A 72,089-nucleotide genomic window follows, 5' to 3' on the forward strand; every position below is an offset into this window, starting at 1 on the left:
AAAACCTTCTGTCTGCAATAATCCTAACAGGCTGCTGACTTTATTCCTGGAAGGGTTTAATTCTTGTGGTTTCCTACATCGTACAAAAAACTTGACAACACAATTGAGAAATCTTTGTGGCCCTCCTCTGGACTCACTCCAACAGGTGCGTGTCCTTCTTATGTTGGGGCCCCGAGAGCGCTGAAGGCAGTACTCCAGGTGGGGTCTCATAAGAGCATAGTAGAGGGGCAGAATCACCTCCATCAGCCTACTCGTAACACTTTTCTTGATGCAGCCCCAGATACAGTTGGCTTTCTGGGCTGTAAGCGCACATTGCCAGGTCGTGTGGAGTTTCTCATCAGCCAACACCCCCAAGTCCTTCTCTGCAGGGCTGCTCTCAATCCACTCATCGCCCAGCCTGTGTTTGTGCCTGGGATTTCCCCGACCCAGCTGCAGGGCCTTGCACTTGGCCTTGTTGAACTTCATGAGGTTTTCACAGGCCCATTTCTACAGCCTGTCAAGGTCCCTCTGGATGGCCTCTCTTCCCTCCATTGTGTCGCACAGCTTGATGTCATTGGAAAATTTGCTGAGGGTGCACTCAATCCCACTTGCTGCTGACAAAGAGGTTAAACAGTGCCAGTCCCGATATCGACCCTGAGGAACACCACTCATCACTGGTCTCTACTCAAACATCAAGCCGTTGACCACAACTCTTTGAGTGCGACCATTCAGCCAATTCCTTGTTCACCAGGTGGTCCATCTGTCAAATCCATGTCTCTCCAGTTTAGAGACAATGATATTGTGTGGGACAATGTCAAACGATTTGCACAAGTCTAGGTAGATGACATCAGTTGCTCTTCCCTTATCCACCAATGCTGTAACCCTGTCATAGAAGGCCACCAAATTTGTCAGGAATGATTTGCCCTTAGTGAAGGCATGCTGGCTGTCACCAATCACATCCTTGTTTTCCATGTGCCTTAGCACAGTTTCCAGGAGGATCCACTCCATGATCTTGCTGGGCACAGAGGTAAGACTGGCTGGCCTGTAGTTCCCCAGGTCCTCCTTTTTCCCTTATTAAAAATGGGAGTTATGTTTCCCCATTTCCAGTCAGTGGGAACTTCACTGGACTGCCACGACTTCTCAGATAGGATGAATAGTGGCTTAGCAACTTCATTTGCCAGTTCCCTCAGGACCCATGGATACATCTCATCAGGTCCCATGCACTTGTGCACCTTCAGGTTCCTCAAACCTGATCTTCTCCTACAGTGGGCGATTCTTCATTGTCCTAGTCCCTGCCTTCGCTTTCTGTGACTTGGGTGGTGTGGCTAGAGCACTTGCCACTGAAGACTGAGGCAAAAAAGTCATGGAGTACCTCAGCCTTTTCCATATCCCAGGTAACCACATGTCCTGCTTCCTTCCATAGAGGACCCATATTTTCCCTAGTCTTCCTTTTATCACTGACACACTATAAAAGCTTTTCTTTCTGCTCTTGATGTCCCTGGCCAATTTAATTCTATCAGGGCTTTAGCTTTCCTAACCTGATTCCTGGTTGCTCAGACAGTTTCTCTTTATTCCTCCCAGGATAACTGTCCTTGCTTCCATCCTCTGTAGGCTTCCGTTTTGTGTTTGATTTTGTCCAGGAGCTCCTTGTTCATCCATGCAGGCCTCTTGGCGTTTTTGCCTGACTTCCTTTTCATTGGGATACATTGCTCCTGAGACTGGAGAAGGTAATCCCTGAATAATAACCAGCTTTCTTGGGCCCCTCTTCCCTCCAAGGCTTTATCCCATGGTACTCTACCAAGCAGGTTCCTGAAGAGACCAAAGTCTGCTCTCCTGAAGTCCAGGGTAGTGAGTTTGTTGTGCACCCTCCTCACTGCCCTAAGGATCTTAACTCCACCATTTCATGGGTACTGCAGGCAAGGCTGCCCTTGAGCTTCACATTCCCGACCAGCCCCTCTTTATTGGTGAGAATAAAATCCAGCATAACACCTCATTGGTTCCTCTGTCACTTGGAGAAGGGAGTTATCAACAGCGTGTTCCAGGAACGTCCTGGATTGCTTATGCCCTGCTGTGTTGTCTCTCCAACAGATGTCAGGGTGGTCGAAGTCCCCCAGGAGGACCAGGGCTTGTAAACATGAAGCTGCTCCTATCTCTCTACACAGGGCCTTATCTGCTCAGTCTTCCTGGTCCTATGGTCTGTAATAGACCCCCACTATAATGTCATCTCTCTTTGCTCTCCCTTTGATCCTGACCCATAAGCTATTGGTTGCCTCTTTATCCATCCCCAGGCAGAACTCCATGCGCTCCAGCTGGTCGTTGACATAGAGGGTGACGCCCTGTCTAGTCTCCTCTGCCTGTCCTTCCTAAAGAGCCTTCCATTCCAACACTCCAGTCATAGGAGTCATCCCACCATGTCTCCATGATGTCAATAAGATCATAGCCCTGCAGGCACATGTCTCTAACTATTCTTGTTTATTCCCCATGCTAGGTGTGTTTGCATAGAGGCACTTAAGATGAGCACCTGATAGAGCTGACTTGCTGGCTGGTGTGGCTAAAATTCCTTAGTGCTGCCCTTCAGGTGCTCTCCTGCTCACCTGTGATCCCTCTCCAGGCTCTAGGCATCTACTGTTGGCACTGGCATCGGACTGGTGGGAGTGGGATGGATTGAGGTTCCCCTCCCCCAGCAACTTTAGTTTAAAGACCTCTTCAGCTTGGCAAGCCTATGACTGAAGATGCTCTTCCCCTTTCAAACAGATGGACCCCATCAGCCCCCAGTAGACCAGGTTTCTCATGTTGTTGACATAACACGTCATGTTATTGACATAAATGTATAGTTTTGGTTGTTTTGACCACAGTCAAAGAAGTCAGAAGTTACAGAAATAGTCTATTAATTCAAAAAGAAGTGTTCAGAGATGAATACCAAAACTATGAAGAGTAAATTTATAATATGGGGCAATAAAAACCTCATGTATGAATACAGGTAAAATGTAGATGTGCATTTTGTGAAAATGAAATTTGATGCAAAGCAATAATGCATTTAAAGCAGCTGGGAAAACAGGAGCACATCCTCTCATCTTTAGAAAAAAATGTGAGAAACAGGATTTTCAAGGTGTCAGAATGATTGATTTCACTCTAAATTAAATCAGTTGAAGTTACTCCATTTAACTACAGCATTAGGTTGCCTGCTAATACAAGTCTTTTTTAACTGCAGCCTGATATTTTCAAAATTTCTGGCAAATAAAAAATAACAAGAGAAGATGAAATGTATACTATAGAGTGGTAAATAAAGCAAAGAGAAAAAAAATTACAAGAAATGGGGAGGTAACCAACTCACTGAGTAAATGCAAGCAGAGAGAGAATCAGCTAATTAAATATACCTTCAGCTAAGCTGTAGCTAATTTGAAAAAAATAATCAAAGGATTATTTATCAACTATTTAAATATAAAAAGAAAACAAGACTATTTAATGTTAAAATTTGCTTCTCCAAAGTCTTGACTTCTCCATCAGCGCTTGCTGAAAGTAGAGTTGTCTTGGTTTGAAAGACAAGTGTCTGCGGAGGAAGGCAGGAGCCTCCCTTGAAATGCAAAGTGCAACCCCCTTCCCTCCAAATTATTATAATTTTGAAATTAACGGGCCTTCAGGCAAAGATACGGGGAATAGGAATAACAGTTCTTTACTTTTATATATATATATATATATATATATATATATATATGTATATATAACACAAGGCAGGGAAAAACAAACAACCCACTGGTTTACAGTGACAGAGTCAGAAATACAACCTGCCACCCTGTTAGGGTGGCAGTAGCAGTCCGATAAGATGGTGGCTGCAGTCCTCCTGAAGTGATGGGTGTAGTTCTGTTGAAGCAGCGATCAGGTAAAAGAGTCTGGTCTTCCTCCGAAGGTCCAGTGGTAGGTAGGTAGCTCTTGTCCTCTGGAACTCCAGTGGGGGGAAAAGCTCCTCTGGGAATCCAGTGGAAGAAGGCTGCTAGGGTGTCCGAGATCTCAGTTTTTATTTAGCATGGACTGCTTGGCTCCTTCCCCCCGGGCGGAGCATCTCACAATGGGATGGCGAGTCGTGAGGCAGTTCCTTGATGGGCCATTAACAGGAGATAGTCCAGGATCGAGTTATCGATGGGTCAGGCGATAAGGCATTGTTGTGCCCATTAACAGGAGATAGTCCGGAGGGGTGAGGCAGGGAGCACCGCCCCACCTGGTCTCAACAGCTCCTGGAAATGGTAATAGAATACTTTTTTTCCTTTTGGCACATTTTACACTGTAACCTAGGACAAGAGTTTATGACTCTGTCCTGTGCTTTTTAGAGAAGAAACGAAGAACTATACAGATTAAATCACAATCTGATGGATGTATTATTTGCTGAAAGAATGTGATGACTTATGCTTGTACCTGTCATTATCTTGATGTACTGCATCTTTAGTAGTGAGGAAACTGTTCTTTACTATGAAATCAAATATATTCCTAGGAAAATAATGAAGTCAGAGAGGCAGACGTTGAAAATAGTATCTAACTTGCACATATTATGTAAAACATGATTTGGTAGCTAAGCTATAGTCAAATACAAATGTTTTCAGCATCTGTGATTTTCAGATATTTAAAGGGCACACTCAGAACAGAGTTCAGTCTTCAGCTTTTGTCCTAGGCCAACAGAACAAGTTTCCAATTTGAAACTCATCTTAAGCTCTATCCACAAAATGTAATATTGTTGTCACACGCATCTATATAAAATATTAATCTTTAAAAAACTGTCATTGTCTTAAAAAGACCAAAGAACATTTCACACAATTAAGCACTGCCTCTCATTTTCATCACGTTCCTTTTTGTAGGAGTTCATTAGAGGATAAAACTGTCCCTGTCACAGTAACTCTTGAGGAGTTCAAAGCTATGCTCCTCCATAATTATTACGATTAGGGCTCTATCTGCAGCCTGATTTCAGCATTTAGGAACTGATGGCTAAAAATTAAGACTTACTCTTGCCTTGCATTTAATGTATAGCAAATCCTGACAATTAATGAACGCAAGAGTTCACTGAATGGAAGAAAAAAAATTAGCCACTCTCTGTATTAATAAAGATAGCCTCATTTTCTTAAGTATCTGGAAGTGCCTATAAGCACACTGAGGATAAGACACCTCATTGTAACTCAAAATATGTATCTAGACACCTCATATTTTATACACATTCAATATACTCTGCACAAAGGCCTTCTGTCACCTCTGAAGTGACAATGTATTTCTAGAATAAGTCTATTCTCCAAAAATACAATTGTACATATTCAATGCTGTGCTGTTTAAACATCATTCATTTCGTACAGGGTCGAGTAAATATTGGTTTTGTAGGGCGTCAAGTCTAGGTTGTCTTATCGCAAAACACAAGTGATGGTGAACAGAGAGAGTAATTGATCATGTAAGGGTGAACTGAGAAGTTTTTATGAATTTTTAGAGGTAATTCCTACAGTAAGACTACCATTCATACAGAAGAGGTTTCTCCATTGCTTCTGGTCAATTGTCAGAATGCCAGCAAAGTGTACTACTAATCCAACTACAAAACACCTTCTAATGACTCCAGGGCTTTTTTTCCTCACTATTGCTAGGAGTATCAGCTAAAACTGAGTCACAGAAGCAACAAAAGTCAACCAAGTCAATCAAGATAAATCAAAGAACTCTTAATAAAATAATAAATTAAATTATCACTGAAGATTTACCTAAAGCTAAACTTTTGGTTTAGGACAATGTATTAACTTCTCTTCCATTTGAGAAGAGCACTAAAATGAAAATGGCATGTTTTTCTCTGTAGTAACCGTTGCCACAATCCATGGAATTATTGTTGCATTTCTGAGAGTTGCTCATTATTACACTGTAGGAAAAAGGAATGGAGTATTTCCAACTGCATTTTCTAAATGCTGCATATTGTACAGGTCATTGGAAAAAGAGGTTGTTAGTAAATGAAAATATGGCTATTTTTTTCACAATGCCAATGCTTTTTCATATTCTAGATTTAAAATCCTATCCAATATGTGTTCGCATGCTGAAGTTCATGTAACTCATTTTTCAAAAGCAGATTGAAACTGTGCAGAAAAAAATGATCATCAACAGCAAGGGTTTTTATTACTGGTATTAATTTTAAGACTGAAATATCCCAATCATCATCCCAATCGTCATCCCACTTTGGTTACTTCCTCTGGGGGAAGGAGCTGATCTTTCAGGAAAACACAAATCTGGTTTAAAGTTTGCAGTTCAACAGCAACAAAAATGTACAAAAATTGTCTGTGTGCGGAACAGTATGTACTTACAGGTGTGGTAGCATGGGCATGCCATTTAAAACCTTGCTTAAGCATTGCACTTTTCCTAAACATATCTGAGTTCCTTTGCCTCTATTTATTCCACAAAATTCCATTTTTAAATACAAGGCAGACAAGAACGGTTTCTTTGGTCAAAGAGATTTGTACAGTGCTGAGACTTTTTATGTAGCATACATGTTTAAAGACAGAGTTCACAAAATTTGATATGTTTATCTGTGGAAAATAGTGATATACATTTAATAGAAAAATAGATGCTCCCTTGTACTTTATTTTTTAATTATCCTTTGTTTCCTCCAGGAAAGATATCTATACCAAATCATTATTGTTGTTCACTTTAGCTTTACCTTACAGACATTCTTCTGTGAGGACAACAAGTTGAAAGACTCTGTGTGAAGATGCATGTAAGTATTGAGGTCAGGGGAAGATTTTGGTGTCTGTGTAAGTGCACTTTCAGAGAAGGTCCCATTAACAAAGACAAATGAATATAGAGGGTGTGTTGCGAGGAGCCCTTTCCTTGTGCAGATCTTCTGTGATTCGTGTACGACTACACTGATCTGTTTTTATTCAGTCTGAAGCCTATTCTAATTTTGCAAGTGAGGTGGTCAGGTAAGCTCTGCAGACCAGGACAGGACGGCTTGCAAAAAACTCTGATAATGACGTCGTCCAATCCTGGCTCAGCTTTCCCTCTTTCCCAGAGTCTTGCTCTGCTTATTCCATCAGAAAAGGGCAATCATATCCAAAGCAGTTCTTCCCAAATTAAGTAGCTCGGTGTAAATAAGCAATCACTAGAAAATGACAAGGCATGATCTATGTAACAATAGTTTAAATTATTTGTGGTTTTGAGGTTTAAACATATTTTCTGGCTGCTAGAAATTATTATCAGTTCAGATCAGTTCAGATCCTGTATAAAGAAATATTTTAATCCAAACAATAGACATGTTTGGAGAGATATGATGTTTTAGGAGACTGCGAGAATAATAACAAATGATAGAAATGATTGCCCTTGCTATTGACTCTCTATTTAAAAAGAAAGATTAGAAAGATCTACCAGAAACAAAAATTAACTTCAGAAGTTACTTGTTTGAAATAGATGTCTGATATAGTGTGATACCTTGTGTAGAAAAAAAAAAAAATCTGTCTATTCAGAGGAAATAACATGCTGAGTCTATGAAAACGAACAAAGCCAATCTTAAAAAAAGGGAAATAAAAAGAATCTAGCTTCCTCATCAAAAGGCAGAAAGACAGAATCTATACTATTCTTGATTTGGGGATAGTAAAATCGAGCAATGACTGCAAGAAACTGTTAAGAACGGCTTTGTTTGAGGATTTTTTTTTGACCTTGCAAACAATCTTAAAACATCTTTAGATCTAGATTATCAATGTTACAATCTGAATGCTCCTGCAATACTAGAGAGTCCCAAGAATTAACTTTAAAACAAGTTATTTCATGACGATATGGCTGTAGCACAATATAGGGTTTTCACACAGGCTGAGAAGAAAGAAGAAATCTAAAAGAATTCTAAACACACTTGCCTTAAAGGGACTGCAGTCTATTCAGTCTGTCCTATATGAAGGAACATGAATATGCCTGAAACCATACCCTGAAAGCTGTTTGGTTATCTCCTTTTTACAAAAATCTGCAGTGAAAAAGATTTTATAAACTTCCCATGAAAACTTTTCTCCTGTTTATAATTAGCCTTACAGGTGGAAAAATTTTCTTAACATCTGATCACCTGTGGTAATTATATTTTATCAGTCCTCTCTCTAAACCAGCCAACCAACCAAAAATCATAGAGAACAACTGACCGACCATTTTTAGTAAGCTTGTCTTCTAGGGAAATTTGTGTCCTCTTTTAGTCTTTTTTCCGGACCTAATAAAACTCGATCTTTTGACTCAGTCCTTACAGTATACAGCACATCAAATAGCTTACATTGCTTGTTACATTCTTTTTAATTCCCTCTGCTCAGTCTCTACATTCTTACCAATCTAGACACAGTATTTTGGAAAGTTTTCAATATTGGCAAGTAGAGCAAAACAATTATTCCACACTGTAACAATGATACTGTTAATACTTTCCAGAAGTCCAGGTGCAATTTTTTCCCCATCTTTTCTTCTCTTCTCGTGTTAACCTAACACTTGGGTATATGGGGCAGCACAGTCTGCACATTCCCCAGTTTCATCTCAGCAGAGTCCGAAGTGTCTAACAAGAAGATGAGAAGGAGGATAAATAATTTAGTGGATAAAATATCTTTAAAATTTCCAGTTACTTTTCTCCTTTCAATGCTTGTCCATGTATGGATTCACAGTGTGGGTGACTTTTTTTTTCCTTTTTCTTTTTTTCTTTTTTTTTTTTTTTTTTTATTATTTTAAGGAGCATTCTTTGGAAAAGGTGTTAATGGAGATATCACTAAGCAAGGCATCTGCAATAATATTGGCTCTGGTGGAATATAATTTGATCAATAAAGGAAGATCCACTAGGGCATAAGATATTTTAACACAGCCTCAATCCAGTTCCTCTTTGTGCAGAGATCTCTGACTATGATCCAAACAGCCATTGAGGTTTTCAGAGAAGTCAGCTCCTTTGCAGTAGGAGGTAATTCCTGCTATTTAATACCTCTAATCAGGCATAAACCCTTTGCTGACAAAGGAACAGTAGAATACAGGCTGTTTGCCAAAGCAGAGGTTTATATTAAAAAAAATCCAGGAGATCTGTGCAGTCGACAGGCTGTAGCTTATTGTGCAGTAGTTGCCTACGTTAAATGGCTAACCTGTCTTGGGATGGTTGGGTATTATAGGATTCTTTTATTACAGCTTCTTCTTGCTGCATTTCAGGCAAATCTCAAGAATTTTCTTGTGCTCCTTAAGTAAAAAACTTTACTGCATGGCAGGTACATGCACTGATCCTCTTTAGCAAGCTGTGTTCTGCCCTATTGACCTTATCTGCAAAATTCATGGGATATACTATTGGACATAAATTGTAATCTTACAAACAGCATGAGAAAACCTCAGTGTCTTACTTCTGTTCTGAAAAAAACAATGTCTGTGTTGCTTTCTCTCTTCATACAAGTGCAATTTTGGTACTAGACTTTTCAGTATCAGACACTCAAAAAATAAGTTAGAAATTTATTGCAGTGAGACTGAATATTGAGCCTATGTAGAAAAACCAATGACTTAAGCTCTGAAATGTAAAACAAGGGGAAAAAAAAATAGCGTCCGGATTCCGTCAGACTTGGATTAGTAACAAGCCAGTTATTTCACCTTAGGTAGAACTGGGAATTGTGACAGAGATCTTATTCATAATGGAAACAATGTAAGAGGGATTGATTACCACCATGTGAATCTCCTACTTCCTAACAGAAGAAATAGCCTCCAGAAAAACTGTCTTCACAGACAGAGAGAGTGATGTACAATTTCCAACTGTGTAGAGCATCAAGTTTAATTCTGTGGAGAAATAAGTTTTCTTGGTAGCAGGAGTAGCTTCACAAATCTGTAATAATCCAGTGAGAATAGCAATGAAATGAAATGAGGAGGAAAGAAAGGAAAAGGAAATGGCTGACACAGGAAAAAGAATTTAAGGCTCTTACCCTAATCTTAATTTTAACACCTGAAGGCAGAGGTCTGTGGCAATCAGTGGGCCATACCAGCTAAAAGGTATTAATAAAACCAGGGGTGATGATCTTCCCCCTAGCTGGTCCAGGGGCCAGCTATTGCAGTCGGGATTTAGAGGATTTTAATTGGTATTGTAGCCTGTTTTGTGGTACGAAGGACAGAACCTCTAGACACTCTAGAGGTGTGTTATCATTAACAGAGTGGAGAACTGAATCAAATCTGCAGTTACACAGTTCTACTCATGAGCCAAATTACCCATTTTCTTTGGCAGCCAAGATCCTTGCATCAAAAACCCTGCGATCTGTAGCAGTTGTTGCAGTTGTGAAAGATTGCATTTGCTCCATTTATTGTCATTTCAGAAAGATGCAACTGACTGCTGAGTTGTGGTGTTCTCTCTTTAGTGCAGCGCAGACACTAAAATCAAACAGCAGCATGCATATAATTGATCTCACTACAATATTTATAGCTAACCACTAATTTGGATCTTACTTTGCAGTGGTTAAAATGAGAAGGATCTCATATTCAGAAAACTGCAGTTTTCTGGGGCCTTTCTCCAGCCTCTTGCTGCCCTGTGGCCAATTTATTTACCCAAGCTGTTACGGAAGTGGTAAAGGCCAGGTGTATAAAGATGTATACATCACGCCTCCAAAATGTGTAATACTTTCTGCTATTCTGGGAGTTTGAGTTAGATGCTGAATGACGGATTCTTAACCACCTTGTTAATAAAGAGGATTCCTTTATCTCCAGTAAAATGTGAAGGATAACCATATCAGTGAGTTGGCTTTGTTACTTACTCTCTCTCCTGAGGCTGGAGTTGCCTTTTGAGTCATTTTGTGAAATTTGGAACTGTTTCTTTCCAGATAAGGGCCACTGAGTTTTCAGCCCTGAGCAACCCTGGGTGGTGGTGTTAAGCAACACAAGCAGTCTCTTTCTAGAGGAAAAGTATGAAAGCTGGAAAATTAACAAATGGTATCCATGTGTTTCTGGTTTCTGTTCAACAGTTCCAGTTAGAGGCCAGAGCCCAAATGTGGCTCTACTGTGACAGTGGAAGGTTATTTTTTGGTGTGAACTTGTCTCAACCAAACAGCATTTTGCCTTAAAATCTGCCTGCCTCAAGGTCTCAAAACTAAGAGCAAACATATCTTTCCTTTGGAGAGGAAAAGGAACTCTAATAGAATATAAAGACCAACCTCTTGCTAGAGCCAGCCCTGGAAAAGGAGAGCGAGCTTTCACAACTCAGAAAGAAATGAACTTAATAGTGTCTTGTACTGAAGGGATGAGTTTTTGACAGCTCAGAATCAAGAAGAAGAAAAGAAGATTTTCATTTAGACTTCCTGCCTTTGATTTTTCTAAGAGAGTCACCATCACCAGTTGGGGTTTGCACTGGGATTATTGGGAGGGTCATCTCTCTCATTGGTAGGGATCTGTTCTTGCTGTTTTCATTCACGGTGGGCCCCAAGTGAAGAAATCCACAGAGCTCACTGCCTGCTGCAGAGCACGCTGCTCTTTCTCTGATGGATTGTCTGATGTCTCCTTTCTAGCAAAGTACTTGTTGCTTTTTATTTATTTTGATCTTGTGAATATCAGAGGCATTTTGAATTCTCATCTTGTTCTTTAAACTAGCGACTCCCCTTAGACTGGCATTTTCTGCAAATGTTACAAGCATATTCTTGATTCTTTCTTTCAAGCCTTTAATGAAACTTGCCCCAAGCCAGATACCTACAGGTATCCATTTTCAGCTCATCACTGAACCATTACTTTCTACTTTAAAAGTGCACACTGAGTTGGGAATTTGGCTTATGGCCAGTTATATTGTTGAAAAGGGATTGCAATAATCAGAAACAGGATATGTTCTTTACTGTTGTTGTCATTCAGTTGCTTATAAATGGATTACTCAATGATTTGAGAAGTTAAAGAAATAAATCTGTAATTCACCATCTATACTTTTTTCCATTGATACAGTTGAGAGATCCTTTGAGAGGGTAAACTTCAAAAATAATTGTGAGATGGTCTTGATTACTTATCAGGTACTCCAGGATGAATTTTATCATTCTCTGCACATTTGAACCTTTCTAACTTACCCTATCCTAAGTCACCCTCCATACATTTTGTAGGACTGTGCCCTACACACTGTTTTCCAATAAATAATTAGGTACTTATTCGTGCATTGCTGTCATCCTTTGGTTGCTGCTGTTGCCTGATCAAAAATTTCATCTACAGCTTCTTTTTATAAGGACATTTCTTTTGTTCTTTCTCCTTTTATCTTCACCCAGAGAAATGCAACAAATTTGCCCCTCACCTCTTTCTCAACTTCAGAGAGTGACTTCAAAGCATTCTTGATCTACAGTGTAATCTTGGTTTCCTTTTTTCCTGTTCGTGTTTCCTGAATAAACTACTTCTATTTTACCAGCCTTCCAATTCTATTGATTTGTTTCACCAGCTTTCTGTGATGTTGATTAACCAAGTTTTTTGGTTGTAAAGCAAGATTTCAGATGTTTCACTCAGTTCCTGTGCTGTTTTGAAATCACGTTACATGGTCAAACTGACTTGGTTTAAAAAAGGCAGAAGAAGACACCTTTATACCTCAATACAAGATCAGTGTAATGGAATAAGCCCTATCTCCTCCATGAGGCTGCATGATCACTAACATTGAGATGCAACATTAGGAAACTCGGCATGAGTAAGCTACCTTTCTTGAAGGTTGACACTAAGGCGGCAGCTGCCTTCTCCTCAGGGTTGGTATTTCAGGCTGGCAGATGGTTGTGTTGTCTTTTAACAGGGCAGTTATGAATATTGCTATTGTTGCCTTTAGATGGTGATTTTGAATGCCTTAGTGTGGTGGGTTGACCCCAGCTGGATTCCAGGTAGCCACAAAAGCCACTCTTACCACTTGCTCTCCTCAACTGGACAGGGGAGAGAAAATATAATGAAAGGCTCGTGGTCGAGATGAGGGCAGGGAAAGCACTCAGTAATAATCATCACCGGCAAAACAGAATCGACTTTGAGAAATTAGTTTAGTTTATTGACAAGCAAATGAGAGTAGGATAACGAGCAATAAACCCAAATCTTAAAAACACCTTCCCCCCACCCCTCCCTTTTTCCTGGGCTTAACTTTACTCCTGATTTTCTCTACTTCCTCCTCACCAGTGACACAGAGGGATGGGAAATACATGTTGCGGTCGCTTCATCACCCGTTGTCTCTGCCACTCCTTCCTCCTCAGGGGGAGGACTCCTCGCACTCTTCCCCTGCTCCAGCGTGGGGTCCCTCCCAGGGCAGACAGTCCTCCATGACTTCTCTCACGTGAAACCTTCCCACAGGCTGCAGTTCTTCACAAACTGCTCCAGCATGGGTCCCTTCCATGGGATGCAGTCCTTCAGGAACAGACTGCTCCAGCATGGGCTTCCCACGGGGTCACAGCCTTCTTCATGTATCCACCTGCTCCAGCATGGCATCCTCCATAGGGTGTAGGCAGATTTCTGCTCCATCGTTAACCTCCATGGGGTGCAGAGGGAGAGCCTGCCTCACCATGGTCTTCACCATGGGCTGCATGGGAATTGCTGCTCTGGTATCTGGGGCACCTCCTCCCCCTCCTTCTTCACTGACCTTGGTGTCTGCAGAGTTGTTTTTGTCACATGTTCTCACTCCTCTCTATGGCTGAAGTTGCCATACTTTTTTCCCCTTCTTAAATATCCCCTTCTTATCACAGAGGTGCTACCACTGTCACTGATGGGCTCAGCCTTGTCCAGCGGTGGGTCTGTCTTGGAGCTGGTGGCATTGGCTCTATGGGAAATAGGGGAAGCTTCTAGCAGCTTGTCACAGAAGCCACCCTTGTAACCCCCCACTACCAAAACCTTGCCATGCAAACCCAATACACTTAGCTTTAGGGAAATCTCATTATTAGGTGCTCCTTCATTTTGCAGACCCAGAATGGTATGATAATTTTTGGAGACCAGGAAGAGGAGATTATGAGACAAGTTCATGTACATCTAATAGCTTCATCATAGTACTCTCAGGCCAGCTGATCTGTCGCATCTTGTTTACTCATTTCTCCCAATTTATTGAATCCTATCATTCTTCTCAGTGAAATGATCTACTTCAACAGTTCAGTCCAGCTTCCTGAGAGAATCCTAGTGCAAACTGCTTCTAAAGGTCCAATATGTCCTACCTGAATTCCTTCTGTTGGCTAGTTCATCAAAATCTGATGAAGCTCAACACCAGTTTCACTGAGCATGGTATTCACTCAGCCAGTAACAATGCTGGAAATGCTTTCATTATACTCAAAATCCTGTTACAGTCAAAAGGGAATATGCCATACATATGAAGCCACAGATTCCTTGATAGACTAATTGAAATCTTGATAGTCTAATCAAAATATATCAAACATTTATCATGAGGCCAATTAACAGCACTGCTAACATGTATAGTCCAAATTAATACAGCAAAGCCTCATTAAGACTAATATCCCTAAAACAGTTACCCAAGAAAATCTCTAAATATCTACTTCTCTTTGATATTGTGCTTACTCTTGCAATGTTCTAGTGGGTGCTAACATCAATAGTGACCACATTCCTCAAAGAGAGAGACCATGGGTGACACAGTGAGCAGCTGTTATCCCATATTTTTCACAATGGGACATACAATGTTTGTAGGTGGGATCCCTTCCTCCTCAGCCCCAAAGTCAACTAGGAGCTATTTTTACATATCATCTTGTCACAGAGTCCCTCCTTCTCAGTGCTTCTCAGGCAAAGTTAGCTAGCCACATGCTACACTTTCCTCAGCACAGTTGACCCAGAGGAACTGTTTCTCCCACAGTGACTACATATACCCCTGCAGTGGTAACTTTTTCCCACCCCTCAGCCCAGGCACCCTCACAGTGAAGCCAATGAAGTGAGGCCACAAGCCCACAGCCACCAGGCAATTGCCGCACAGACAAAATCAGCTCCCGCTATGGCAGGCAGACAAGTCTTGAGACCCTATGCTTCCTGCTCTGAACCAAACTTGTGTTTACCAATAATGATAAAGACTTATTTATTGGGCTTTTTGTTATTCATTGCAGTTTGCCAATAGAGATTCTGTTCAGAGTCCTGGAAATCTGCTTTGCTCTGTTTAATCTGCTAACATTATCCAGACAACTCCTGCTTCAGCACATCAGGGAGCAGTGTATTTCAACCTAAATGCCATGTCTAATATGTTCTATCTTTAAAGTAGTTTTGATGCTTTCATTAAGTATTGCTGTTTATAATGATGGATCCCAGTCTGCTGTCCTTACATATACAACTAAGTCAAACCTTAAAGATACAAATTAAATCGAAACCAGTTGTGAGTCTAAGGAAAGATACATTTGTAAGAAGATCTTCGTAAGATCAGGATAAAAATTTTCCAAGGAGCTAATGACTTCAAATTTAGGGGTATCACCTTATGGTCATCTAAAAATGGTATAATGAGTGTCTGAAGTCTTTAGCCCAATATCACAAATCAGTGAGTGCCCTTAACCTTCTCACTAAAATAATGAGTGCTAAGGACAGTAAACCTTTTACTGTATCAGGTCTTTAATCCTTTCTTTTGGTGATTTCACAGGCTGTGGTTTTTGTGAGAGGTTTTACTACACCTTTTAACTTTTATAAAATAAGACTCTGAAAGTTTTATTTGTAATTGAAAGTGAAGCGTCAAGATACAGAGGTGTGTGCACAACTCACTCAAAATGCAAAATATGATTTATAAGTCTCTAACTTCTAAAGGTTTGGCACCAGAGTACAACTACCACAGACAAAACTGTTTCTAAATGTTCATGCCTGCAATCGTGATGGTAGTATTACACTTGTTTCAAGCGTATTATAAATCAGGGCATTGTGCCATCATTGTGGAAACGATCTCAATTTGAAACTCCCTGTACTGTACATAGCAATTTTAAGAACTGCTTTGACCTCTCAATTTCTCGTAACATGCTTTATGCCATAAATCTAAATGAATTCGTATAATTTTTTTTTAGGCCTAAATACAACACAGCTTAAAAACATTTCAGGGTAATCTTTGGTGCCAGAATAGAAACAGAAAACCTATCATGCCTCAAGCAGATGGAGATATCCATCAAATGGTTTAAATATTTACACTAAAATACGTGTAAATCTATGTATATTTTAGAAAACCGTAGTCAGGCAATGCAGTTTCATTTAAGAGCTATGTAAGGCAGAGGTTCAATTTTATGATTGCCATTTGACTAATGAGTTGTTTTCCTATCATCCTCTTTTCTAGGTTATATACTCTTAAAAAACCTGAAAAGATTAATTTACCTCTATAAATAATCTCATTTGCTTCAAGCTGATTCTTTTCAGGTCTCACTTTCAAGAACTTTTACGCAGGTAAATAACACTTAAGCTTATGTGTAACTGTCTGCAAGATCAAGAATTGATAATGCTGTGTGCAAATCCTAGCCTGCCCTGTGGCAAAGGCATGCATCCCTCTTCTCCATAGAAAAGCAGTTTAAAAAAATCATCTTAGTGGGAGTTAAGAAACCCTATAATCCATGGTTTAGATATAATACCTAAAACCAACACTCCCCAGGTGTGCTTCTGCCTGCCTTGAAAGTTTGCTGTATTGGTTTTTCTCATTCTGCATGCTGCCTACTTAGGATGATTTGCCACCTCCCCTTCTTTCTCAGTGACATGGGAAAGCAGATGGAAGTCCAGTGAGGCCCTGGACCACGAGCAGAACCAAAGCAGATTTGGCACAAGCCCACATGCAGATTTCCCACTGAACGTCATTGCAACAACTCCTTTTAAAAATGCTGGAAGAAAATAGCATCACGGCTATAGCACTCGCCCAAGGGCTTATGCTCACCTGTGTTGGAATGACTCTGAGCTCACACTTCCCAAGACAAGTTCCTGTGGTTCTGGGGTGCTCTGAATGGTCAGGCTGCTTCACAATAGCAGCTGTGCAACCACTGGGCAAAGGGCATGAAAGACTCAGGATTCATGGCATCAGGCAGAATAATGGCCATGAGAGCCTGCGCCAGTAATCTGGTAATGAAGCAACTTTTGCAATTTGTGTTAAGTAGTTCCTGAATAAAAATGAAAGTAAATTAGGGAATGCTCCTGATGTACATGAGATATCTGGGTTGCATCCTGGGTGGCTCAGAAGTGGGGGTGTTCTATTTCTAACAGTGGTATGAAGAACAGGCAGAGGTAATCAGGCCTTCTTTGGTTGCTCTTTAAGAAAAAAATTATTAATACCCTTCAGTTATGTTTTCCAGGTTAGGACCTGTAACAACATTGTGATTTAAATTCCACTGTAGGATTTACACATTAGGTGTTGTGACTCTTAGCTTGCAAGAATGTGTTAGTTCTTCTTTGCAAGTTGCTATGTTTATACCAAATATTACCAAACAGCTCTGTATCTTATGCATAAATTTTATTATTATGGAAAAATGGCACAATACCTTATTTCTATTGAGCACATGTGTATGTATTATATATATGTATATGAGATATATGTATATATGTACATATATGTCAGCTAGGGAAACATCATGATGTAGGTATTTAGAAGAGTGGCAAATCAGGCTGGCTTTAGACTGTAAAAATTACTCAATTTGTTCATTACTCATTGTTTTAATATTAATCATCACCAATACATATATAAAACTGTCTTTTGACAGTCACAGTCTAAATTAACTGTGAGTATATAATGCCATGGACCAGATGCCATGGGTACAGTCCTTGGTAATTCTTAGTTGCAGAAGTCCCACAGATCAGGCTTGAGAGTTAGTGAACAAGAGAAGTCAGAAGTGGAGTGAGCTTGTCTTCCTTCAGTTCCCCTCACTTGTGTTTGACGTGTTTATGCTAGTGTCTTCCCATCAAAAGAGGAAGAGGTTCCACCTTTACTCCCATGCTGTTTATCTTGTCCTCTTTGTCTTGCCAGTCATTCTTGAGTATTTGGAAGAGTGTCCCTTGTGCTTATCTTGTTCTCTATCTGGTGGCTTTGATTGTCTGAATGCCTTTCACGTGCATCTAGACCCAGCTTTTTTTGCCTCTTTGGTGATTGTGTTGCTCATACATTTAAGTAAAATTGTGTCTGGCTGTGCTATCACAGTGTTATAAATACATACTACTGTTAATTATAACATTTAATAGTTTAATAGCTACAGTATAGCTGATATTAATCATATCCTGATTAGTTAATTTATAATTTATCGTATCACAGGCTTCTGCATTGGCTACAATCTCCTTATTTGTCTTGAGTTAATTGTTTTTACTTAACTTTTTTCAGTTGACTGTGAAAAAACATGGCACAAATCTTTTGGAATTAGAGAGCTCTTATGGAGGGAGACGTCTACTTTCCAGCTGTCTGCAGAGATGACTCATTCTCTTTTACCTGGTGAGCTGCCGTGGCAAAACAGCTTTGCTTTTGCTATCATTAGTTACAGAGTGACACCCGAATACATAGATGCCATTTCCCATCTACTGAATGTATCACTGTCTGTATGGAAGGAAGTATGAAGTTCCCACCAGGATCAGCATGTTGGATATTAACTCTAAAGCTGAAGCAGTTTACTTCTTTCTTTAATCAAACAGTCAAGAGAAAACATAATTATATTGTACAAGTCTGAATGGAAAATTAATCAGACCTCTTTAAAGTTCTTATTTTACAGCTGGAATGTTGCCCGCTATAGCTTAAGAGCGTTTTGCCAAGTATTTAAGTTGCTCAAAATTTACAAGATGTGCATTCTCTTGGCAGACATCCTCTGGATCTACTATAGCTATGCTTCTCTTAACTGTCACTCCAGAGTAACAGTGCTTTGATAGTTCTCAAAGTATATGTTTTGCTACCAGAGAAGTAGAAATGCAGGTAGTTATTTCTTGGTCCAGATATATTTCCTACTGACTTGTTCTGAGTTGTTAAATTGTAGTGAATAGTGAAGCTTATTCTAAGCAAGGACTCAGTAAAAACTGAGAAGTAAATCAAAGTTTGCTTCAGCTTTATAAATGGTTACTTAGTGAGAACCAGGAAAGAAATCCATTTTGTAAATATCACCCAGTTGTTCAAGTGCAGCTTTCTCACATCCTGCTGTGATCATGGCACACAGACTGCCTGAAGAACAAGCTGTTGAGGAGCCATTGATCATGATAATTTATGATAACCCTAAAGCACTTATTTGGACTTTACCTACTTTACCTCAACAGAAATTCTACCTTGGGAAGGAATGAGTGGCTCTGAGGAGATTCTTTTTAAACAGCAGCCTTGAGTGACGTTTTTAACAAAGCAAACCAAGTGAATGTCGACAAAGTAATACAGTTTGGAACAACCCACTATCCAGTCCTTCCCTGATCCAGCTCCTGTGTTAAGGTGGGGAATTGAGTGTGTCTGCCCCAGAGAAGGGAATTAGCCTGCACTGAGGTTGTTGTGGCCACAGTATTAAATTCTCTTTAGTTAAAAGCTAGCTTGGACATCTACCCATTGCTGCCTGCAGAGTGAGACAGCAGGTGGCTACTCTCTTCTCCTTTCCCTCTCCCTCTGCTCCTCATTACATTCAGCGTTTAGGCTAAAAGAGAGAATCTATTGACTAAACTTTTCAGATGCCTTGTTACAGTCAACACCTTCATTTTGGTATTGTTCTTGGTACGCAAGGACAGCCAGAAGAAATTAATAGCAGATCCAAACTAGATTAACATAATATAAATTAAGTATTTGAAATTGTTATGTAAAGCTGTTTGTTTAGTCAAGCATTACCCAGCTATCTCAGATTTTTTTCTGCTTTTAGCTGTCTCTGTGCAGGAAAAATGACAGAAAATACATGGAAAGAATGGATTAGTCATTTTACGTGATAAAAAATGTGTATCATTTAGCAGGGGCTAGCAACTTGCAAAGGCTAACACCGAAGTACTGAAAAATCAGTGATTTCTAGGCTGATACTATTAGAATGAAAATTTGGATGAAAAATATCCTTAACATCCATCTGTGAAACAAGATTTGGACAATATAATTTCTATTAGTCTCAAGCAAAAAGTTTCCTGAAATGAGTGTTTCAGATAAATGAGCGTCATACAAATGCATGAGGTCAGATTGAACTTGACAGGTACCCTATTGCTTTACGAATCTCATCTTTCATGCTAACAAGAAAAGATGGGACATGGACAACATACATTAACTTTTTCCAGACAAATAGAACCTTGTCCAGTTATCTCAAGAAAAAAAAAGTCAACAAGGACAGTTATCCATATAATTCCCAAATAACCAGGTGCTCCATAGCTACTCATCCTAGAGCTCGGGAGTGAAGGGGAGAGGGGGACCGAATGGAAATGTTACCTGTACATAAACTTTCTCACCTATTTGGAGACAACCCCCCCCCCCCACCAACAAAGACAATAAAATCCTAGCAACCCCTCAGATCAAATGAGAGCCATACCATTCAGTTTAAATCCTTATCAGTTCTGCAAAAATCCAATGATAACAGAAATGATATTTCTGACGGTTTCTCTGAAAACTATTACTTTGAGCAGTATGTATACTACTTAAAATTATCTTTAACTGGTTAAGGTAGGTTTTTCACACATACTTGTTAAATAGAACCTTTTCTCTTCTGTCTTTATGCAGCCTGAGCAAAAGACTTGGCCATGTTTGCCTACAGCATGGGTTACAGCAGCAGTCCTTTTGTTCTCCCTACCTTATTGCTCCTGCTGCGGAACAAGAACATGATGTTATACTGCCAGTAATACATTCACAAGGGCATTGGTATCTGTGCTCACTGTACATTTGATAAACGTCAAACATAGGTTTTTCGCAGCTAATCTTCAGCATGCACAGCCAGTCACGCGCTATGAGGGATCTTTTGAGTTGAGGTAGATACAAACCACAAATACCACGTGACCTCCTTGTGGTAATAAAATCACGTTTTCATTCATGTGATGGTGAGAATCTAATGAACATCACAGACTATCTGGAAACTCATGGAACAATTACAGAAATATTTCAAAGAGTATAGCATTCTAGAAAGTGGCCAGAAACTCAAAGAGAAAAACACACACATGTGCTGGCCCTTTTCAAAGAAAGAGGCACATCGGGAAAAAAAAAAATCAAGAAATTATACTTTCTGCTGCATTAGCAGCAAAGCCTAAACCAACCGAGACATGAACTGGAGTAAACACTATCACTGGTGTCCAGCTCCACAAAAATTGGTGTTATGTGCTGTGGAAAATGACTTGTATGACAGACAGTATCTGTGGACATTAACAGAAAGCTGAACTCAGAAAGGTTAATAGATAGCAGAGCTTACTTTTTCAAAATAGTTGTCTATTTTTCACAGACAAGGAAAGTCTGAACTGCTCCTGGAATGAAACATTATTTATAAACAATTGTATGATCTGAGTGACCAGTGACAGAATGAAAAGATGGTTTTATCATATCAGGGTCCAAAAATGGTAATCATCCCTGCTTGTAAGATATCAAGAATGGGAAGAAAAACAGGTTCACCTCTGCAGCCATGCGAACTATGGAGACTTCCTTCCACAGAGCTCCCAGGACCCATCCCTGTTTTATCAGGGAGAAGAAACAGCATTAAAAACTGTGAGACTTTGCAAAAACTCAGAATCTCTTTTTATATGGGTTGTACCATATCCTACTGTCATAGGTGCAGTAAAACACAAGATGTGAGAAGAGTTCTGTAAAGAAAATACGTGCCTTATCCTTTCCTCATTTTTTGATCCCTTTTTAGGACACCTCAATGGGAAATGGCACTATAGACCCAGTATAGTGTCTCTGCTAGCCTGCTTAGTTGTGTACTCATTTCAGCAAGACTGCTATGCTTCACAGACTTGCTGCAGTTCTACAACAAAGAAAACAAGTCACTTCAGACTTTGCTCTTTAACCTCCCTTTTTTCCTACTCAACTACAACATACAGCGTTTGGCAAAAATAATTTTGCCTAGAGTGAAAACTGATGGGACAGGACAACAAACCTTTTGTGCAGTGCTGGCAAATCTGGCACAATGCCTAGCTTTGCTTTCTGCATTACATTTGTCACTGCAAATATATATTATATGACTGAGATGAAAAAAACTAGCTCTCCATATCTTTTGCAATCTCATTGAAATAAACACAATGCCTTCTTCCACAAAAATTAGATTAATTTTGTTAGTCAGGCAGCATGATGTAAAATTCATGTAACGAAAACTATCTTAGTCTGCTCATTAAAAATATAACTACAGTAGGGAAATAGACTTTTCATTATTTACATAACACCGAAGACATTAATTTGTGTTTTTCGTTTATCTATTATACTCTCCTAATGAATAAACGACTAAATTGAATACCTCATTCTCTAATTGCAATTAAAAAAAAGGAAATCATCACTCAGGGAGACTACCAAAATTAACCTTCTTCTCTGGTTAATTTAAACATACGCAGTACAAATAATCTTACTTGAAGCAGCTGGACAGCTCAGAAACATTCATTCTGTTTACCAGAAAAGCTTTTGAGTTACAAATATGCAAATGTACATATTTATCTCAGGTTCTGCTGCAGTCAAATTGGGTACTTGTAGGTGTCTCACATTTTACAGTTACCTTTCTTTTCTATTTCTTCAAATAACAACAAAGGGTAATAAATATACTGACTTCACACACTTGACACACAAAATTGGCTTTAACCTAAAAGAGAAATTTAATTTAAAAAATAAAATCTATTTGGGTTAAAGAATTATTAAAATAAAAGAGACAAAAGCAGTTCTGTTTTTATTTTTTTTCCTAGAGACACTATGTTTCAGATCATATTCTAACCCCTACAGCGTTCACCTTGTTCTTAGTCTGGCTCATTATACCGGAAAGGTCCTGGGCCCCATGGTTTAGGTTTATATTCAAAGCAAAAGCTCTAATGGCTCAAATTGTGAATAAACCAAGGGACTGCTACTGGCCGCCTTTTATATCAAATCAGTTTCTTAAACTGAAGGTGGCTAGTAGCAGTAGAGAAATTTCTTAGGCCCAGGTAAGATCACAACAAGCACTAATTCAAATCACTCGCTAGATCAATTATAAAAGGTGCCTGGGAGCAGGCAGCAAGGCTGAGGCTCTCTCTCCAAGTAAACACTTTAATAAGTAAGATACGGTAATGTAGGGTTTTAGTTTTCCTGAGCATGAACTTCTCATTTCTGTCTGGCCTGAGTGAGATTCTTCACTATGGAAGAGCAGAGATTTAGCAGGAGCAGAGGAATTCCCTGATGCGGGTTGTCAGCCATGCACCCGCTTCACCAGCAAAAGAGAGGGAGGAGGCACGCTGCTGAAGCAAAATTAAAAGGTAGTGAGGAGGGATGACAGTGGGACCACTTCTGTTAGCTCAGCACTGACATATGCTGACTTCAAGTGCTCACAGAACTGTTGTGCAGTATGTCAAAACAGTTTTACAGGGCTGGAGTTTTTGTCATCTGCTCAGCTAAGGTTTTGACATTGCTATCCTAGTCAAAATACAGTTTCCCAAGTAACACATATTCCTTGGTTGTTTTTTTCACGTGATCTGATTTGTTTTATTTAGTTGCTTTTCAGTTTTGACGTATTTTTATTTGTTTCTTTTTAACAGCCAATGCATCAGTTAAGATGATAGACTGTTTATTGTTTAATGTAAAGCGCTTGATAATATACTTAAAAAATTTAACCTACTTGGCAATGTATCTTCCTTTATCCACTACTGTATCTTTCAAATTCAAAGATGAACAATGAGTGGAGCTTTAATCCCCTAGAAATCAATTGGTTTAACATCAGACATAATGCATTTGAGACTGATGCAGCTTCTCAAAATTTGACTCTTTTCTTATTAGCAAGTATCTTGAATTCTGTCATATGTTCTCTATACTATAACCTGCACATTGGATATATTGGGTTCACATTCAGGACTTGTGAGGTTGGAATATGTGCTGGCATCAAGTTAGTATAAACAAATTATGGTTTCATGGGACTCAGGATTAAGTCCAAGTGAATGCAAAGATCAATGGTGATATACAACAACCTAATATTTGCCCCATTATCTTACAGGTTAGATCTTTATTCTGACAAAAATGTGGTGTAATGTCCACTGATGTCCAGATGAACAAGTTTACTAAGTCTCAGTGAAGCTTTTAAGCTTTCATTCAAGATCGAAACCAAGTATTTTTTACTTCTGAACTCTAATTCTGAAGTTTTTGACTGTAGACTTGTAAAAACAATTTGAAATAATAAATTGCTTAGCACTCCTTTAGCAATCCTTAAAGATAGTAAGGAAAATAAAGGTATTTATGATCCACCAAAGGTAGAGCACAACTCGGCACTTAATGATGACAAGAGCTTTAATCTTTCAATGTTGTGTTTCTCCATCACCTGCTGTCTGCTTGAGCACAAAATTGCATACATGACATATAACATTAAGAGGAATAAGTGATGAAAGTAATTTGAAAGAAAAAAAATTGCTGTGATAACCTCAATTTTATCATTTTAGTAGTAGATTATTTAAAGAAAATAGCTAAACCAGTACTATAACCTACTTTTCACCAATGGGTTTCATCATATTTGTACAAACACTCTTAGTCTGATGCTAAAATCAAATCTAATATCTTTAACCTGCAAAGGCCGTATTCTTTATTAGCAAAAATATGACAATATTTTTACAGGCCTGCATCTTATCGGCATGTTACAGTTTGAAGAATATAGGTGATATGATAGAACAATTTATTTGAACCAATGATTTCTCATTCTCAGTCTCCTGAGTCTATATTTATTATCTGGAAAATACTTAATTTTATTTCATTTTTTAGTATCTCTGGCTATGCCATCATCTTTTTTTAATCACACTTTAAACAGGGAATATGGAATAAATCTGCAACATTTGAAGCTGTGCAGGAACAGAGAATGAAGACTGTGCTGCACTGAATAGTGAAACAAGACTTACTGTACAGGTAGAATGATATATTTCAGACCCACTTCTGATTTTCATCACACCATTAGATTGTGACATAATCTGTATTTTAGAATGAGGGCATTCCTCTGGTTTGAGGAATGGGCATGTTAGTGAGCAAACAAGAATGAGATCCATCAAACCAAAATTACTTTTTCTAAGCTAAAGCAGTAGCTTTAGTTTCTTTATGGAGGTGCAGTGACTATGTCTCTTCTTACGGAAGTAGCCTGATGGGAGCCTTGTACCTTCTTTAGAACTAGTATGTCTGAGACTAAGAAATTCCTTTCCTCAGTTTATATATCTTTTTTTTTCTTTAAATTGTCAATTTTTTCTTTAAGAATCAAGTTAGGCAGGGAACCTTGGCAACGGGTAATGGTGGCAGGGAAGGAATATAATTGTACTTCTGAACAACTAGAGGATCAGAAGGGCAACAGAACTGCTTTGAGTGTCTGTCATACTGAGTCTTTACATCCCGTAGAACAAGAAAGGTACTGGAAACTTAGTCTGCACTGGTAGAACTTGGACTTAAAGAGCAGTGACATGTCCTTGCACCTTAACACAGGTAGATTGGAGTCAAACAGGAATCAATGGCAAGGGCTGTACATGTAGGATAGGTGTCCCATCACAAAGGCAAGCTCTAACAAGCTGTTTATTGTGCTTCCCAGTGTTTTCAGAAACTCCCAGAACAAAAAAGCAAGTAAACTATGTAATTCCAATTTCATTTTGTAAGAGCAAGGACTGCTACAGCATCCTCTGTGTCCTACAAAATCATCTGAAATGTGTGTACAATCTCCTAAGCAAAAGCCCGACACAGGGACCTTTCCAACTCTCTGTTCTAAGTGTTCAAAGCTGAGCCTTCCACTACGTGATTATAACATGCTTGAAAGCCGTCCTTTGGTTCAAATTATCCCTAATATATACCATTCAGAGGAGTTCAATAGACCTTACTGAGACTTAAAACATATCTAGAGGTAAAAGGCACCTTTAAAGATATTCAGTTTTTCTGTTTTCCTGCATACATTGTCTAATAAGTAATACAGAGTCACACATGATCAATATTTCTTGGAAAGACATTTTTGCTGGTCTGTTGTCAAAGCTGAAGTTTGCATTTCATCTTGGAATTCAATCACAGAATATTCTCTCTGAAATTAAGTCTCTTAAAGTGAACATATAAAATACTTACTAAGATTAATCTTAATTCCTCAGTGACTACCAGCTATATTTTAATCATGGCCTTTAAGAAATATATGGTTTGTTGTCGGAACACTTTTTTGTGAATGGCAACACTGAACACTAGAGACATGTCAAACTTGTTACATAGAGCAGTGTAATTAAGTAATTACAAAAAAGAAGTTCAATGAAAATATGAAAGAGAACAAATACTTTATTGGGATAAATTCAATATTTTTATATTTTTTTGCTAAGGAAGAATTCTTAAAATGATCAATTTTTTTCATTTTTGTTAAACTATTCTGAATAAATATACAACTGAATAATGATGTAAGTTGATACATATAAATATGCTAACATGCAGTAAAAGTTTAAGTTAAATATTCTGAATAGCTTAGCTAATTAAGATGGCATAATTAACAGTTCAAGATTAAATTTTTAAATTTTAAAGAATTTTAAAGCATTTTCCAAAATGCTTTTGTCTATTTTTATTGCACTTTCCTGCAAAATCCATTCAAAAGAACATGTGAAATGTTTGGCTTACTTGAATCTATATCTTCCATTGATAATCCTATCAATATAATTTGAATTTACTTCTCATGTGTTAGCTACAGCTTGCTTTGTTTGATTGGGTTTTTGTGTGTGTGGTTTTTTGGTGGTTTTTTTGTTGTGGGTTATTTTTTTTTTTTGGAAAAGGAGTAGTGGGTATATGGGTTTATTTTTTTAAAACAGTGAATGGTGATTTTTTTAATACATTATAAGGATTATTCTTGGTTCCTGTGTTTTAGCTTAAATTTTACATTTTTTGTTCACATATAAAGTAAAAAAGAAAAACTGCCTGGCAGTTTACAACAATCTAAGTTGGAATTAGTGTACTGCTGCTCTCAGTCTTTTCTCTTTCTTCCCCATATGTGGCCATTCCCTCCCCTATATGTTCCCTTTCCCTCCATTATACTAGCATTTGCACTCGGAAGTAGTGTAGGGGTTTTCTTTTACAAAAAAAGTGTGAGGTTTTGTTTTTTTTTTTCAGGTAGTTTTGGCTGGATGGCTTGAACCTGTTCATCCACTGAACACACTGCAGAGAGGACAGGATTTTATCCCACATTTCTGAGAATATCATGTTAACTGCTGTGAAACAGTATCCTAAATTTAGTCAGTTGCAACAATTTTTTGAGCACAGCATGTTGGATTTCTCTTAGTAGTGCACATACACCAGCTCAAAATTACACAGAAAGCTGGCTGATAAATATCATATAGTCTAAACTCCATTCAATATTCATGCACGTATAAGAGTCATGGATGATATCACCAGGATATGTGACCCTTTCATACAGTTTCTGAAAACAAAGAAAGAACAAAGTATGTTCTTACACTCATTCTGTATAGCATGGTTCATGCATTCTCATGTCATACAAAACTGTCATGCAAAAGTATGGGAAGCTTGTAAACTTGATTCGTGTATAAAACTTTCACAGGAGTATTAAGTGTTCTGTAAATGATATTTCTTAAAACTAGATTCAGATGGTAATTTTTCTAACCTGATATATCAAAAGAGTTTTAATCCACTTTCTTTTGAATAATGAGCATTTGAGAGTTAATATTAGCTAAATGGAAGTTTAATAATAAATACATATATATGTACTATTTGTATATATATACACATAAGATTAATATATATATTAAAATTATCCTTATTTATATCTCACTTGAATATATATTTATGTTGTTTCAAATAAGCAGTTCAAATTTTAAGTCCCTTCAAAAGAAGAGTGTCCTTCTAGCATAAAATTATTTCTTTTGGACATTCTAGAATTTTTGTATTAATAATTGCTTTAATTTCAGAAATCCCTTTAGCATTCTCCACCACAAGAATTTAGACCCTGAGAGATCCAAAAACACCTACAAACCTCATCCTTATGGAATATTTTACCAGCTAAAACACTTAAATTTTTTCTTAGCTATTCCTCATCAAGCTATATTTGCATTATTTCTTATAACAAGAATACATGAACAATACTTTCAAAGTGAGTTTGTAAGAAAAACCCATGGATAAAAATATTCCATGCTATGAAAATCTGAATTTTTTTTAATTTATATCCTTATGTTTTGTTATTTGATTTTTCACTCAAAATTTTTCATTAAATAATAAAATAAAACAGAAAAACCCCAACAAATAGTTTCATCATATATATAATTTTAAAAAACCCAAAGTAGTTAGAAACATAAAAGATCATTTTAAATTCAATGTTTTAAGACTGTTTGAACTTGTTCCTCATTTTTCTTTTGAAATGCAATTACAAGAAAATTAACCTGGAAGGAGGAAGGCAGGATAGATTGAGCAATCTCCATCAGGCCTTTATCGACGTATCATCTTCACCCATCTTTTGTACTTCTTTTGGCATTCAGTTCAGCTGGATTACTCACCTACTCCTCAATTCCCCATGTAAAGAAACAAGTTAATTCTTGGCTAACCTTCCTGCTTGTCAGTCTTAACAGGTTTTCCGTGCTTTTTTGCTTTACTGCCTTTTCCCAGCCCTTTTCCATCATAATAAACTGGATCATGTGCTACCATCAGAGAAAATGGCACCTGTCTTCTTTACTCCATAGTTCATTTATTAATTTTATATTTGAAAGGTGAAATGATTTAAGTGGTGACTTTGATAAAGACAGTGCCTCTAGCAATAAGCCTGAATTCAGCTAGATCTTCTTTGAACAACACCAAGAAAAATCATGAAGTCCTACTATACTTTGTTTGTAAAGTTTTTTAATCTCTTCCAAATTTTATGCAGCCCTTATAACAACACCTCTGTAACCAAAATTTTGATTTTTTTTTTTTTTAGTAACTGTCATTTGCCTAAGAATTGTATTTTCCTGTTCTCATCTCCCTGCCTGGCCCCCTCTTAAAATTAGTAGCATGTCTGACATCTCAGACTGGTATGTCTAATAACATACAATAAGATATAAATCTGTCTTTCCCAGTAACATCAGCTGAACTAATAAAATGTACTACTTTTCTCCAAAAATGTTGTTGTATTCAACTACAATGATTAAAACACGTAGCTGCAGAGGAAATAAAAAACTTGCATTGAGTTTTTTTTAACATGTGTATATGTATTTATAGCATTCTTCTGATTCCTATGCTTAAAATCAACCGTTCTGTGCAGTAATGGTTACATAATTCAAATGCTCGGATGACTCCATTTCTTAACAATCACCATCTGAGGTCTGTAATATTATGGAAATCCATGCAATTAATGTTTTTAAAGGTGCACTGGATTTAAAATCATCTCCATTAATAGCCCAGCTTCATTCCAATTGCCTTTCATGTTTTGCAAGTATGATTAATATTTCTGCCTTCTAGAAAGACTTCTCATAACCGTTCATTGCAATAAATTGGAAATGCAAAGATTCAGTTATACAGGAAGACAGGATGAAGAATTTCACCATACTGGTAAATACTCACAAGTCATGGTTTTTGAATATTGGAGTTTCTGTATTGCATATAAAGATCAGTTTGGACTGTGGAAGATGTTATATTTTTTCCCTGCAGAATTGGTTATTCAGTTATAATGACTCCTGATTCTTGCAACCAAACCACATTGGACAAACGTGTCAATGATGGTAGTGCATAAAGCCATCTATTACAGCATTAACTGCTCTAAGGAGAAACCTGAGCGCTGCCCAGCCTATGGCATACAGTGTTGTGAGTATCTTTACTGGTTTTCAGAGTTTTAAAACATAGCAGGAAAATCTCTTCATTGAATAGAAGATCTTCTGGCTGTTCTTCTGACAAAGCCACACTAATTCAGGAGAAGTAAGCTTGAGTAAAAGCAACTAAGATGTGTGGAAAATCCTGCATATCTGGCACTTAAGGAATCTTACTTTCTTGCTTCAAAGTTTTAAAAAGAAAACCAAACTAAAACAGTATAGGGTATTTTATTTTTCTTTTACATACGTGTTTGTACTAGAGTTCCTCTCACTTTTGTCCTACACTTACGTATTTTGTGGTGTGAAGGAAACAGATATTTTAGATTAATTTGTCTCAAACATTTCCACTTAAGTGTTAAAATATTTCTAACTTTACAGTAATTTTACTATTACTTATGTTAGATGGGTTTTCCAAAGTCTACAGTCATCCTTCCAATAAAAAACATCTATTATGTCACTGAAACTGGAAATTGCAATCCTCTTAGTCTTAACCGCAGGTATTATGAGATAAGGCAGCCACTTGCCAACAATTGTCAGACTAAGTCTCTATTTTTACAGAAACTTCAAAGCAGATATATGCTACTGGCAAAATACTGGGTTTGTCTCATAACAAATATTCAGGGCCTTACACCAAGTACAGCAGAGTACTAAAAAAGGTAATTCTGTCGCTGTGTTTTACTGATAACCCAGCTGCCATGGTTTCTGGATAAGTATCAAAACTCACTGAAATTCTGCATTGTTTTGTCATTGTTTTGGCTTGACAGCTGGGATAGTGTCTGTACCAGGTTGAAATAGACCTCTTTCCAGAATTTCAAATGTGTTCTATGCTCTTATCTGAAAGAAAGCTGCTTCTCTGCTGTATGGATATGAAATAGTTCAGACGGGAACACTCAGGGAATGAGGGAGACTCGGGGGAGTCATGACTCCTTAAAGAGGTGCTTCTCCACATGCGTTCATATAGACATTAAGAATGCTGAAGGCTGAGTGTCGGCAAAACAGGTAGTGCCAAATCAGCTTGATGCCACTGCCAGAGCTGCCTGCCAGCACTAGCATTTTCAATACAACTCTGTGCTCTGGCCTGTTTAGAACAGGGTTTGAAAACAGCTACAATATTTCCTTGTTCTGAACAGTTTTGGAACACTCTGGCTTAAAAGGCATGACAGTTTCAAATAACTTGATTTTTTTTTTTATAGTAGCTGGCCCCTTGTAATAAGTGTGGGTACAGAGGGGTTTGTTCAGCTAAACGAAAATAACACAATAAAAACCACTGAGACAATTTTCTTTCTTTCTTTCTTTCTTTCTTTCTTTCTTTCTTTCTTTCTTTCTTTCTTTCTTTCTTTCTTTCTTTCTTTCTTTCTTTCTTTCTTTCTTTCTTTCTTTCTTTCTTTCTTTCTTTCTTTCTTTCTTTCTTTCTTTCTTTCTTTCTTTTTTTTTTTTTTTTTTTCTATTAAAGCCATTTCAGCCCTGTCACTCTCACATGCTGTAGAAGCCCAAAGAACAAGCTCAGCTCGCAACTCTTTTGTGGGATGTTGTTTCGTATTACACCACTAGATGTTTGCTGAGAGTTTGATTTCATGGAGACATCATAGATCACCTTGTCAAACTTAAACCCATCACCAGCCACACATCAGTGTCTCCACTGTGTTGTCCAATTACTTTTGTCATCGAAGAGTTGTAAGGACCTTTCTTTTCCAGCAGAAAGGCTACCTACCCATACTGTCTCCGCAGACTACCCCATGAATCAGTCTTTGAAACAAACAGTTAAATATCAAGGATTCTACCTAAATCCTTTAAGTGCAATCTCAGTAAATGCTGTTCTTCACTAAATTCATTTCTGTTTAGACAATCCTCTAAGAAAATTGTGTTTCCTTATTTTACTATTTTATAAAAATCCCCAAAATATTTTAAGTCTATGTCATGGTATGGGAATTCTGCCATTTACCATAAATTACAGTATCAAATAGCTCACTCTGCATCAGTGAATTTTTAAGTTTTATTGCAATAATGCTGTAAAATTTTTGAGAAATCCTGATGGTTGTAGTTTCATTTATTAAAATTACCTGCTCCAGAGTGTATTCTGTTTTATTGTTGCCAATTTTATTTCAAGTCTTTTACATTCCTGTAACTTTTGTGTGATTTTACAATGTCATTTGTCTGGATAAACATTTTCCAACTTTGGCTGGGGCACTGGAAAGTGTACTGAGCAATGGTACCTGAGTTACATAGAGTATCTTATTATCTGATGACCCATATTGTGTGTGTCACATGTTAGGGAAGAAAGTTGCCCAAAACCCCATTTTCCAGTCACATTAAAAAAAAAAACCAAACTCACATATGAGAAGATACCCTCTCATACCACCATCCACAGACTGTAATGGACCACCAGCTTGCAAACTCCAGTCTTTCTTTGCTACCTGAGCCTTGCAATGTTTTGTTCTGAAATTTATTTTAACCTAGCAGGCCCAAGGCTTCAAAAAGCTATAAAAACTCAGGTGTCACATGCTGGGAAACAACTGTTTCAGTATTTGGTCCTGCAGTGCGTTTTGTTACTTCTTACAGCTGCTACTCAAGAAAAAGAAGATGCTGTAATCCCCGTCCTAGGAGAACAGGATAACCGGGGGACTAGAATAAATTGAATTTTTCGTCTGATTGTCCTGGAAGAAGAGTTGCTGCCTGGAGAATTTCCCGGTAGGAACACATGGAGGAACATGGTTGAGTAACTTCCGACAGAAGTTGCAGAAATGTACAATAGTGCTGTTTCAGGAATATGAAAGCCAGCTGAATGAAGGTCAAGGACAACAACCAGTGGCCATGAAAAGTTTGTCTAATGTACTCATATTGTAATGAAGTCGCCCAAAACTTCATCTGAAAAGTCATCAGTGTACAACACGCTGTCCACTAATACACTAGGTATTGTGAGGCAAATGAAGACAGTCTGCACTCTGGGCCAACATTGAAATCTGGGGCCAAGCACAATGAAGTGGACAAGGGACCATGTTCCAGGGACAGTGCATTGATTTTTCACACTTCTCTTCCCTGGCTACTTCATAGTGCTTGTCAGAGCAACCTAACATACGACAACTTGTTCCTTACTAGCTCGGAGAAAACCTGGCAAAAAAATTTCTGTGATTGCTTCTGGAGAAAACGAATAAAAAGCAGCCTTTAGAAGAAATTTGTGTCCAGCCATGGGTGCACACACCCAGCGCTCTTACAGTTACCGGCATCTGACAGACCTCATGGTGCTACAACCAAAAAAAAGCCACATAGAGCGCAAAATCCTGCCATAGGGAGTGACATGTCAGAACGACAGATCCTATCTCTCCCACACACTACAGAGAGCAATTGAATTGTCAAAATCAGTCTCTCAGGTGTAAAATTTCCATTTCACCATGCAGAGATTCATCTCAGCCACAGGCCACACCACATGGACCTAGTACTGTGTAGGGAATATCAGCTGTCCACCTGGTTAACATCCCATAGGCCAGCAGGCATCTGACCTCCATCCATAATAATGGTGGGATGTTCGTATCGGGGCTTGTCTGGTGCTTTCTCAGAGGAGACTTACAGTTTGCTCAGCAAAAACAGGAGCAATGACATAAGATGCGATGGGCAAAATGATCTCGGAAGACATGGTAGCAGCAGTAAGATACAGTCCAGAATATCCACTTTCTATAATAATTCCTGGTGTAATGACATAACAAGGTATACAAGTGGGCAACTGTAGAACAATATAAAGAGACTTCCATTATGTTATTGCAATGGCCATCATCATTACCTTGTCTGGAAATGTATGCAATTTAGCAATGATCAGTTCAGTCCTCTAGCTTGCTTTAAAATAGGAAGGAAAACTGAAATGAAAACATATCCTACAACGATCACAGTCTATTTCTCATCCTAACTTCCAGTGGCTATTAACGACTTCAAACTTCCTGACTAGTGGTCAGGAAACTCTAGTCTAGACTTTCAGTTGCAAATTTCCTTAATTTTGTGCATTTCTTGAAATACTCCCAATAGAACACATTTCACACAACTAGCACTATACATTTATCTTTCAAACTTTATCTAAAAATAAATGAATAAATAAAGAAATCACCCAGGACACAATTAGTTTCTCAAATATATTCCCAGCTAGAATTCCAAATGGTATTTTGCTCTTGGTTCTATAGGGGTATGTTCCTATTATATCTAGTGCTGAAGACCTAGCAGGCACTTCAGAAATGGTCAGGGTGGGGTGGGGAGAAAGAATGCATTTTTCACTCAAGTCAAAACATTTCCTTCTAATTCTAACATTGCATTGTGAAAGGCATATTTTTCTGCTAATCGCCGTTGCACCACAGGCTGAGATCATACTTACTCTCTCCAGGCCTTGCCTTGACAAGAACCTGCTGTCCTTGTGTCAACCTCTCTACATCCCTGGCTTTCCATGGATAGACATAGCTGGAACAGAAGCAAGGAGTCCTTGGGGAGCAAGAACACTATAGATCTGGAGGGGGCGTGGAGGCACACAGCTGTTCCCTGTGGCTCACTGATAACCCTTGAAAAAGTAAAACACCTTTAAAAAGTTTAAACTATGCTGTCCACTGCAGCACTATTGGATTTTTCAGGACAGTACTTGATAGGAGAAAATAACCTTGTATCTTTAAAGCACAGTGTAAGTTACGTGGTAGAGTCAAAAACAGTTGCCATCAAGGAATCTGTTGGTCTTTCAAGTGATATCTGGATCACTACTCTATAGTATCCTCAGAAATGTTACTGTTTAGTGGAATGAAAAAGCATAAAGGAGATCTTAACTGCTAATTGCTGTCATGTCTGGAATTGGGTAGTGGGGGTGGGGGGAAAAAAGAAAAAAAAAAGCTTGCTGTCAAACAGCTACCTCATTTACTTACGATTGCATGAACAGATGTTTACTCCAAGAATTGTTTACTCAATATAAGATGAAGTTTACCTCATAACTTGTACAAATTATCACTGTAGGGAAATGAAAAAATCTGGTAATGTACACAACACTAAAAACAATGTTTGGATCAAAAGAAACTGTCTCTATGCATGCTATTTAATAAAAATTATTGTAATCAAAGGTAGTGAAGCAGTTCCATCTGCATCTTGCTGAGGGCATGTTCTGCCCCATCATCCATATCATTAATGAAGATGCTGGACAGGATTGGACCTGGTGTTGATCCCTGGCTAACTACTTACTGGCCTCCAACTAGACTTTGTTCCACTGATTATCACCCTCTGAGAGCAAAAATACAGCCAGTCTTCACTGTCTACTCATCCAGCCCATGCTTCATCAGCTTCTTTATGAGGACCTTACGGCAGACAGTGTTGAAAGTCTTACTGAAGTCTAGGTAGACAATATCCACTGTGTTTCTACCAAGCTAGTCATTTTATTGTAGAAGGTTATCAAGATGGTGAAATATGTCTTCCCATTGGTAAATCCATGCTGACTACTCTTGATGACCTTCTTGTCTTTCATGTGCCTGGAAATGGTTTTCAATATTAGTTGCTCCATCACCCAGGGACCAAGGTGAGCTTGACCAGCCTGTAGTTCCCTGGGTCCTCCTTGCCCTTCTTCAAGTTAGGGATGACATTTGCCTTCCTTCAGTCCTCAGGCATGTCTCCCAGTCATGACAATCATTCAAAGACTGTGGAGAGTGGCCTGATAATGACTTCACCCAGCTCCCTCAGCAATCAGGGGTGCATCCCATCAGGGCCTATGGACTTAGATATGTTCAGTTCGCTTAAGTATTCTCTGACCTGATCTTGCACCAAGGGTAGATCCTCTTTGCTCTAGTCTTTCCTCCTAGTCTCCAGGAGAAAGTCCTATCCTTCTCTTTGTTAGTTAGAAAATTTGTATAGGAAAAGAGGGAACTGCCATGCATTTCGAACTCAGAGGTTTGTGTGGCTATGGTTTCGTGCATTTCAGATGAAGTGATGCATATAGCGCTTCTTTGGTCACATACATTGCAAATGCAGGTAGATGTAATTAGGAATACTACCATTATTCTGGTAAAACAGATTGAAATAATGTCTCAGTTTAATAAATAAGCAAGGACTGTGTGAGTTAGTGAGATTATTTCAGTACATATATCACCTGGAGTACTGCATCCAGCTCTGGAGCCCCCAACACAAGAAGGACGTGGACCTGTTGGAGTGTGTCCAGAGGAGGGCCACAAAAATGATCAGCACGCTCGAGCACCTCTCCTGTGAGGACAGGCTGAGAGAGTTGGGGTTGTTCAGCCTTGAGAAAAGAAGGCTCCAGGGGGACCTTACAGTGACTTTCAAATATCTGAAAGGGCCTAAAAGAAGGCAGGGGAAGAACTGTTCACAAGGGTTTGTAGCGGTAGGATGAGGGGTCAATGGTTTTAAGCTAGAAAAGGGTAGATTTAGGTTGGACATCGGGAAAAAGTTCTTTAAAATGAGGGTGGTGGGTCACTGGAACAGGTTGCCCAGAGAAGTAGTGGAACACCCATCCCTGGAGACATTCAAGGTCAGGCTTGATGGGGCTCTGGGCAACCTGACCCTATCAGAGATGTCCCTGCTTATTGTAGGGGGGTTGGACTAGATGGCCTTTAGAGGACCCTTCCAACTCAATACGGTCTATGATTCTATGATTCTATGTTCTTCTAAACTTATATACACATTAGGCAAAGACAGTCTGTACTGGGTTAGCAATGTACATATAAACCAGGAAAAGTTAAAAGCAACATGTGAGTTACTTTTAAGATGTCACATGCTTAAGGGCTGTTATTTCAGCAAAGTGAGATGGGACTTACAGAGGGATCAGACAATGAAGAACAAAGTGGAAATAACTGTTGATGAGTGCTGCCTTTGTTCGCAAAACATGTCTGGAACTGCTTTTGGCTACCCGAGGGAAGAGTAGCAGTGCAAAGCATTACTGGCTTGCAACATCACTGCTATGTCAGTACGTCACTGAGCTTTGAGACAAACTGTGTTGCTGCCAGATATCCTCACTGCAAAATAATGTTCTTTGCAGAGAGCTGCAGTGTGGGTAAACTCATAGGGAGCCTAGTGACATACGTGGCCACTGTTTGTTGCACTAATATTCTCATAGCTCAAGTCTGAATTTCCACAGTCCCTTTTTACCTATACTGTAATTGAATACTAAAAATTTTTCCCATAGTTCATCAAACTTTTTTTTCTGTGCTGTCGTATTGCTGTCAAAATCCTGTCGATCCTACAGAAATCCATCAAATGCTTATCTCAGCCTTTGCAGAGCTGCTCCACAGAGACCATAAGAGAACAGGTAAGGAAATAGGTTAGCTCTGAGATTTTTAATTATCTTCTCCTGTGCTTTCAATCCCTGCTTTAGCTAAATACTTACATTGTTGCTACTGTCTCCCTCTGGAAGCTTCTCTGTATTTAACCTAGCAATCTAGCTTGCACTACCCTTTCTCACCAGAGTTTAAGGAGGTCTTTAACTTATTTCATAGTTTAGGCATTATGATGAAATTTAGCTTTTTCCCCCAGAAGCTCCTGGTGACCCCTCTTGCCTTTGAGGGTGGGTGGAGGGGGAAGGGAGAGAAAGAATTTCAGAATAGAACCAGGCTTAACTTATAGTCCAACTGGAAGGAGCAAACCTGTGAAAAGAAGTCAGAGAAGCCCTGGAAATTACTCAGCAGCTGTCCCTCTCCTGTTTGAAGACTATACAATATACTAACAAACGAGAAGTGGTGTAATATGATAGATTATGAAATTAATATTTGGGGGAAAAATAATTTCAGTTGCACAACAGTATTTATATATGTACAAATTAATTTTGATTTTCATTAGGCTCTGAAATTTTGGACTGTTTTGTAGGAAGGTATGTGTGCAGATATGCGCACAGTAGAGAAAGAAATTATTTTCTGTGTGTCTCTAATCTCATTATTAATGTGGGTAATTTCCTTTTTTTCTGGGTACATTTTTCATATTATTTGTAGACATTAAAAAGAATTTTGTAGCTCAAAATAAGTTCATCTGTTATCCAAAGAATATATTAATGTATCTTTAAAATGAGTAGTTAGGAGAATTTTCAAACATTGGAGAACATGGGGCAAAAAACCAGAGCTGTATGATAACAGTCTCATTTTCCATCTGGTGAATGAGCATCATATTTCATCAAACAAGAACCTAGATACCTGTGAAATTTCCCAGAAGACAGGAATTTTTGAACATACTTTGGCTTTCTTCAGCAAGAAGTAACTAGCTGATTCTACACTTCACAAAGTTGCCGTTAAACATGACAATAGTTCAGATGATACTGAAGAAAAGAAATTTAACAACTTTGATTTGTGAGTTCTCCTGAAATGGGTGTGGAACTCTCAAAATGACAAAAACAATACAGAAACCCCAGCACAGGATTTAGGTCAAACAGTCCTCAGAGTAGAGGAAGTTTGGTTTGAGGGACTACTCTATGAATTTCATGAGCAGAGCGTTGGAATATACGACCTCCAAAAGTCCCTTCCAGCATGAGTTATTCTGAGTTTTCAGTGTTTACTTTTGAGAAGAAGATGCTGATTCAGAAAAAAACTGGTTGTTGCAGCTTCAGTGGGAGACCCCATATGCTAAGGAATAATTACATACCTATAATTTCACTGTATCAATGAACAATTTTAGAAAAAACAAACATTGGGGATTTCTCTGAACTGATACAGAATTCAGATAGAGCTAAATTAAAAGTTAGAGAGGATTGGTGCTTGTAATGACATACTTCATTAGTTAAACTTTTGTAAAAGTATTCAGAAAATAGAACTTCCACAGAACTTGAGGATGAACCAGGTACAGGAGTCTCAAAACAGTTTCTTCCCAAAAATGTTCAAGCCACAAAAGTTATAGCAGAGAAAAAGAGAAAACTATTCATTTTTTGGTTACCTCTCCAAGGAAAAGCTGGAGAAAATCAAGGCTGATCACAGAAGAAAAAGTCAGTCTTTGCTGTGTAACAAATTTGGTATCTGTGAGCTGAATAAAAGCTATTCTTACCTTCCTCTATGTTCTTTTCAGATAGAAAATCTGTGTCCCAACTGGGCAACTTCTGTGCATGTTACTTTCTTGCATGTAGGAGTAATTCCAGTTTCTTAGCTGATCTTCTCTTTATTTACCAGATGTTTCTTTTGTGCCTCTAAATTGTCATAGCTCTAGCATGTAATGAATACAAAATATGACTTTCATTTTAGCAGGAAATGCACTGAAATTAAAACTACCGATAAAGGAAACAGAAATGACAAAGGGGGCATATGTTATGCGTTATTGTAAAATGAGAAATCACAACACGTATTTTTCAGGTTGTTCTTTCCTGAGACATGGTGTATAGGAGGCTCATTTAGTACTAGCGAGATGCAAGAATAATTCTGCATTGAGCTCCTCCTGATCATACAAAAGCAACTTAAGACTCTGAGAAGGAAACTACAAAAACTACAATATAAAAGACTGTAATTGTACACCAGCACTGGAGTCCAAGCTTATATTCTGCTAATTTTTTTCTTTAATTCAGTTTTTCACAACATCAAGAAGGTGTTGAATTTCCATCAAGCATGTCTCGATCAGGATGTTCACTGTTGTAATTTACTACCTCTGGCTGTTGTTACTGGAGAGCTTCATGTAGCTGATGGTGGTATTTGATCTGAAAAATTATTGATGTACGTAACTGATCTTTATAAAAGATCTTCGACTAGAGCAAGCAAACACTTCAAAGACAGTAATGCTTTCTGGTTTTGTTCTCATACATTATTCATGAATAATCTGAGCATATTAATTGGCTTATTACTTGAAAAAATCAGAGACTTTATATGGAGTTGTAGGCCACTGAGATCTTAATATCACTGGTACTTATAATTAGCAAAAGGACTTAGTTTTTCTTCTCATTTGTGATCAGTGCTTGAGCATTTAGACGGTATTTAGACACATCTGCTCTGAAAGAATGAATGAAACATTGGAGGGAGGAAGCTAGAAGTTCTAGTGAAGCCTTCTGTTTGAATATGCATTTTTAGAAATTCTTTTTCATGTTCTGAAAAAAATTGAGTGTCATTTGTCACCAAAATGTCACAAAAGAGATGTTTATATCTCTGAAGAGCACATACAGATTAAAATTGTGGCTAAAGAGAAATCTGTAAAAAAATCTTCATGACTTCAACAGAAGCCAGGACTCTGACATTTTTAAAATTTAAAAAAATTGTAAATATTTACCATATTTTACCATGTCAGGTAAAGAACATAATGTCATGAATACTGAGAAAAAAGGTTGAAAAATGATACCTGAATATCTTTTAGCTACTTTATTTTGTGCCGTTATTGCTTAATTGACATAATTGCTCAATAAAACATGAGATTAGGCTATGCCATACAGATAGGAGGGAACATTTGAAAATAATATTCCATGTCGTTGAACAGCTAAAAATTTTGGGCCAATAAAATAACAAAAACAGTCAAAGAAGTTGGGTAGAGCAAAGGGGGGGGAGGGTGTGTGAAACCTGTGAAGTAGTATTTTTTAAGAGGTATGGATTATTCACAGCTTGCAAAAAGCAAACTAGGAAATTTCTATATTGAGTTACAAAGTTTTCATTACTTAAAAATTGTAAGACATGAACTTTTTAGTCACACAATACAATGCAAATATCCTAAGAAGCGTTCTAAAGAATTCTGACCTATGGTACTTAGAAAGTAAATAAGTGTGCAGGTGTCATGGGTTTGGTAGGAGCTGGGGGCTGCAGACACAGCCTCAGTGAGGACAGGCTGTGAGGAGCAAGGGAAAAAGTGTGAGGAACAGCCCTGCAAGCCCCACGGGGAGAGCGGCAGGAGGGCAGGAGGGGCTCTGGGTGCTCTGGCAGAGATGCCCCTGTAGTCCCGGGATAGACCCCGGTGGCACAGGTGAGAAGAACCCATGCTGGAGCGAGTATCCAGACTGCAGCTCCTGGAGAACCCTACTGTGCAGGTGGTTATTCCCTGAAGGAACACAGCCCATGGACAGTCCACGCTGGAGCAGGTTCATCCTGAAAGATTGCAGCCGGTAAGAAGCACCATGATTCTCACATCAAACATCAAAGTAACACATTGTAGTTTTAAGAGTTTTAGAAAAGGAGAAAAATATAACTCAGGAGGCATTCTTTTGGCATGACTTAATAGCTTCTGTTATTCAATGGTTTAAGGACCATCTAAGCAGAAGGTAAATAATTATTCCTTACTTTCTCTGTATTGTTCATGATTTTATGATATCCCTCCGTTTTCTGCTGTTTAGACAGAAGCATTGCAATTCTCCTCATTTATGGAAAGCACTGTATACTTCTGAACCCCCTTGTTCTTTGTAGTCCTGGACAATGGGGAAGGTGGGTAATCAAGAAATGCAAGCAGTACATAAGATGTAGTAGCAATGAATTTATAAAGCAGAATATTGCTATTTTCTGATTAGTCCTCTATAATGATTTTAAACACCCTGTGAGCAGTGAAGTGACATCCACAATGATTAAGATCTACCTAAGCAGTGGTAGTTACTTTTGAACAGTAACTGTCTGTGTACGGTGTTTGCACTCTTATGTTTTATTTTCCTTATGTGGACATAGAATTTCATTTGCATTTTTTATTCACAATCAGAAGATCCTGATGCAGTTCTTCGGAATCAATTTGGATGGTCATGAGGGTGAGTTTTTCCATTGCAAACTTCATAACCTTGTTACCCGCCCTCTTTATCAAGAACTTATGAGTATCTTAACATGCACCATTTCCTCCTACTTCCTCACTGTTACTGTCCCTTCACGAGGCAACCTTCCCTGCTTAGTCAGTGCAACACAGTTTTTAAAGAGAAGAGTAAATATTTACTGCGCTACTGAAGGCCCGTGGGATTATTCCTTGAAAATTGTGGATTACTTGCTAGGAGGCACTCTGATAAGACAGTGAAATATCTACTTATCATACTGCAGATTTTGGCCTGCACTTCTTTAAGACTGTAAGAAATCCTTCTGCTTATATCAGTATTCCAAATATGCAAAGTATATAATTTTATGAAACAATTTAGTTTTTTCAGAACGTGTTCTTTAATAATTCTCAGAAAAGTATAGCTAATATTACACTTTTTGGATACACTGGTGAAATAGATAGTCATCAAGAGAAATACAACAGTATTTTTTACACATATCTTAGAGGGATCCCTAACACAATTACCATCAGACTATGAAACTAAACTAATAGAATTAAAATATAGAACTCAAGCACATAAGGAAATTAATAAAATGCTCTGCTGACATTAACTGGGTACCTAAACCTTCCAGACTAACTACAGTTGCAATATATGAAACATCTAAATTAAAAACATTCAGTTACTCATCTATTGGACTACAATTTATGCAGGGAAAGGATGTGAGTTAACAGCTCCCCTTTTTACAAGATTGTCTCTGTCAGTTTAAACTGTGCACTCTGAAATTCACTGAACACCAGCCAGTCTGCAGGAATCCCCTTCAAAGGAAACCTTGGTGCTTTCTTTAAATCCAAAGAAAACCCCAGGAGATTGTTACATTTCTTTTCCAGGTAGAACCAAAGAATTGCAAGAAGAAACTGTTTATGCGTCAGAATCTTTTTATACAGTAGAAAAAGCTCCACATTTATTTGAAAGAATAAATATTAATAGTAGCATATTCTGAGCTACTTAGTAAGCTTATTACTATATCATCCTGTTACAAATAATGTTGTGCTCTAATCCTAGGTTGAACAGAGTAGCATTCAGTGGAGGACTCATAAAAACCTTTCCCTCTTTCTTTCCTTCGTCTCCTTAATTGCAGGGATGAACTTTATCACAAAATGCAGTTTTTTCCTACGGTCAGGCAGAATTACTTTGAAGAAAATGTGGCTTTCCACAGATTCAGGAACCTTTCACATCCAGGACAATTCTGGATTAAAAATTTTTCCTGACCATATTGCACATAATTTACATCTGTGTTTTAGCAAAGAAAAGATTTCCATTCCCACTGGCAATTCCGAAAGTCAGACTCTCTTCCCTGGTATACCGCTTGTCTGAATTTCCATAGCAAAATTACTGCATTAATAATTTATATAAAATAACTCAATAACTAAAAAAAAAAAATAGATGGAGGAAACACCTAGCATGAATGATGAATTCAAAAGATAATATGAAATACAGCAAACTGAAGATCAGATATTTCAAATTTGGATGCCTAACAGAATAATTTGGACCCCACATGAATGGCACATGCTTTGGTGACTCATGCTGTAAGAGGATAATACAGTTATGGTAATTTGGCTCACGGTGAGAATTCATGGGTTTAGGCTGTTAATCAAAAAAGTACACTTCAGTAATCTTATAGAACAAGTACTTACAAGTGAATTTCTAAAGACAAGCTACCATATTAACTGAGGAATACTACATGGAGCTGTCTAGGTACCTAAAAAAAATATTTGGTCAGTTACTATATCTTTAAAACCAGTTATTTAAGGAGCATAAGAGGTGCAAAGAAGCACAGTGATATTTTACAGTAGATAATTAGTCTCAGGGGCCTTTCTGTCAGAGCAACAATGTCAAGTATAAGAGCTCAGCATTCTAATTGTAAATTATTTTTTCTCATTGCTGTTTTAGAAAATAGCTGTGAATTTTCTTTTTCAAAAGAAATCCTGTGTCTTTCTAGATTTAAAGATATTTTTTCTATCAAAATATATTCATTCATATGTAACAGATGACTGGGACTAACAGGCATAACTGAACATGTACATGATTTAGTGAAATCTGTTCAGGAATATTTTTAGAACTTTATTGAATCAGAGTCTGAAAAGTCCAAACTGTTGAATTAGTTGGAAAAAAAAGTCTCATGTTAGTAGCATGTTAAAAAAACAGTGTATATCCTGCCCTTGGGATGGAATGGTAGTGTGAAAGATAAAATCAAGCTTCTGAATTATTCATCTAAATGAATCCATTTTCAAGTGTTTATGTAGATAAAAAAATGACATCACTCCGTACCTGTTGTATTTGACTGAATCTCCAGGAATGATGAAATAGCATTCCACTTATAAATCAACTGAATTAATCACCCCCTAAAAGTCAGTGGGGGAGGTTAAAATTCCTTTTGGTTATCTGCATTCTGAACAAGCAGCTACTCCTATAGTCTCAGGTGCTGCAGCACCGTCATGTGACATGACGACAAAATTAGTCAATCTGCCCTCTTTGCTAAGGAGAAAATATGCCCATTGTGCAAGTGATTTCCAGTTCTAATTGTCAGCATTAAAAAGTAACAATTTACAGATATGTTCATCTGCATACTAAGAGAATAAGGGGGAAAAGTTTAGACTTAAAAACTGGAGTGGATTTTTTTTGATAATAAAAAATGTGCACTTTTAGCATTATTATTTTAACCAGAACTGAAAGTATTGCATGAAGACTTTCTGTTATTTCTATCTCACCTAAAGCTAGAAGACATTGAAGTTTTCTGAGAAAAGTTTGATCATGGGCTATCGGCAGGCTAAATGCTTCAAAAGGAATCTGATTAATTTCTGACTTTTGCCATCACTCTGCAATAATGCCTGGCTACACATTTAATCTTGTTTTCTCAAGCCAACCATGCTTCAGGAAGAAATTTTCTTTTCCTTCCTGTAAACAGGACTTCTGATTCCCAGATGTATCAGAATCACCTCAGAAACACTAATACTTTGAATTAATCTCTTTTGGAAAAGAATTAATCACATCAAAAAACATTCTGGAATCAACACCAATGCTATTTCAGTGTAAAAAAATGACCATGATATTTGATGAAATTTGTACATGGGGTCCTGAAGACAATAATTGAAAACTGCTGGTGACGAAATACAGCCTTTAATTCATCAACCTGCATCATTAGGCACTCTCCTAAATAGCAAATTTGGGGAATGGCACCTATGACACTGTTCAACTGGGATTATCGCTCTAGTTTTGGTGATGAGGACTACTTTCAATAAATTTAAACTTTCATCCTTAAGTCTGGATTGTTTGAGCCGTGTTCATTGGTAAACACTTAATAAATTACTTCAGTCAGTGCAGAAGGAATTCACAGCATCTATGATTTCCAGTGGAGCAATTCACAGCTCTGTCTTTAACTGAATAGACACTTCCGGACAATCTTTGTCAACAAAATGCTCTCCTGCTTGTATATGTGAGCAGGGTACTAAATTTCTATAATTTCATCAGGTCTCTCTGTCTTTATAGGTTAACTACTTCCTATTAGCACTTTCCTTCGCTGCAAGGACAAGAGACATGCCTTTTCCAAAACATTCTATGTCCTTCCAGACAAGCACTCCAAACACAGACAAATTGTCTTATTCCAAGAAATAATGATATAAGTTTATTTAACATTTAATTTAGCAACTTAAATAATTAGCGTAGTAAAGTTTCTATTTAGGGAAAGAAACACTTCACACTTTCTTTTTCTTAGTGCTCATGCAAGCACAAACTGAAAATAACAATGAGGGGCTTAATAGAAGGGAAGTGTTGTTGACACAGATTCTTAAAAAACCCAAAGAAACCTGAAACATTGAGCATGTTGGCTTACTGTACCAATGTTTGCACTGGATTGTATATGTGTAACATGCTCAGAGAAATAGTCAATTTTAGCTGCTTATGTCTCTAATATTTGTGATCAGTTAATCATAAATCCTGGAAAAAATTGCAGCACTCAGAACTGAAATGTCAAAACAAATCTAATAATTTTTAAAATTCAATAATTTGGTTCCTTGACATCTTCCTTCTGGCTCAAAAATAAATGAAATGCAATTTTTCATAAACCATTTTCATTCACTTCCACGTCACTGAAGCCGGAGTAACTGCTCTCACAATTAGTGCTTGACTAATTTACAACAGAAATTGCTTGTTCTAAATGTAGAGAATGACTGCTAAAATTCTGCTCTTTAAGGCTCACAGCAATCACTTGTTTATCACTTTGAGTCTTAAATCAGTGTGCATTTAAACAAAGGTTAATAGTTTTCTCACAGGGGCTAACCCTGATGGGTTTATTTTCTGCTGATTTTACAGAATCAGAAAATCTAGTTGATTAAATCCGAAGCATCACAAAATAAGGCTGAGTCTTATTCAAGGTAACTTATTTGACTTTTAAATTATTTGTGATTCTGTTAATGGCTTCATTTTGAACACACTTTTGTTGTGTGGGTGAGCTCTAGAAATGGAACGTTGCCAGTAAAAGCTTGAAAGATTTGCAGAGACTTAGTAGTTTCTTAGCAGAACTACCTTTGCAGTCCCCAGTTTAAGCTGACCAGAAGCTTCTGAGCTGACTGGCTTTACATTTCGTGCATTAGCCACTTGCAGGCTTCTTGGGAAGTATTCACTCGTGAATATGGACCATTACTCAACGATTAGTCCTACTCTCAACAACAGAAATATCTGAGAAGGATTACATAGGATGCTTAGAAGCCTCAGCTAAAAGACAGTAAAGAGGTGAAGAAAATGACAAAAAGGAAGAGTTACACCATTGTGACAATCTAGCAAAACAAGTACCAAACCACCGATTTTACATACAGGAGCTAAAAGCTCATCTCATTATAAAGGGATCATTCCTACTGTTTCAGTGTGTGTGCGGGAGGGGGTGGGGGTGGTAAGGCAGTGGGAAGAGAGAAAGGAGGGAGAAAGCTGTCTAATAAACCTTACAATTTAGGTTCCTAACTCCCAACTTTTGGATAAGTCTAAAAATGCCACGTAGAAAATGATAACAACCTTGGGGCTGAAGGGAAATCCATACCTATGTGTCTAGCAGTGGCACAGTCATGAGTGTAGTAGGTTTTATCATCCATGTAAAAACCAAATAGAAGGGAACAGAGAAGGGGACATATAAGCATTATATGCCTGAGCAGTGGGTGTATGTACATGATACTCGGATGCCTATTCTGGAATGTCAAACTATTGCAGAGCTACCTCAATTCAGTTTTTTTGGTTTGACTGTTTTTTTCCTTCTCCAAAGCAGAATGCATCTTTCTTTCCAAGATAATCCATTTGCTTCACACACATTCATAGCCTTTCTCAAAGGTTCATAACCAAGAAACAAATCATAAATTAAGTGAAGCAAAATATCAGCTTACTGGCATACAAAATTGGAAAACAAGTAACTTATGTTCTGCTTTATCCTTGAAGGAACAGAAGTCATGGTAATTTACATACTTAATTTTTGACCAATTAACATTAAAGAGTTTTCTGTTCTACTGATTCTTACCTGGTGCAGCCATATTCTCTGCAAAGTGACGAATTGATGTTAATAGTGAAAATTGAGGCTCAAGTAGCAAAAATACAGAAGGTAGATCATATTAATGGCTCGGTAAAATTGCATGTATTCTGAAACTGCCTTGTAGTTCGTGTTCTCCCTCCCTGGCTGTTGTCTTGTAATCCTGACTCGGTTAAAATTTTTGTCAGTATATGTATCTGCTGTTACCCAATTCTCTGCCTTTATTTCTTGAAAATCTCATAGCTATTCCCTGATTTTCTTGTGAAGGACAGAGCTTTAGCTACTGTAATCTAAATTTCATTTATTCTGAATTACAGAGTCCAAATAAAAAACAAAGTGAAAGGAAATTACACTGTGAAGTTTAGCTGATTTTGTTTTTTTTTGTGTTGCAGGCATCCTGATGTGGAAGTTCTGTTCAGTCTGACTGCTTCTGCTGCCGCTTTCTGTACTATCTTCTAAAAAAACCCAAATCTCATCAGATTTCCTCTATTAATAATTTATTTTAATTGCTTGATGTGAAATGAGAATTTTAAGTGGTTCAACTATATGCCCTAAATTGTTTGGGGCCCAAAGACCATTGTCAGAGCATGCCACATAGAAACCTAGATTATGATTTTAAAAATATGTATGTATTTGATATTCCAGGCAATATCTGTGTCTCTATATGGATACTACTTCAGAAATTGCTGTTTTAATAAATTTCTGATAAGACTGAGAAGACACTTTCATTTCAATCCACAGTGCCACAGCTAACACTGATTTACCAGAAATAAACTGTCTTTCAAGGAGGGACCAAAAAAATACATACATGAAAAAACTACATACATACAATATGAAAAAATACATACATGTAAAAACATTTGTCTATTTTACGTGTTTTTCAATCTTGTTTGGTTGTTTTTCCCTAATTACTCAATCTAGGATTGTTGTATGTTTAATTTTTTTCCTGAAAGACATAAGTATTTTTTAATGTACAATTATTTATGACTAGAACTTGAGCTTATAACTGGTAATTATTTTGGCAATCAGAATAACAGATATTATAAAAAATTTAAATTTTGACTGAAAGTTATGCAGAATAAGTGAGAAATTATTTAAAGGGACGTAAGACCCTCCACATTATTCTGACTTTCTGCATGTCGAAGAAAATTATGGAAAAAATATTAAAGAAAAACCACAACTCTTTCTTTATGATGACTTTCTCTCACCCAGCAGTGAGGCTGAATGCTGGACTCCCAGTTTCAGGAGAATGCCAAACCTGACAGGTCAAGGCCCTTTAATGCCCTTGGGAACCTGATCTAAGCTGTCCTGCTCTGCGCAGTGAGAGGGACCAGATGATGTCCAGCTGTCACCGGCAACCCAGCCCACGCAGGACTCTATTCTGTGGCTCTCTGGAGAGGCAGTAGGGCTCCTTGCTGAGCTGGAGACTGATCAAAGCCTAGCAAATATAGAAAATCTTCTCAATAACATAAACTACTCAGGATGATGAAAGGCAAGTCTCCACAAAGGAACCATCTTTGTCAGTGCTACATTGACAAAATATAAGCAGCTGGTCTTCAGCATATAGATGTACTCAAATGAAATGACTCTGCTAGATAGTGATAACACATCAACTCTTTTGGTTTAAAAATAGCAGTTAACATGCCAGACTCTCACATGACCATTTTTTCTCAACAGGAAGCCATCACGAGTTCACACTATACTTTAACAATAAGCAGTGAATATTCACTAGGACACAAAAGTGTAAGGGAAGGACTGCAGTACAAAGGCTGTACATACATTGCTGATACATAGCAATGTGAGCAGCTGAGATAAAGGTGGAAGAGGGGATAGGTACACTCTTCTATGTTTCCAGATATTGATCAGGAAGAGCAAGCCTCTTTTATGTCTCCTCCCAAACACATCCAAAGAAAAGTCACCAGCATCAGCCACTTCCAGACTAAGAATCCTGCCTTGTGTAACACCTGTGGGCTGGAGAGAAAGGGAAGGAAGGGGAGAAGCTTTTATAGTAGAGTGGAGTTCATCTACTGAGACCAAGACCATTGCCAGGAGTACATGCAGGAAAAGCATTGAGCTGAAGGATAGAATTTTTCTAGTGCAGCTGTTCCTGAAGTAAGAAGGAATTCAGGACTGGCATCTTCTGTGGCAGGTGTTTGCCACCCTTTTCCAGAATCTTCTGCATTTGTATCACCTGTGGTGGTAGTGTGCTCAAGATAAGTAAAAACCTTCTCCTGCCTTGCTACTGGTAAAGGTTGCTATGCTGAGGTCCGCCACATTGAGAAGGCTGTACTGGAGCTCACCTCCCCGGTGCTACAGTCACCATGGTCAAGACCAGAAATGTGGCCAGGGTCTGGAAAACTAGTGGCTGTAACTTTGTTGTTGATAAATTTTGTTTTGATGATTTGAATAATTTTATAAAGAAAGATTGTCATGTTGCCCCTGATCCTTTTTTTTTCTTTTTTGTTTTAACATGTAGAATCTAAAATTGATGAACATTTCATCAAATTCAGCATATGCTTGTGCAGTTCATCACTCACAGTGTTAAAATGTTGGGCTGAGAAGGCAGGCAGGGCTGAATCCCAACTCCAAAAGGCATTATAAATGAAAAGTGGTATCTGTGGTGGCTTTGACTCTTCCCGTTAGAAAAGGAATTCATGGTTTGTTCCAGGCTCCTGGCCTCTGCAGAGTACATACCCTGAGATACAGGCCAAAATTCTGGAAACAACGTGACACAGGGGAGGAGTGCTTTTAAAAGGGTAAACTGCAGGTGTGAAAAAAAAAAAGGCATGTGGTCTGCCAGAAGACTGGATGGAAGAGAGAAAGAGAACAAGTAGTAGTCTAACACGCTTTCCAAGCAATGAGAGAAAAGTAGGAAGTCAAACAGATTTATTTGTTTTAATTTTTGTGCCAGATAACTTAGCTACTACAGTGGATGCTTCTGCTGAGCTGAGCTTGTGGCATGCTGTGAGGCACGCAGCTGTGAGAGTGGAGCCAGGCTGTGCTCAGCAGCGCTGGAAAGACCCTACTCCTGCAGGGGAAGCTGCAGCAGCTTCCATGCACAGTTCATACCATGTCTTGAAAGAAGCAGTGCTTTTTCAGTACAGTGGCGTGTGGCAAGTCCTGCAGGCTTCTCCATCTTGTAGCCAGCTGGCTCAGTGCAGTCATGACTCTGTAAGACTTCAGTGCTGAAGTGAGGGGAGATGCCAACCGTCAGAGCACAAGTGTTGTCTCCTGCACTCGGCTCCATCCTTTGCAGAAGTGGGAAGGGGATGCCACTGAACCCCAGTAGGACCTGGTAGAGTTAGAGACAGTGAAGAACGTGTTTATTACTTCTGCATACTCACCCTTATGCAGGGTGGACATGCCCTACAGAGCAATGTTTTCCACCCAGTGGAAAAATGACTTTGATTCATCACAGATCCCAGAACCACAGCTGAGATGGTGGCAATACTTCTCAGTTGCAGAAGCAGCAGAAGCAACATCACCTTGTCATCCTAACAAGAGCTAAACAGAGGTTGCAGCCTGAAAATTACATGACAAAAAGTATTTCTTTTATTCTCTAAGGTCATGGTAACATATTTCATGGATTTGATATCAACTCATTCTTTAAATTCTCCCCATTTAAACAAAAAATGCAGGGGGAAGAAATGGATGGATTAATCTTTCACTTCAAGAATGGTGAAATTCAGTCCTTTTGTTTCATTACAAATAGATATCAGTGTAATGCTCTCACATCTCTCCCTTTCACATCTTTTCAGTTTATAAGGTCAAATTTATGTATGTTTTTAAATTAAGGCAGTTGAGTACTGCAATGCTGAACTGAACTGAGAATCGGAGCTGCAGAGGTGCATCTGTCACTATATCTGCCTCAGCTGCATAACAAATACACAGCACTGTATTCCACTTGAAATCTTTAATCTTTGCATGATCTTTAACAGTGTGGCTGACGTCAGTCATGGTATTCAAGTATGGACCGTTGCACATCTTGATCATGACAAGGCTTCATCACTATGTAGAGAGGAAGGTAGCAGGTTTCATTTTGCTAGCAGACAATGAAAAACATAACTGTAAAAATTACAGGAATCAGTTTCTAGCCTTATGGTGGAATCAGTTTCATAGAAATATGAAAAGCTTTGCTCCTTTTGGGAATATCCAGAGAAAACAATTTCAAAAACCATGCCTGTGAAAAAAGTATTAGCAAAAATAGTGTTTACATATAATTAATTTTTTTCTTCATGGACATTTTGGAAGGTCTATTAACATGTTCTAAGTCAGAGATTCTGGCCTGAATAAAATAATTTTTACACTGAAAGATCAATGGCATTTTTCTCTAATTGACCAGCCAACTTCTCTCAAAGTTTTCAGAAAATAGCACCATGTACTGCTAATTTCATGTAGCATGATTACGATGAAGCAAGTACTGGAAAGTTGTAAAAAATATTTGCACTCAATAACAGCTAAAATAGGACTTTCTTTGCTATTACAATAAAACCACAGGTAAAGTTCCAGTGTACTATTGCAGCAGGGGCTTATTTTTAATTTATTATGATGCAATTTATTCTTAGCCTGCAGTACAGTGGAATTTCTTGGAGATAAGTTAAACAAGACAGTTAGGCAGAAAAAGATATGTCTTTGTTAAGGTGAGAACAGATGATACAGGAAATTTTCAGGATTAGCAAGTCTGAGGAAACTGTGTCAGAAAAAAAATACTAATATTGAATGAATTTAAGATGTTTAAGATATTAAAGATGTATTAACATCTGTGCTGCTTCATACATTAAAAGTATGTAATTATACCTCAACCTCATTTCATAGAAATGTTCCAAGACACAAGATACTGTCAGAGAAAAATCAAGTTATCAGGTAAATGAGCTCCCATCCAGGTAGCAGCAAATAGAGGTTAAACATGTCAATGAAACATAATTAGCAGATCCTTATAAAAACACTCTGAATGAACTTGTAATTCTGACCCCATTAAAGTGAATAGCACTTTGCCATTGATCTTTGTATGTGTTACTTTTTCCCTAAAAGTGAGTCATAGAAATCATTTAGGAACTGCATTTAAAGATCTACTGAAGAAAAAAGTTTATAAGTTGCTAGTAGGCTATTTAAAAAAAATCTGTTTATTTATTAAGGAAATAATTTATTGCATCTCACATTTCAAATTTAGGCTGCCTTTTTAAAAGTTTCACCTTTGTTAGCTGAAATTTTCTTTCAAAGTTCTCCTCTTTTTCATGCTGCCCATCATCAAGGTACTTGCCACGTATTTCAGCTTTCAAGAATTCTGTAGACATAGAATTGTTTTTAAGGCCCAGGTCCCGTTTCCACACTATATTGCATCTGTCCAGCACGCTGAGAGGAGGAAAGTGACATTTCCATATAGCTTGAAGGAAAACTGCTCTTATTTCATGAAGTCTAGCTTTCTAAAAAAGTTCACACATTAAGAATCATTTGTCATCTGAGATAAAGGATTATATTAAAAAAAAAAGTTTTAATATCACTTGGCATTGCTGAGTGGCCATTTTTTAGGTGAGTAATCTATTCAATATATCTCAGTGCAAGAAACTACACAAAATTTTCTGTATGGCTTTGACAGAAGAAAAAAGCAGTAACCCCCTAAAGCATTTTTTTCCTAGGAAAGTTTATTGCATAATAACTGGCTGTGAGGTTTCTGTATGTTCCTCTGAAGCCGTGCTGTAGACAATGTGCTGGACTAGACAGATGCCTGATACCATTTAGACTCATCTCATATGTCTGTATATGAATGGTCCTGCCTAAAATTTCTTAGGAAAATGTCGGGATCAAACCAACAACATCACAAGCACCCACCATTTTTTATGCTGCAAAAAGAAGTGAGTTAAGACTCTACAAAATCTGCGGTAACTAATTTTTGAGAAGTATCCTGATGTCTGATCTTTATATGATCTTTAGATGTGGCTTTACACCATGTTTGTGATCACGGTCTCATTTCAGTTCTGATGCATGAGCCTTACAAGCATTTTGATTCATTTCTTTAAAGCAAGAGGTAAAAACAATACAGAAAAACTAAAAAAGACATTTCCCGAACAATGTGGAGTTTTATTTTGGAGCATTATTGCTACTGAGAGTATTTAAAATAGATTAACTGGAAAAAACAAAGTGATTTCACAGGGGCGTTTACAGATTTATGATTCTCTTTAATCTCTCCAGCAAACATCTATGGCTTTTAAAATATGCATTTAGATACACATTAAAGTTCTGTGACTTAAAAAATTTGATCTTAATTAATTAATTAAATTATTTTTGTCCAGGAGCATAAATTCAGCAGACATAGGAATTCTAGACAGACGGATTAACAAGATAATATCTTTGAGAGGAAAAGAAAGGTTATTAGCAGGATGAAGAGGCTAGGAAAGGAACTGGCTTAATATAATGGGAATCTGTGAAAGAGAAGTGAGTGTTACAGATGAAAGTGTGATCTGTGGTAGGGTGATGTGGATAAAAGAAGCAAAAGCATCAGCACTGAATGGCATGATACAGATAGAAGAAAAACAAGACTAGAAATTAGGTAGGAAACAGGACCTGGAACTTTCACCTGGAACACAAAGGGGTAACAGAAGTGATTCTGGCATGTTATAACTTATCCCTGAACTCTACAAATCTACTCCGCCCATTGAAGACGGATTTCATTCTTATATTTCTGTGGACAAACATTCTAAACATTTCTGTTTGTAGATATCTGACAAAACAAATTTTTCATTTAATTCAGTCATAATGCTTTTTGCCTTCTTCTGAAATAGTTCACAAACGTCCTTTCACATTTTTATGAAAGGATGCAGTATGTTAGAATGTGTTACTGCTTTGAACACTACTCCTCTTTATCAGCCATGGTCAGCATTTTCATAAATCAGTATCTTCAGAAATTATCCTAAGTTGATATTTAGCCTGAAAGTTTTTTAAAAAATACTGAATCCCTGGCAACTGCCTTCAATGACAAACCCCCTGCAAAGCAAAAAAATAGACAGTGGCACAATTTTGGAAGATATAATATTCATCTAGATATCAGAAACTTAAACACTAATTTTAGAATTGCTGTTTGAAAAAACTAATATTTTATATGCGTATATAGACACACAGAGAGACATAAATGCATACATCCACATTACCATGTTTTCAGTTAGTGTGCTCATTAATTGTTATAAAAGTCTAAGTTCTATTTGTATATATAAATGTCAGCTGTGATATATGAGAACCAGGCAGTAACTATCTGATGATCTTGTTGTCCCACAAGCCGGGTCCGGTACCCAATGTGCAACAAGACAATTTTTCTTCTTAATAGGAATATTACTTAAACTGAAAATTAGTTTTTTCACCCATGTTTTGGGCAGCTCCATTCATCACAAGTGCTGCTATCACGTCTATATGACTGCTGCACATAAAGTTAATGACCTAGTTTCAGGGCACAGTGCTTTATAGACTTGAATCGGAAATGTTTAAGTATGTCAAACAGAAGTCATTCTGGTTTGACAAATAAACTACTTGACAGAAGCATGCAGATTGAGGGATAACCCTAAGGGTCCAGGCTGCAGATGAGTCAGCCAATACTGCCAAGCGAAACGGCACTGCTGGTAGATCAGAAATGCATAGTGGCTCAGAGATGGCAACTAATACTTTAGAGGTACTATTCTGAATTAAAATACAGTTTAATGGAATTTAAGCAGTACTGGAAAGATATGATGGTAGCTGGTGGAGCTGAAAGCAACTGATTCCTCTTGTGTAGCATATGTTCACTGTGTCTTCTGTCCACTCAGAGCTAAGTGACTGGTACCAGAAAAAATGTAGTTTCTTGAAAGAATTTATGTTGTATACTTTTGGTAGGGGAGCTTTAAATGGGCTTTTAGCTATATTATGCCTTTGCACTTCTCAGAAACTATTAATGGTATTGTATTTCAGTCAGTTATCTGTATTCTCTCTGCTGAAGTTTCAGAACATGCCTCAACTATATTACAAAAGCAAGATTTTGAGGGATGAAACATTCCTATGATATTTGACTGAGCTCAGGCACCAAGCTTTATAGAAGAGCTGAAAATATATCTGAGAGATTTTGTCTTCATATTTGATATCTACATCAACAGTATATTTGGCCTCTGGAATCTCTGTTTCCTTGGTATTTTGCAGCATGCTGAACGGAAAAAAAGACAGAACAGAAGGCTGACCTCCCCCTACACCTCTTCTGGTGGTGTGTATGTGAAAGTCCTAGGATACTCAATTTAAACCAGATACATCCAGTGTACTCGGTAATGCAAGTGTCTAAACAGTTCTGAAGATAATTGTTGCATGGATTATGATATTCACCTCAAAACTGAGTGAATTCATATGTGTGTTTCTTCCAAAAGTGTTTTTTAGTTGATGAACAAAGTGCACTGGAAATTATTCAAAATCAAAATGTTAACACTGTCTGTTAAACATATGGATCCTTCCTACTCATTTACTTGCCACTTTACTGACAATTTGATTATGCAATGGAAAATTATTGGCAAGAGAGTCAACCTCTGAAGTACATCTCAAATCTCACATGGTTTGTCTTTTAACATATAGATTTAAACCAGCAGCTAGTCATTACAAAATGACAGTATCCAAAATGTAGTCCTGATTTCAATGTAAAATGGTGGATATTTATCACTATTGGAAGTGCAATAATTTTTTTCAGGAACCTGCCCTTCGGCTGCTGCTTGCTTATGTACTTTTTGGATTTCAATATGCACAAAATCTCAAAGACTAAAACTGAGCATAGCATTGTTCTTCAAAAATGGTAAGCTGTGCGTCCACTTGAGGAAATTTCACGCCTTTTCTGAAATTTCATATTCTTCCCCTTGTTCAGTACTGGGGCAGAAGGGAGTAAAAACCTGCAGGGACAAGTGCTGGTAAACTAGAACATCTTATAAGGTTCAACTAGAATGAGAATTTTAAAATAAATGTTGATAATGGAAAACAAGTGAAAGGTATTCTTCACAAAATACATCAGTTGTAAGTGATCATTCAAAACCAGAGTAGCCCATGGATAATAACTCAAAATATATTGAAACTGACAGTTATTTTAGCATTTTGGTTTTTATATGATGCCATGATGATACTGGCAAGCATATTTAGCAGTGAGGCTACTCACTAAGACCCTGCAATCACATACATCCAGCTAAATAATACCTTTCATAATACTAATTAAACATCCTTTTAAAAATAGATTTCTGGCCCTTTTTCTCTGATCTGACAGCTTTTTCAGAACTTCTTTATTCTGATGGTCAGGCATCTTGCAATATCTGTGCTAGATTTACTTATAGTCAGCCCTTTCCCATTTATGTTTATGCTAACACTGATATTTAACAGCTCCTCTCTTTTCTAAGAACTTCCCTTATGAAGTATTCCAAGACAGTAACCATACCCCTTTTTAATCTTTATTTTGCTCATATAAAAAAGCTGTGCTCTTTTACCAGAATCCTCTCCAGTTACAGGCTTGTCCTGGTTTGGCTGGGACAGAATCCCAGCCCAGCCATGCCAGGCAGGCCATCAGCAGTTTCAGGTCAGCCAGGGCAGCTGACCTGAGTGAGCTACAGGGGTAGCCCATCCCATCATGGCATGGGCACTATAAAGGGGGAAGGTTTGCTGAGCAAGGGAGCTCCTATGGGGTTCCTGCTCACTCTCTGGTTTCTCCCTGCTCTTGAGGATTGCTCTCCTGTCTATTGTGACTGCTGCTTTTCTTTTGGCTGAGTATAACTGTGTACCTTTGGTTGGTATTGTTGGTATTAGCACTGTTTCATTAAATCTGTTTTCACTTCAACTGTGGGTCTGCTCTCCTTTTTCTGATTCCCCTCCCTATCTGGTGAGGGGTTATGAGGTGATAGAGTAGCTGTTATAGTTTAGCCCTGGGTACAGGCTAGATGTAGACAAGGTTCTCCATTCCCCTGATGTTCTTTGTTGCCCTTCTGTGTACCTCTTCCCATTTTAGTAATCTTTTCTTGAATATGGCTGACTAACTTTGCATTTTTCCAGATGAGTTTGGAGTGGAACCTTTTACAATGGCACTAACAGTTCCTTACTTCTCTTGGAAATGTTTTGCCTGGAGCATATTAGGATTGGATTTGCCTTCTTCACAGATGCATCGCATTATTTCAGGAATTTGATTCCACTGAAAGGAACAATTAAATTAAAATGACATTGAAATAAGCTCATTCCCACCCTGTTGCTATGTTGACTCAGTAAACAGAGTTCATTTCTTACAGATGTCTTTCCTTCATTATGTATCAGATTCCATCTTTTTGTCATAAAAATAGACTTTTTGGTTTAACAGTTTTATTTTCCCCAATAGATCTAAGATGATGATCCTCCATATGTGAAATTCAAATGTGGTTTAAACAAAAACATTTAAAAAACATAGAATAAATTTTTTATGTAGCCGATTCAGTCTGTTCCAAAGCATTACATAGGATATGTGACCTCTCTGGAAAGTACAGTTTTTCAGAAACATGTTGCAAATTACTTTAGATAAGAACATATTGAAAAACCAAAGGAGTTTTCATTTGATCAATATTATTATAAGAAACAATAATAATAGGAGGTACCTTCTTTGCAAGTAAATAAATAAATATCCTATATACATTTAAAAGTTTTATATAAAAATAATTATTGAATTATATTAATATTTCAAAGCCCATACTTATCTATCAAAATCCAGTAAAACTCCAGTGGTTGTGGAACAAATATATGGGCTTGTATAAGAATATTGGTGACAGAGGAATCTGAAAGAATACTAGGACTGGAGACTAAATGAGAGGGGGAAGAAGCTGCTGCATCAGTCTTTACCAAAAGACAGACTGCTTTTGGTAGTTAGTGTAGGCTCCTCCTGAAATATTATGGTTTCTGCTGATTTTATTATGTCATATGACTGAAAGTTGTCTTACAAAAATGATCATGGCAATAAAATTGTTTAATTTAGTTGAGACAATCAGGATAGAAGTAAGAAGTGAAACTCTAAGTAAAAGCACAGGTTTATAAATTAATTGGTGGGTAAATAGCTTCTCCTACCAACAGATTACAGAAGACAGTACTGTGTGAATGCAATACATTAGACAATTCAAACTTTATTAAAATATTAGAGATTGTCACCTCACTAACTCAACAGAGACCAATTTGTGTCATATCATGAAAATACAGAAGTCTTGTTGACAGTTTGATATAAAGTGTATGGACATTGAACAGTGGACTGAGATGGCAGACTCTAACAAAGGCTGAATGGATTGTTTCTTCGTTCTGGGTTTATCAAATAGATAAAATATAGGAGCCAGAAAGATTTGAATTATGATTAAAATTAATACAACAAGAACTAGTTATAAGGAGAAAGAAAAGGAAAGGAAGAGATGGGTAGATGTACTTAGGGACATGGTTTAGTTGTGTTGATAGAACTAGGACAAAGGTTGGACTTGATGACCTGGAAGGTCTCTTCTGACCAAAACTGTTCTATGATTCTATGCTTGGGGGCAGAGAGTAATACTGAAAAAACCCCAAGAGTGAGGCAATGGCTGAGGAACAAAGTACACCATATATTTAAACTGAAATCTCTTAGTAATGTACTCTGAATGATAAGAGAAATGTAGAAAATGAAAAAAAACCAACCTGGAAATCAACAGGTGATACTTGAATTTGCATTTATGTACAGTCATTGTGGGACACCAACTTGTAGTAACTGGTGTGAAACCTGTAAGCACCATGAAAGATGGATTAAAATTTGCAACAGAAGGGAAATTCACCCTACCTATACATAGTAAGAGGAAATTACAGCCCCTAAAAAGTCTACACTGATTGTAATGCAAAGTTTGAATACATATATGCACACAGTGTTTTAGATTTAGTACATTAAGTGCCATTTTATTCTAATTTTAAATTCTACTTTAAAGTCTTCCAGCAAGTCTCTCTACATTCTGCTCCTTGACAGTAAATATAAATCTGGTGTTTGATCCAAAGCCGAATGCTCAGTGGTTCCAACAGTGCAAAATCAAGGTCCCAGGTCTCTCATCTGTAATTGCTACTTTCAACCATGCTTTTGAACCTGTTCAAGTGAGCTGATTGTACCTTATCTACAGTTCCCTTCAAGTCAGAGACTAATAAAATTAGAAGGTAGGACTGAACTTTAAAGTATTTTTGTACATTAATAAAAGTAAAAATCATATTATTTTAAATTACATAATTCCTGAATTAAATGACTAGTCCAAATGATAACTAATATGTTCTAGATTTTGAGATTAAAGAAATCCTTACCACGGCTATTTCAGTCAGACTGTAGAATGGTGGAAGGCCCGTTACTTGAAGAAACCCAAGCAAGATGATTGCATTAGAAAATATTGTATGGAATAATCCTACAGTGGGGAAAATGGACAAGCTGGTTGAAATCCCAGCTGCAGGTAGTCAGTGACAAAGTTCATTCTTTGCCACAAACACCTTTCAGAAAATTTCCAATATTCTATAAACAAGTGCTAAATCTGCCAAAAAGACCCCAAATCAACCCAACCAAAACAACCTAATCTTGCTAGGTATGTGTAGAAGCTGAGCTGATAGCAGAGTTCTAGGATTGTTTTAATACAATTTTGAAATTAAAGTTTTTAAAATTTTCCAGACAAAAAGTTTTTGTATGAGTATTAACCCTGTTTTTTTAAATAAACATATTAGTTGAATTTTTATTCTGTACACCTTATTGTTGTGAAAGAATTTGTTTCAGTGTATTTCTTTACTAACCCTTCTGATTCTTCAAACTCAGGTTCATTAGATCCCAATGTCAAAAGAATGTCAAGATCAATATGGAGAAAGAAAAAGCTTGATTACTTGCTATTAATTGACTGGATGTCTTATTTCATCTGAAGAAGAATCTGTGTTTGGACCCTGCTGCTGAACGAGATATGTTTGTCATTTGCACCTCCATTATACGCAACAGCACGTGCTTGTGTAACTGAAAATAGCTTTTTTTTTTTCCTTGTGGCTGACAACACAAGAAGCAGAGCTGAAGAAAGTGAACACGACTACTGAAAATAAATTACTTTTGAAGATTTTGTGCTATGAAGCATCTCTACCCTACTAGTAAAGCGGTTAAGCTTGAAATGCTTTCAATTCTGAGTTCTCATTATTATAGTCCCTTGCAATTATATAAGCTTTCTGATATTGAATGAAGGTTTATTGTAGGAAAAAAAAAAAAGAGAAACCAAGAAAAGTAATGTTAAAAAATGCACCTAATTTGTGACAAACTGACCTCCTTATTGTATGTGTGTTCAGCAAGTGAAACAAATCCATAAAAATATCTTAGCTGTCTCAGTGTTTTAAAATAAAAAGGTGTCATTTTTAAGACAGGGCAGTTTGTAGCTACCTAATGATATTGTAAGATGAAGGATCTCAATGGTGTAAATTAAAGTAAGGCTTAGTAGCACCAGTGAAATATCTAGCTCTATCCTTTTTTTAATGTCTTGGATATTTCATGCATTCTTCACAGAAGTAAGTTAAAATCAACTGACCTCTATGAGTCACTGAAAAACTTCTACTTACTCTTCTGTAAAAAAGCCAAACAATGCAATGCTACGTGTTTAGGCATATCAAATCAGTTGTAGCAGGTAGCTGGATAACCAAGGAAAAAATCTTTATGTCTGCCTTACCTTCAGAGTTCTGTGCTTCATTAATCTCTTTTCTAAGAAAGAAGGTCCTGCTCTGGCACAGACAACTAAAATCACCTTTCTTGTCATAGCCCTCTCAGCCTCCAGCCCTGCTACTGAATCTGTCAATAGACACACTTTGTCCATGTTAGTACTCTCCCCCTGGGGAACTTTTTTGGGTTACACACAGGTAAGAGACAGTGCTGAACCATATAAACTCACAACACGCTTCAGCAGGCTATATAGAAATGGGTCAAACCAATGATTCATCCACCTCAGAATCTTCCTTCCAGCTGTGCCCATCAGCCAGCTCCTTGGACTCTTTTGAGGGAGCAAGGGGTGTGTCTGTTTTTCACATTATCTTTTGGGTTCCTATTGTTCTGCTTTTGAGCCTTTGACCTTCGGTTCATTCTATGCTTCTCATTTCCCCCTCCCCTCCAAATTTGCTATCTTGACACCTGCCCCCCCCCCCCCCCCCCCCCCCCCGCCTTCTTTTCTTAACCTCATTCTTAGGGAGGGCTTTGAGGATATATTAGGGATGTATCTTCTTGCCATCTGCAATAGAAAATAAATAAGGAGAGTAGGCATGTATTAATGGTTAGGAAAGAGTGAAAATGGGGCAAGAATACAAGATATTTCCTCTTAATACCTTCCAGCTTTTTAAGCGTCATGAAATCAGGGCCCTGATAGGATTTCTCTTCCCATGGACCAGTCTTTAGAACTAATATAATCTTTTTATTTTCACAACAACCTCTGGACTGATTATTGCTAGGGGTGATAAGGGCTGATACACTGCTTTCTTCAGTTGTAATTGTTTTGCACATTTACCTGTATGATGTTAGTCTATTATACACCTTCAGATTTAAATCTTCAAAAGAGAATTTTTTTCTTAAACCAGAAAATAAAGTATGGAATAATTCTCTACTGAAAGGTACTACTGGTAATGTTAAATGTGGGTACTATTAAAAAGTAATAGTAATGATACTTTTATTTAGGTTTATCACAAAACTTCCATCTTAAATCTGTGATACCTATATTTGGTTATTGTGGAAGTTGTGGTACTACTATTTAAAGTGTACTTCATAATACAGAATGTGAATAATTAGCGTTAAAGAAGAAACAGAGTTAGTACTTTTCTGTTTAAGGAAGGAACAACAATGCACATTGATTTTTCACAACTCTTTCTGTCTGGAAAAAGCTCAGCTCATGAATATATTGCAGGAACTACAGTATGAGAAATTTCATGATGCTTTCAGCTGGATCAGGTGAGACTCCCCGAACTGCTATGCTGCTTAACCCTTATCCAGCTGGCCCACAATTCTGTGAGACTTCTCCACATGCATGTCCTATTGATAATAATTTACTTAAACAATGTACAAAGCATATCCTAACTACTTTACTTTTTTGCATAACCATTTTTGAATTTGTAGATCAGTTTTCACTGACTATTTACAAGTTTCTTAAGATCAGTTTTCACTGACTATTTACAAGTTTCTTACCTGCGCACAATGGTAATCGCTGCATCAGCAAGTCTCTGTGAGTCTTTGGATGGGATGTATCTCTCTGGGATGGCCAGATTCTCCACCCAGGATGTTAATCTACACACTGAGACATACCAGTTGGTTTGGGTACAGCAGAAGCTACCCGGGGCAGATCTCCAGGGCAGTCAGAAGGGCTGAGCAACTACTCAAGTACCTAATTATGAAGGTGGCTAGGAGTTCAGTCAATCACTTGGTCTGAAGCTGGTCCATTGTCCAAAATTAGCCCATTGTCTCATCTATGCAGATGAATAACTGGGAAGGTATTAACTGTGGAGTTAACCACTTAAGTGCACTAGGTGCGGACATGAGCACAGCCCTGAGACAGCTATGCCATGATTACAACTATAGGACAAATTTTAACTTCCTCCTTAAATCTCATTTGCAACTTAAATTCCACTGCTGTTGCCATAGGACTAAAGCAAAACGTATGACTGCATCATTGCATGCGTATGTGCTTACTGCATATGACACTTGGTCTCCTGGCTTGATTACAGTCATAATCTACATAGACCATTATGAAACTTCACACACCTGCCACACATTACAGCAATGCAGATTATCTGTTGAAGTAGCATGTCTTTTGAGTCCTACAGATAATAAGCTACAAAAATGGGGAGGTGGAGAAATATAGAAGGTTGGAATATTCAGAGTATTTTCTCCACAGATAATAGCTCCTGATAATCCACCTGAGTTTAAGTCTGCACTTATACCATAAACAAGTAGGAACATTAAGACAGAGATTTGTGTGCACCATTCATTTCTATCAAAATAATTTTAAAAGAGTAATGAAAATCAGGCAACTTAACATGATTGGCAGTTCTTCAACCTTCTTCATTGCCCAGCAAAATGTCTTTAAACTGTGTATTGAATCAAGCAGTCCACCAAAGAACTTGACTGAAATTAAAATTTAAAGAATAAGATTTACTCATATTGAGAGTCCACTGTCTTGAAAACTGTTCTGTTGTATCAACCACTGAATTTTGTCATACTAAATGAACTCTTAATTCCCATAAAATGCAATCAAAAGTATAAATTAGAATGTGCTTGGCATGTATTAAATACATTCTATAGCCACACACACATATCCTCATGCACACACACATAATTGTCTACTCTAACCAGTATTTCCACTCATGCTGTCTTTTGCCAACAGCCAGCAAAAAGTGCATCCAATTTCAGAACAGATACCTAACTGTGGAGCTCATGAAGCTTAATAATAGCACAGAACAAAAATGTAGGTGGAAGTGACTGTGACCAGGAAGTGTATTTTTAACTCTCTTTACCAATATACTTGTATCTAAGGACTCTTTTATTTCTAATTTAGGGAGGGAAAAGATCATATCAGAACATAGGTGAATATTTGACACTGTAGTGGTTTTGAATAAATGCATGGCAGCTAAAATAAAATTCTCAGGTTGGTGTAATGTTTTCACCTGAGCAGTGCATTTGTTGTCAATGTCTTACATCATCAGTTTCCATGTTGCTTTAAAAATAGGTATGGAAAGTTATGCATAAACTTATTTATTTCAGAAATTGCACACTCAATGCATAATGCTCCCACTAGAATTTTGTACCTGATGGTCATTTCTGTCTCATTCTCCCCTGTGGCATTTTGCTTCTGAAGCCTTTTCACAGAGTCTGGGTTCCAATCAGTAAAACAAAGTAATTTGACAGTGTATTCTGTCTGCTTTTAACCACACCACACAGCAATTAAGAGCATCCATATATATGAAAGGCAAGTAATTTAGCCCTATCCATCATTTTACTCTCCACTTTAGGTGTAAAGAAAAAAAAAAAAAAAGAGAAGTCTTTCAGAGATTTGCATTTTGACCATCATAAAAATATACTGATCAAATTTGAATCCTAGCACAGTCACAATAAAGTGAGTCATATTTGCAACTGCCATGAATGAAGGACTGGGAGGAAAAGACCAAATCATCCACACGTTTTCACAGGCAGGCTTTGGTTTAAGTGCTTTTTCCTCTTTTAAGGTTTGTTCTTTTTCTACCATATGAATAGGGACCAAGCCCAGTACATTTACTTTACAGCTGTTTCGATATAGCTACATACACATACGGAGTATGAAATTTGAGAATCTGGGAGGTGGAGAATCAGGGAAGTGATTTTCTAACCTATGCTGCATTCTTCCTGCTACAGGATAGGATTTGGATCTTGCAACGAAAGTACTTCAGGAGGGATTTTGACTTAGTTTACAGCTGTCTGCATTGCCTTTCAGCTGTCAGTCCAGCTCTTTCTAGAATGAAAGAACCCAGAATAGATATATATGGAGCTTCTGCAGCGAACTGTCTTCCACTGCAAGGACAGTTATTCATTTACTCCTGTCTTCTGTTCCCTATTTTATTATTAGCATTTACCAATAAAAGCACTTTCCCTCTTTAGTTTTCCAAAAAAAACTTTGGCGAACTGCAGGAGTGAAAGCACTCTGCAAATCCAAAGGAATGATGGTCAGATCTCATTTATCTAAATGCGTGTTAATCTTTCAAAGAACTCCAGTAGGTTTGTGACATCTCATATTTATCCATATGTCCCTTAATTCCAGTCTTTATTCATCCGTAGTTCCCCTGGAGCTCTTTTTTAAAAATTGGCATTGTTTTAACCACTTTCCAATCCTTTGACACTGAGTCAGTTTTTCTACACACCACAGCTTGTAGTTTGGCTATTTCACACTCGAGTTCCCTCGGAACTCTGGGGCAGAAGCCATCTGTTCCTGGTGATTTGTTATTGCTCACATTGTCTCCTTGATCCATAAACTTTTCTGCCAATATTTTAATTTTCGGCAAAGCCTCTGACACATACTCTGAAAAGAAGGGTTCCTGCTTCTACACTTAAAACTCCTCCATATTTAACATGGATGGAAAAAAAAAAATAATCGATGTTATAACCTTTGTCTACTCAGGATATTCTGCATTTCAGTTGTTCTATTATCTCCACAGATTCTCTGGAAAGCTTCCTCTCTCTTGTGTACGAAAAAATCTGTAGTACCAGTTTTTGAACCTTCCCAAGCTGTTCCTCAGATGTTTCTGTGGTCCATCTTGCTGTGCTTTTACACTGTGCCTGTTGGAGCTTATGATATTTTCTTGGATACAAATAATTTTTTTAAAAAAATACCTCATTAATTTATTAGCTTCCTTTACATTACTCTTTAGCTCCTTCTCTCTATCATTTCTCAATCCTTTACTGGCATGTGGTATGCTTTTGCTCTATGCCTCCAATATGGTTTCCCTGCTGCTTTCAAATATTTTTCTTTTTTGACTGTTCTTGTTAGTTTCCTCAGTTGCTTGTGATTCCTGTTCTGAAAAATGTGTACAGCTATGTTGGATTTATCTTTTTTTTTGACTTCATGAAGGAGTCATGTATCTAAAACTTCAGCCTCAGCATCACGCTTCAGTGTCATCTTTCTCCAATCTATAGCAAGGTAATTTAAATCCTCCACTAATACTGTGCTGTCTGTTCTCATTGCCTCTTTGAATTCCTCAGCATGTTATTGGCACTGCTACCATGCTAGAAAGAAATGACGCATACTCCTTTTGTATAGATTTTTGGGGGTGTCTGAGGTAGCAAAGGATAGAACTGAAAAACCAAGAAGAGTCTTGGAATAGTATGTTCACCTCAACTGCACCTCTTTGTATATCATTCATGTTGTTTCTTAATGACACTTACATTTTCACATGTGGACTTTTTACTAAACAAAACCTAGGCCAAATTAATGCCTCTTCTCTCCTTGTACAGCAAATGTAAGCTCTCTTTTCCTGTCTCCTTGCCCAGCCATATGCTCCTGAATCAGCATCCACCCCTGTCTTTGTAACACACCCTTCCACATATGGTTCCTCTTCCTCTGCCTCCGTCTCATTTTCTTTCCAGCTTTATTGCAGGTGTTATGTGACTATAAATTCAACATAAAGGAGTAGTAATATGCTATGGTTGTAATTTGCTGTTGTTCAAACCAACATGCATAGATGTAAATGATTAAATAAGTGCAAAGCCCTTGTGCTGAAATAAATCAGAACACTTCATAGTCCCAAGGCAACAAGTTAATATTTATCACTGCAATATTATACTGCAATATTATAATGATAGGTCATACTGCACAGTTGCTTTCCATTTTTAATACTCTTCTTCAGTGTTCAGAGACTTTCATACAATCTTTGTTAGTGAAAAGCTGAGTAGCTAAGAATATGTGACTCTCTATAGCTGCAAGATATAATATATAAAATAAAACAATTTATCACACATATATCCTCCTCACATTTTTCAAAATAAATACATGGTCTAAATTAAAGAAATCTGAATCTTTTCCTATCCTTATTTATTTGTATTTACTCCATACTCAGCAGACTTCTCAAACAGCATTTCCAAATACGTCCTTTCAAGTTGATACTATTGTACACAATATAAACCTCCAGTCTATAGCGCCTAGGCAAATATTAAATATCAACCGGAATGGTATCCCATGCTCCAGACCATGAATCTGAAGAAACCCTATGGTCTAGGATGATTTGATATTATAAGAATCAAAAGAAGTATCTTCTGGTGACCCCCAACACCCATGTAGGAATATAACATGCAGTAGAGTTGATGGGACCTCAACTGTTTTAGCAAGAGACATTATTATAAAAGATATTAATTTCTCTAGAGTACTTCATCATCACCTAATGGCCCAATTTTGTATCACATTTCTAGTACTTCCAAATCAAGAGATAAAAATGCAAAAATCAAGTTATGCATCAAGGAAGACAAATAATTCCTGTCCGGTCTCAAAAGACAAGCCACTGACTGTGATTGAAATGTTTATTCATTTTTTAATGAATGTTATGACTTCTGTGCTTTTATTCCACAAATCCTCAATCAGCTTTACCAGTCTGAATACTTAAAGTCCTGGGAGCTTGAGTTTTCTCAGAACAACTTTGAGATCCTTAGAGATAGTGCAATGTTAACACACAATAGAAATACAATTTTTTTCCTTTTTTTTTCTTTCTTTTTTTTTTTTTTAATAAGAAAGAGGTGTTTTTTCTGACAGATGGTCAATGACTAGCGTGCTGTGGATATGTCTTCAGAATGGCCACATTAACTGTCTCTCCTAATAGGACAAGCCACAATTTCTTATATTTTCTACCCTTTCAGTCTAAGGATGAAGTTGATACTAAGCTTCCATTAGTTCATACAATTTTCTTCATGCAAGAAATATTTTTATTAAAAATGGCTCCTCTAACTTAAATTTCTTTTCCTTATGAAAGCATTTTAATAGTTTGGTTTCTAAATTCACTTGCCCTTTATTATTGCTTTCCTAACGTGCCAAAGTCCCTTTTCAGTATATCAACCCCATGACGGCTATTAAATTTCAAATACATTTCCCCAATATCTGGCCTTCAGCTAATGCATTTACAGCTTCTAGCTTTTGACAGCAAAAGGCAAGAGGTAAGCAGGAATAGAAATTGCTGTAGCAGAATTGGCCTATACCTCAACTCTGCTACAATCTTGTCTATTCTTGTGGGCGCTAGTTAAGAGTGATAAAATTGAGACAAACAGTTAACAGTCCAGTATTGTACAAGACAACTTCTCCTTTTCTGACTTAATGATCGCTTCTTCATGTAATGTGACTGTGTGTTTAAACTCTACAAGAGTGGTGCAAGCAGCACTGAATATTAAAAAAAAAGTTCTATTTACTTGCTGTGTTTCTGTATCTTAATAGGCAACTGATATTTGTTTTGAACACTACTGTCTTAGGAGAAAACACCTCCGAAAGGATTTACCACCTAGAAAAACTATGCAATTTTTCTTTATGTTTAATGTAAGTTACCTTCTGTTCATGTGAACAAACTTTGAAAAGAAAATCTGCATTTCTCTGGCAACTGTGAACAAATCAACAATAATCACTGGGAAGGAGAAGGCAACTCCTTAGGTTAATTTTCAGTACCAGTTTACAGCCTCTCAAGGTGGAGGCATGTGATTAGAGCTGTTTGGCAAGCAGAATGAACTCCAGCTTAGCAGCCTAGTGCTACTCTTATAAGTTGAGAAAAAGGGACTGTAATGAGCCCAGCAGCTCTCCCATCCTCTCTGCTCACTTCCCCCCTGGGAAGATGCTTCCCTTGCTCTCCCTGCAGTACAGAGGCTTGGGGGAAGGGAAGGAGGATATTACTTCTCTGTCCTTCTGATCCCTCCAGAAATGAGTGGAGAATATTAGGAGGAGAGGAAAAAGGTCAGGAGAGGCAAACGTATCACCCCAGGATTGTGGGGCAGAGGTGGAATGAAACCCAGGAAAGGACTGAGGCAGGTATGAGGCAGCAGAACCAATTCCTAGCAGCAGCTGGATGTGGGGGTGGGAGCTGTTGCAGGATTAAAGTTTCAAACCTTCTTAGGTAAGATGGAGATAATAATGGTTACCCAACACATTAATGTCTGGGTGAGAATGGAGAGTAGTAAAAGCAAAGTGAGGAAGACTGAAACCTCGAACATAAATTATCCAAGAATTTGCAATATTTCAATCCAGTGATCAGTAGACTGATCAATTTTTCTTCTCTTAAGAAGGGGCTTCTTCTGTCATACCTACTCCATTATTGAAACTTACAAACCTGTAACTAATGAAAATAATTTATGAAGTTTTGATGGAAAAATTAATGAAACAAACCAATACTAAAATAAACTTTATTCTAAAATAGTCTTGTAAAAGACTGAAAAGATGCAACATAACCCTTTTCTGCTATACCTAGATCTTCAGAAAGAAGTACTGATATGAACACAGCAAATGCAAAATACAAGCCACCCACACACTTTAGGTATGCCATAATTATTCACTTCTCTTATCTTGTGTAAATCTGTGATGAGTTAACCTTGGCTGTCTGCCAGATGCCCACCAAGCTGCTTTCTCAATGCCCTCCTCAGCAGGACAGGGACAGAAAAGAAATGAAAAAACTCGTGGGTTAAGGTAGGGACAAAGAGATCACTCACCAACTACTGTCATGGGCAAAACAGACTGGATTTGGGGAAGATTAATTTATTGCCAATTAAAAAATACAGTAGGATAGGCAGAAATAAAAGCAAAACTAAAACCACCTTCCACCCAAACCCATCTTCCCAAGCTCAGCTGCACTCTTAATTCTTCTACCTCCTTCTCCCCCTCCCTGAGGTGGTTCCCCTGCTCCAGTGTGGGGTCCCTCACATGGGATACAGTCCTCCACAAACTTCTCCAATATGGGTCCTTCCCACAGGCAGCACTTCATGAATTGCTCCAGTATGGTCCTTTCCATGGGGTGCAGTCCTTCGAGAATGGACTACTGTACCATGGATGCCCCACGAGCCACAGTTCCTACCCAAAAACATGGTCCTGGCTAGGCGTTCCACGGGCTGCAGTTTCCTTCAGGGCATATCCACCTGATCCATCATGGTCTCTCCACTGGATGCAGTGCAGTATCTTCTTTGACATGGTCTCTCTCTGAGCTGCAGGGGAATATCTGCTCCATCATGGTCTCTCCAGGAGATGCAGTGGAATCTCTGCTCAGATGCATGGAGCACCTCCTCTCCATCCTCCTTCTCCCACCTTGGTGTCTGCAGGGCTGTTTCTCTCACATTTTTCATATTTTTTTTTACCTTTTCTTAAATATGTTATCACAAAGGCTCCACCAGAGCTGCTGATGGGCTCAGCCTTTGGCCAGTGGTGCGTCTGTTTTGGACCCAGCTGGAATTGGCTGTTTCTGACATGGGGGCAGTCACTGATCTTTTCTCACAGAAGCCACGCCTGCATACCTCCACCACTGCTAGAAACCTTGCCATATAAACCAAAAACAAAAGCTGAACACCAGTTCTAGTTTATTTGTTTTAGTCTGACTGAAATGCAACTAGTCCAGCCACCAGCCACTCACTCACAATTCCAGGGGTGAGGCATCCACAACCTGTTCCAGTGCCTCACCATCCTCATTGTAAAGAATTTCTTCTTTATGTCCAGTCTAAATCTGCACTCTTTCAGTTTAAGACCGCTGCCCCTTGTCCTGTCACTACAGACCCTGGTAAAAAGTGTCTCTACAGCTTTCCTATAAGCCCTCTTTATATACTGAAAAGTCACCATAAGGTCTTCCCAGAGCCTTCTCTTCTCCAGACTGAACAACCCTAACTCTCTCAGCTTTTGTTCACAGGAGAGGTTTTCCAGCCCTCTGATAAATTTCATGGCCATTTGTCAAGTCCTAACGAAGGTGATAAATACAACAAAGTATGTTTAGCTTGTGGATTAAAAATGTAATTACAATAAGCCCTCAGCATAGTAAAAGCTTGTTTGTTTTTTGTTTCGATTTGATTTGATTTGTTTTTTTTTTTTTCCTGAAACTCCTATTCTGATCCTCTTTATTTCTTTTTAAAATATTTTAAAAACATTTAATGTAGTTCTATCATTCTGAGTTTACAGAATGGTAGAATGTAAATGCCTGTATACCTTTACCACCCAGACTTTTATCTATTTACTTTTGCTTAATTTTGGAATTGTCTCTTACTCCTCTTTGTCTTCTAAATTATTATAACTAGGCTTCTAAATTCACTTTTTAAATTTGTTTACAAGTATTTTTAAATTTATAGCCCAAACTAAAAAAGAAGCTAATGGAGATCGTCACATGTGAAAAGTAGAAATCTCTTCTGTTGTACCATTTCTTGAAAATAGCTGCTGTATCTCTTACACTGATTCATTCTATTTGTTAACAGGAGAGCTTAAGGCAAATAAGGCTGAAGCAGTTTTTGTTTTGCTTTGCTGTGAATGCTTTAATAGGATTGGTTCTACCATATATTGCCAATTTTGGTTCGAAGAGATATTCACTAACCAGAGATTTTTGTATTGTAAAAAGAGTGTAGAGCTAAAAACGTAACAGTCAAGTTCAACTTTTCTTCTTCAGTAGGTAGAAGCTTTGCCTTCCCTGGGGTCCTTTGTTGATAGAACAAGAAAATCATAAACACTGTCTTATTTTTGTATCACTAATAGGTCTAACCGGACTGGAAATAAGTAATACTGAACAAAATTGCAAATTGTTATTCTGATAAGTATCAGAGAACATATTTTAGGGATATGCCTCTAAAAAAGTGTATAAAAAGATCTTCCAGACAAACTAAATAGTCCAACATTTTAAATGTTTAAACAAAATGTTTCAGAATAGTTTTCTGAATGGGCACAAAATTCTTTAAATAAACTTCAGTTTTCTGTCCTGGCATGGATTTCAAGAACCCAGAACTCCTAACTGTCTCTCATAGCTAGAACATATTTTCATTACATAGCACAAGGACCTGAGCATAGAATTCACCTGAGTTCTTATACCTTCCATGTAGAAAGAATTGAGCTAAAACATTAGAATCAAATGATACTGAACTGACTTGAGATGGTGTGTCCAGATCAGCTCAACGAAATATTTTATTTCATGCATATTTAACTGAAAACATAATATTTAACTGCTTCTGTTTTTTAAAGTTAATTTTCCTTAAATAAAGGCTTTATATCACCAAATTTCGATTATACATTAAAAAAATCATTCCAGAAAAAAATTTTCAGTCAACATTAATTTTAATTTATTGCTTTTTGGGTTAATTTGTTGAGGGTTTTTTGTCTGTTTTGTTTGTTTGTTTGTTTTTCTTGATAATAATGAGAAGACAAAAAAAATTATACAAATTCCAGCTGATGGAAATGTCATAGCTACTCAGATTCACATTTCTGCCTTATCCCATAAAGGTGATTGCCTCTTTTCTTAGGCACAGGAAAAGAGTCTAATTTCTAACCTACATCTTAAGTTCTGTTCGCCTTAGGATCTAAGGCTGCTTAACACCTGGTGGTGAAAAATCCACATAAAGTACTGAAAATAAGAACGTGCATTCTACAGACGAAAAACCACGTAGTTCCTTGCTGAATGAGATCATAATTAAGAAAAAAAAAAATCTTTTTCTTGATGCTTTCCTAGCAGACAGGAAGTTACTGAACAGGTTCCAAAACAAGGAGTGACAGCTATAAC

This window comes from Leptosomus discolor, chromosome 8, assembly GCF_034619465.1.
Source record: "Leptosomus discolor isolate bLepDis1 chromosome 8, bLepDis1.hap2, whole genome shotgun sequence".
NCBI classification, from domain to species: domain Eukaryota; kingdom Metazoa; phylum Chordata; class Aves; order Leptosomiformes; family Leptosomidae; genus Leptosomus; species Leptosomus discolor.